Source organism: Amblyomma mixtum, chromosome 7 (assembly GCF_055824585.1).
Source record: "Amblyomma mixtum isolate Tamu chromosome 7, ASM5582458v1, whole genome shotgun sequence".
Lineage (NCBI taxonomy): Eukaryota > Metazoa > Arthropoda > Arachnida > Ixodida > Ixodidae > Amblyomma > Amblyomma mixtum.
Genome location: NC_143018.1, coordinates 101,481,076 through 101,552,844, shown reverse-complemented (window position 1 = coordinate 101,552,844; position 71,769 = coordinate 101,481,076). Strand labels below are relative to the sequence as shown.

Genomic DNA, 71,769 nt, shown 5'->3' with positions numbered 1-71,769 from the left:
GGAAGCCCGAAGACTTGCGCGGCTTCGCATTCAAGACCAGCAGCACACCGACGCCCGACGCTACAATCTGCGCCGACGAGACACGCATTACAAGCCAGGTGATCGTGTTTGGATATGGACGCCAGTTCGCCGCCGTGGATTGAGTGAAAAGTTGCTGCGACGCTACTTTGGCCCGTACAAGGTTCTCCGTCGCATCGGTGACCTCGACTACGAAGTCATCCCCGACGGCACGACAGCATCTCAGCGACGCCGCACACGCCCGGAAGTCGTACATGTCGTACGCCTCAAGCCCTATTATGAACGCTAAAGGACTGGAAGTTTTCATTGTCCGTGTTTATTCTCATTTTAAAGCATCGAGACGATGCTTCTTTGGAAGGGGGGTAATGCCACGTATCATTGCAGTGTGTGTTCGTTCACGCTCAAGGCAGCAGGAAAGGGTCGTTATCACTTTTGTTCGTGGCGCGAGAAGCGACCAGACTAATCTCGATTGTTCGCAGCCATGAAAGGCTGCATCTAGGTTTTTCTAGATTACTGTAGATGATCTTGTCCTGCTATCTGGAAGTTTCCTTGCCGCCTTTAAATTGAGCGATGCCGCGAGCGGCGGACATTCGTAGTTCGACGACCGACGAGCACGTTTGTTGCTTACGCCGCCGCCGAGTGATTCAGTGCTTTTGCGGGCGCAAGTCAGCCCAAATAAAGAGCTTTGTTTGCAAGCCTTGTTGCTGTATTCCTGACAGCTGGACTGCCGTCACTACAACGTGACAATATTATAAACAACTTCCTTATCACAAGGGACGAAGCGTAACTGGCGCTTAATTGTGCACTTAGCCACATTTCCTTTTAGCTCATTAACAGACCGGCACAAACCAGCCAGACGATCAGGCGCAGAAAACACAACATCGACGCATGCTTTTTTGCCCACTTTATTCAGGGAGTGTGAAATTCCATGTAGTAAACGGAAGCCAACAGCCACAGAAACCAAGGGGCACAGGGGATTTTTTTTAATTTATTTATTTCGTGGTGTTGATGAATTTAGAATATTACTGAATAAGTTATCGTTTAAAGATAACTGATTAGAAAAGCAGAAGAAAAAACAACCACATGCTGCCGGTAGGATCCGACCTCCGAATTACGCGTCCGGTGCTCTACCTCTGAGCTACGGCGACGGCTGTCAATTCTTCTGCTTTCGGGGGTATTTATGTTTACAAGTAACCTAACCTTGAGAGTGTTCATCAGCGCCACCCACGTTCATAAGCGGCATGTACAGCCGTCGCCGTAGCTCAAAGGTAGAGCACCGAACGCGTAATTCGGAGGTCGTGGGTTCGGATCCCACCGGCAGCATGTGGTTGTTTTTTCTTCTGCTTTTCTAATCAGTTATCTTTAAACGATAACATATTGAGTAATATTCTAAATTGATCAACACCACGAAATAAATAAATTTCAAAAAATCCCCTGTGTTTCTGTGGCTGTTGGCTTCTGTCATATTTATAACGAGCCCCTCATCCCCTTCCCTTGTTTGCTTCATGTAGTAAACGCTTATTCGTGTTTTTGAGCGCGTGTCAGTCTACTTTATTCATATGTGTAAAATGTTGCATAGAGAATAATGAAGGAATAACTTAATTAGCGATACAAAAGTACAGTCCAACTGCGTCTTGCGAAAAGTTACGAACTTTTTTGAAATTATTTCGCCCTTTTATGACCCTTCTAGTTCAAATTTAGAGGAACAGAAATTGTCTCAATCAAATACTTGCTTTTTTATTTTCGTTAAGGAAAAGTAACTTCGTGCTAAGCAACCCCGATGTGCGGGAGGACGATGTTATATATTTCACGAATGGGAGGATTAACTAGTATTACGATAAACATCATTAAAATGTACGAGCGATTTTGCGGGGACAGCTGGATGGGGACAGCTGAACCTACAAAGCCACCCTACAACTCTACAAGGTCAGCCTGCACCCAACTTCTTCGGTGCTACCGGCAAAAAAAAAAAAAACATTCACTAGCGGTTCCCCTTGGCAATAACAAGAGCGTATCATCATAAACTCAAAGCATCCCAAACGAATAGCAACGAAAACACTTTGCCTCACATAAGCAGTCTACTCTACCCAAGCTTCTTTCTTTAGACCATTCTCCAGCTGTGTAAGTCAGACTGGACCCCGCATTATATGATACGAAGAGCACCCGTACACCACACCATGCGGAACTCACCACCATGGCCCACGTCTTTACTGTTTGCTGTATCCAACTTCTCCAATACTCTCACAAAAGGTCTCCATCAGAGCTTCCCTTTAGCGCTAGTGCCCCTGCAGTGCAATGAACCCAAAGTTTCCCCACCCCCCACCCCCTCAGTTACCAAACGCTCTTCCTTGCATCCATATTTCTCCTACCTCAACTCATTCTCTTCGCTCTTTAGTGCATTTCACTCTCTGCGCCTGTCCCACCAGACATCCGCCTTATAGAAAACAACAGCAACTGCACGCCACTCCGTGAGGAATGTATCGGATCCCCCGCAGAATGACTGGCTGCTGCACCTCTCTTTCCCAATAATCTTCGCAAAAGTCATTAACTAAATTTTCCTCTTGGCGCTGGGGCAAAAGTAGTGTCATAAATTCAAAGCTTCCCAAACCCAGCGTTACATAACACGCCTACTGGCATCAGTATTCCTAAAGACCTCAGTTCAGTACTTTTCCCATTGCCCCGTTTTCTTGGCTGCGGCAGTACACCGGGCACCCGCCTGACATCAACGGAATACCAGCCATGCGCCACGCCATGCTAACACACCACCGGCGGCTTGCCTCCTCTCCCCTTCACAGATAGTTACAACGCTCAACTACTACAACAGTCTCAGCAAATGGCATTCACTTTAGTTGGCCCTTGGCGCTACGCTGACAGCACTGTGAATACGTCATGAAATCCTGATCTCTTTTAATGCATCAGCTTTCCTCACTATCCCTTGTCACTCACTTCAAACTTTAGCCCACTCTTGTCGCTCGGCCAGCAACAAAAATTTCCGGCATGGTTTAGCTTTAGTTAAACCTGGTGTGTAAGCGAAAGCTTAGTGCATGGCTGCACTAAGAGTGCAGCTTGTGGTTGAAGCAAGACGAGACTCATAATTTGCTTGTAGATGTATTTTTTTTATTGCTCGTTTTATTTTGCTTAGTAATCCCTAGTAAAACTGTCCTGTGGTCCGCAGCCTGATGTCGGCGTTTTGCCAATCGTTTTTCCCGTTCCTATTCAGTTTCGGCTGCATGTTTCCTCTTCTCGGTTCGGCCAGCGACCACAGCCGGGTGCTCGTCTTCCATCGCTGGCCGAAATGCAAGGCGAGGCTCTCCTCGCCTCCATATATATATATATATATATATATATATATATATATATATATATATATATTGTAGCAGGATTTCCGGGGAAAGGAACTTAGCGACAGATAGCCAAAATGCCGGTCCGAGCTTCAGTCATCCAGCCAGCGATCTCGCGCCGCGCGCTAGCCGAGCGGCGGCCGCCGCTGCTCATCTAGGCGAAGCCATCCTGGCGAGTCAGGGAGACGACAACACACACGGGTCATAGTACGGCTTCAGGCGTGACACATGAACAGTCTCGCGGCTGCGTCGGCGTTGATCTGTGGAGGGTGTCACCGGGTCGACAATGTAGTTGACCGGGGAAGTGCGCTCTACGATGCGGTAAGGTCCGTGGTACTTGGGGAGAAGTTTGGACGAAAGGCCAGGTGAGGTAGACGGCACGTGAAGCCAGACGAGAGAGCCGGGTAGAAAACTGTCATCAGTGTGGCTTGTGTCGAAACGGAATTTTTGACGCCCCTGCTCGCCGGATGTTAACGACCGAGCGAGCTGACGGCACTCCTCGGCATGCTTGGACGCCTCCGAAAGAGTGGTGCACTCGGACACGTCGGGCCGGTAAGGAAGTACTGTGTCAAGTGGTGAGGAAGGTTCGCGCCCGTAGAGGAGAAAAAATGGCGAGAAGCCGGTGGTGGTCTGCGTGGCGGTGTTGTAGGCGTAGGTGATGAACGGCAGGATCCTGTCCCAGTCGGAGTGGTCGGAAGACACGTACATCGACAGCATATCGCCCAAGGTGCGGTTAAACCGTTCCGTCAAACCGTTAGTCTGAGGATGGTAGGCCGTGGCGGTATGGTGAGTGATCTTACACTGTTTGAGAAGAGATTCCACGACCTCGGACAGAAAAACGCGCCCACGGTCGCTCAGCAGTTCTCGGGGCGCTCCATGGCGAAGAATGAAGTGATGCAAGATGAAAGAGGCAACGTGTGGTGCCGTAGCAGCAGGAAGAGCCGCGGTTTCGGCGTAACGCGTGAGGTGGTCGACGGCTACAATAACCCAGCGGTTGCCAGCAGCAGTGTAAGGAAGGGGGCCGTAGAGGTCAATTCCAACTCTGTCAAAAGGACGGAAAGGGCAAGGGAGAGGCTGCATCTGGCCGACTGAGTGGTGAGGAGCCGGCTTGCGACGTTGACAGTCAGGGCACGAGCGGACGTATTTGCGGACGTAGGTGGACATACCGCGCCAATAATATTGGAGACGGAGTCGCGTGTATGTTTTAAAGGCGCCGGCATGAGCAGACTGCGGGTCGTTGTGAAACAGGGCGCAGAATGTCGACCGCAGATGGGCAGGGACGACAAGTAACCACTTCCTGCCGGTAGGGACGTAGTTGCGGCGGTACAATAGACCATCACGAATGGCGAAGTGAGCAGCCTGGCGGCGGAGGGCACGAGGCACGGGTGCCGCCGAGGAATTTGAGAGAAAACGTACAAGCGAAGATATCCAGGGGTCCTTATTTTGCTCGCTGCCCATGGTATCTGTTGAAAACGACAGCGAAGCGCAACCGGTTGGCGAGTGGCAGACAACGTCTGGCGGCAGTGGAGAGCGGGACAATGCGTCGGCGTCGTTGTGTTTTCGGCCGGAGCGATAGATGACACTGATATCATACTCCTGTAGGCGTAGGGCCCAGCGAGCGAGGCGGCCTGTAGGGTCTTTCAAGGAGGCCAGCCAGCACAGGGAATGATGGTCCGTGACGATATCGAAAGGGCGGCCATAAACGTAAGGGCGAAACTTTCCGATCGCCCAAACAATCGCCAAGCATTCCTTCTCGGTTACTGAGTAGTTGGATTCCGCTTTTGTCAGTGCACGGCTCGCGTAGGCAACGACATACTCGGGAAATCCGGGTTTACGTTGCGTAAGGACAGCGCCGAGGCCAGCGCCACTGGCATCGGTGTGAATTTCAGTGGGAGCAGTGGGGTCGAAGTGGCGTAAAATGGGAGGCGCTGTGAGCAGCCGGCGTAAGGTGATGAAGGCGTCGTCGCAGTCAGGTGACCAATCGGACAGGTTGTTGGCGCCCCGAAGAAGTTTCGTAAGTGGTGCGATGATAGAGGCAAAATTTCGGACGAAACGTCGGAAATAAGAACACAGGCCGAGAAAGCTGCGAAGTTCGTTCTGAGTCGACGGCTTGGGGAACTCAGCGACGGCACGAAGTTTGGCTGGGTCAGGAAGCACGCCGTCCTTAGAGACGACGTGACCTAAAATTGTCAGTTGGCGGGCGTCAAAGCGACACTTTTTGATATTAAGTTGGAGCCCCGCGGCAGTTAAACATGTCAACACGTGCTCCAAGCGGTGAAGGTGCGTCTCAAAATCAGGCGCGAAGACGACAATGTCATCTAAGTAGCACAGGCACGTGGTCCACTTCAGGCCGCGTAAAATGGAGTCCATCATTCGCTCGAAAGTCGCTGGGGCATTACAAAGGCCGAAAGGCATGACGGTAAATTCGTACAGGCCATCTGGTGTAACAAAAGCCGTCTTGGCACGGTCAGCCTCGGCCACAGGGACCTGCCAATACCCCGAACGCAGGTCTAAAGAAGAAAAGAACTCCGCGCCTTGGAGGCAGTCAAGGGCGTCATCGATTCGCGGCAGCGGGTAAACGTCTTTGCGGGTGATCTTGTTAAGCCGCCGATAATCGACGCAAAATCGTATTGTGCCATCTTTTTTCTTCACTAGAACCACAGGAGAGGCCCATGGACTACTGGATGGTTGAATGACGCCTCGCTGAAGCATGTCGTCCACCTGAGTGTTGATAATCTGGCGTTCGGCTGCCGAAACTCGGTACGGGCGTTGACGAAGCGGCAAGTGGGCTCCGGTGTCGATCTCATGGGTCACGGTAGACGTGCGAAAGAAGAGCGAAACTGGTTCAGTAGGTGAAGTAGTTGGGCGCGTTGCGGTCTGGCAAGACTGCCGTCGACGGAATCGGCAAAGGCATCGTCTGTGGCCACAGCGGGAGATGCGGGCAAAGTAAGAGAATTAGTAGCAAGAGAACATGATTCGGCGCATCGTTCGGGATCGAGCAAAGAGTCGACGGGCTGAATGTGGCCAAGGCATTCGCCGCGGAGAAATATGCAGGGGCTCAAAAAAGGGTTCGAGATCGGGATGAGGCTGCAGCCTTCTTGAACAGTGAGCAGAGCGAATGGCAGAGGCAGACCGCGTCGAGAGATGAAGACGTCGGATGGTGTAAAGACGACGGCGCCGTCAGATGCGGTGAGGCAGGAGACAGGGACAGGAACAGATGAGCACGGAGGAATCTCGATGTCGTCAGCCACAGAAAGTTTGCCTCACGAAGATGACGTATCAGGCGAGGTAGCACAGCACGGAAGAAGTTCGAGCTCGGCACGAGCGCAGTCGATGAGGGCCTCATGTTGGGAAAGAAAGTCCCAACCTAAAATAATGTCATAAGAGCACGATGACACAACGACGAATTCAACAGTATATAAGGAACCGTAAATGATGACCCTGGCTGTGCAGGCGGCTAAAGGCGAGATGCGCTGTGCATTAGCTGTATGAAGCGAAAATCCGGATAACGGCGTCGTCACTTTGCGAAGTTTTCGGCACAGTTTCTCATTCATCACAGAAACAGCAGCGCCAGTGTCAACAAGCGCCAAGGCGGTGTGGCCCTCCACAGAAACGTCGAGCACATTCGCTGGGGACAAACGAGGCCTTGAACTTGTCGCCGAATACGCAGTTCTTGCCTCGGGAACTGCGGCAACTAGTTTTCCTGGCGCATAGGGGAATGAGGACGCAGTGGCGAAACAGAACGGCGCCGCGGGGATGGCGAACGGCGGCGAGAATACGGGCGGCGATCGGAGGCATCAAGCTGTTCGGCCGCCGACGGACGTGGCGGGGGCTGTGGTGCCGCGTAGACGTAGGTTCTGGGGTCATCCACGGGTGGTGGCACACGGCGTCGGCACAGGCGCTCAACGTGGCCAGGGACACCACATGCATAGCAAATAGGACGGTTGTCACGGGTGCGCCAAGGGTTGACACGAGCAGGAGGTGGTCGGGTTGGAAAGGCAGGCGGCGGCGTCGGAGGATAATACGGGACAAACGGCTCGGCTCTTGGTTTTCGGACGGCGTCGGCGTATGTGAGCGGCGCTGCAGCGGGAACCGGCGGACGAACAGGTGGTAGCGCTTCGGTCACTTGCTCGCGAATCACCGTTTGTAGGGTCGGATCCAGGTTGGAGGGAGGCCCCTGCACGCCGTGAAGAAGTGACAGCTGTCGAGCCACCTCCTCACGTACAAAGTCTTTTATCTGGTCAAGCAGCGAGCTGTGGGAGGTTGTCACGGCGAGGCTGGAAAGCGAGTCAGGCTGCACGGAAGGTGGTAGCACCAGAATGCGCTGCTTGCGGAGCTCATCGTAGCTCTGACACAGGTTGAACACTTCGGCAACGGTGGTAGGGTTCCGGGCGATAAGCATCTGAAATGCTTCCGTTTCGATGCCTTTCAGGACATGCTTAATCCGGTCCGCCTCGGTCATAGACGAGTCCACCCTTGAACACAGGTTGATGACATCCTCGATATAACTCGTGAACGATTCTCCGTGTAGCTGGGCTCTCACTCGCAGGCGCTGTTCAGCGCGCAGCTTGCGTACTGCAGGGCGCCCAAAGATGTCAGAAAAGGCTCGTTTGAAGGCAGACCAGGTGGTAAAGTCTGATTCATGGTTCCTGTGCCATAGGCTGGCCACGTCCGAGAGGTAAAACACCACGTTGTTCAATTTCATGGCGTCGTCCCACCGGTTGTGGCCGCTTACCCGCTCGTAGGAGGCAAGCCAATCCTCCACGTCGTGATCATCGGACCCGGTAAAAATGGCTGGGTCCTGCTGTCGGAGAGCGCCAGGGCAAACGACGGGCGTAGGCGAAAGGGAAGATGACTGGCTTGCGTCGGTGGACATGGCTGGAGCGATCGTTCTGCTGCGAAGCTCCAGGACGTTGGCCAAAAGCTGTACCCCGCACCTCCACCAAATTGTAGCAGGATTTCCGGGGAAAGGAACTTAGCGACAGATAGCCAAAATGCTGGTCCGAGCTTCGGTCATCCAGCCATCGATCTCTCGCCGCGCGCTAGCGGAGCGGCGGCCGCCGCTGCTCATCTTCCTCTTTACAATATATATATAGATATATATATATATATAGCAGTCGACCACGTGTTATGACGTAATTACCGTGCCATCATGTGACTCACAATGACGTTACCGTCAAACTACAAAACACCATGGCTGTACTGTGGTTTGACCTCTAACTGGCTTGAAGGTGAGATCTGCACGGCGGCTGAAGGCTGCTCTACGTAGCGTACAGAAGCTTTTGGTTTAAAAAAAAAAGAAGACTCCCCCTTTATATGCAACGAGAAAATGCCTTAGGTTATACTATGTAGGCAAACGTTTGTCATGCAGACAAAGAATCAGCAACTGTATGTGACGCAGTTCGAAACGCATCACCACTCCCACGTACTCCCCGCAAGCACAGGACTAATTACGGCATCTAACTTGTTCAACACTCAGCAAAAGATGCATTTTTTACGATGTACGACATTTATCGAGGAAGGCTATCTCATTTCTCTGCAACGCCACGGATGGTTTCGCAACACACGTGTCAGTGTTCTTTGCGATGCAATAAGCTTCAAAGATCTCACTGCCTGTGCTGGTCCACAATATAAATTGCTTCCAACTTGCCCAGCAAAACGTGTTGCTAAGTTATGCTTCTGACAATGTTTACTGTGCTCGCCTTACAAGTAATCAGCGGCCTAGTCAACTGCACCGTCTACCCCGTTGAGGGGGGGGGGGGGGGGGCGGGGGGCTCCTAGCGTACCTGCTCGGAACCTCCCGTTGCCTTTTCTTCGGAGAGCGCAGTGTCAACCGGACAGCAAGGCAGCAGCCACGCTTCTATCAGAGTTCGCCAGACGCTCGGGTCCCTCACTGCAGCCCTGCAAGAAATGGAGGGGATCTCTACACCCGCCTCATGTATATGCGTGCTCCTCGCCACCACAGAAGCGTCTCCTGAGCAATTGGCTTTAGGCAGGCCAGGTGCGGGGGCGGGACATTTCGTCTTCCTCCCTCCCCGCTGACGTGCACAACTTTTGTGACTGCGTCGCTGGCAGGTTCTGTCGACGGCAGATCGCAGGGCGGCTTGGGGCGTGGCACCCTCCGCCCGGTACGTTGTGTGTTTACTAAATCTCAGACACAAGTAAACACACAACGTTTAATACAACTAGAGCTTTAAAAGGGCACTGACGTAATTGGCCAACTACGGGACATTTATATACCAACATCCCTTCAATCAGCAGATCCACCCAATCTACCTCCACCTAACCCTGAACTTGATGCCGACATCACCTTAAACGAATTCCGCCGAGCACTCGTTAGTATTCGCCGCTCTACGGCGCCGGGGCCGAATGGCATAACGTACAAGGCACTACTCAATCTGGAAGAAGTCTCCCTCCAGGAACTCACGAATCAGACAATTCACAAGATCTTACAAATTAATGACCCACTTCCGCATAGCATATTTATCACACCTAAAAGGGAAACTAGGGCGGCTAGTGCCAAACATTTCAACTTACCAGTGTGTCGCAATAGTTACGGGCAAAGACTAATAGAGTTCAGTGGATTTTTTATTTGTAATGGTATGCCTGACGATATTAAACTGAAAAGAAACTGTGCAATCTTTGAAAATGTTCCTGATGAATATGTGAAGTTATGGTGTATTCTTTTTCTTTTTGTGAGGATGTGTGTATTGTGTACTCTTGTTCTTGTTTATTTCTAAATTGTTGGGAATGTGACTTTTATTTTATGAACGCATGCATCGTCTTCGCGTGCCGCATTTAAATTGTGCAGGTGCGGCCAGAATAATACGGAGCACGCGAAAGGCGGCCAAGCAAGCAGAAACTGCATCTAAGCGCCACCAATCAGCACAACAAAGACACCCCTGGCTATCCGCGCGCAGCGAGAGTGCCTGCCGCCGAGCCCCCCTCTTTGCTGCAACCCTGCCGTTATCGCTGTTCGAAAGATGCTGAGCTGGTTCGGGCAACACCGCCAGGTGCTGCCTTCATCCAGGCGTACTCACTTCAGCCTCGGTGGCCGCGCGGAGTGAAGGGCCGAGATAACACGTAATGCCAAAACGGCCGTCTTGCGCCCATTTACAGCGCGCGCCGCTCCTCAGTGCGAGAAACGGGGCAACGAAGCGCATGGCGCTGTCAGCAGAGTACCAGTCGATCGTAGAGCAAGGGATTGCATGCTATATGCTGTGATGTTGATAGGCCTGCGGAAAAAGTGGGTCCGTGCTACCGGCGCCATCTCGCCGCATCCAAATTAAGATAGTTCCTGTCACCACTGCTAGGCAGCGCGCATAAGCACGTTTCCGCTGCTCCGCGACCCTTCCTGTGCTCCGAATTATTCTGGCCGCACCTGTACATTATTGCGATGGACCCAAAACTAGCCTCTGGCTATGGGTCCTAGAACAGTGTGCGTACTGTACCGTTGTAAATGGATTTTCGTTTGAACTAAAAAAAAAGCTCTTTAATAACCACTGGCAAGCTGGGACGCTCCCATCAGCCTGTACCCATGCCAGGATGTGATTTATACCCAAACCGAGCAAACACCTCACCCTTTAAAATTTGCGCCCCATCTTCTTAACGAGCTGTGTCGGCAAGCTCTTCGAACATGTCATTCTCAATCGCCTCCAACCGTTTCTAGCCTATATTTCTTGCGTTTCTAGCGATATTGCCTCCCAGCCTTTCCCACTGCCTAACCGGGGTACCCCACAAGGGGCGGTTCTGTCACCTTTACTTTTTAACATTGCCCTAGCGCCATTGGAAAAGGCCCTCGCTGCTATCCCACAGCCATATACACAGGTGTTATAACCCTCTGGACAACTGGAGGATTCCTTAGAACAGCCCAGCACATCCTGCAATCTGCCATAGATATTACCGCCACCTATTTAGCAAACACAGGCCTCCGTTGCTCTCCAAATAAATCGGAACTCCTACAGCTGGAGCCCCTCCCCAGTGACCCCAGATTGAACTGCACATGCACGGGAATCCAGTGCCCATTGTGCCTCAGGTGAAGATTCTCGGCTTTCTCATTAGCAACACACTCGATGCAACCGCCACCCTAGCTCTTGCAAAGACAGACCAAACAGGTAGCTGCACTTATCAGGCGGGTGGCAGCCCGCAGTCATGGGCTGTCTGAACGCGAGACCCTCAATATGACAAATGCACTAATCATTAGCCGCATTACATACGACCTCCCATACCACATACTCACTCAGCGGCAAACACAACAGGCAGACATCCTAATGCGCACGGCTGTCACCTCCGCCCAATGTCTTGCACGGACGGTTAGCACGAAACGTCTCCTGGCCACTGGTACCCTCAATACAGTGATCGAATTAATAGAGGCTCAAAGCACCAACCAATCAGTCCGCCTGAGTCGCATGGAAGTAGGGCAACACTTACTGCGACAGCTACGTCTCAATCCACCCATTGCCATCCCAACAAGTCCCACATCTTACATAATTTCTCTGCGCACGTAGAATCGCATATATCAGAAGCCCCTACCACGCAATATGAGCTCTAGTCTCCGTCAGGGTAGACGGCAGGCACGAGCGAGCTACTTCACCCTAAAAATACAGCAACCACTCCGATATGCTTTATGTCGACGCGGCAGAAAACTCGAAACCAAGATATTTCACGGCAGTCGCAGCCTATGAAGACGGCACAGCGGGGGACGCCGCCACTATCTGAACTAATTCGCCTGCAGAGTCGGAAGGAGCCGCCATCGCACTTGCTCTGGCCCACTCGACCATTGACAAAAACGTAACTGAAATTTGTACAGATTCCCAGGCCGCGTACCGCCACTACCTAAAGGGCGTGGCGACGCCGGCAACGCATCGTATTCTTGCCAGAGCCACCCCTGTCGACCAAACGGTTACTCTGTCGTGGGTCCCTGGGCATGCCTCGATCCCCGGTAATGAGCGCGTTCATGCGCTGGCCCGAGAACTCTGCTCCCGGACCCCGGATGATCAGGCACCCAACCCTGCGCAAGAGGCCCCATCAGTCCTCTCTACATATCATGAAATCACCACATTCTACAAACTCAGCCGCATGACACTGCCACCACCCCACAGTACCTTTTCGCCCTTATCCACCGCCACATGGCGACAATTACAGACAGGCTGCTTCATTTCCCCCCACCGTCTCTCATGCTTTCACCCCACCTTGCCCCCTAATTGTAACACCTGTGGAGTGCCCAGATCCACACTTTTCCACTACTTTTGGAAATGTCCTTCCCCAAAGGCAGTACCCCCCATCCCCAATCCCACTCATTCTTCCTGGGAGGCTGCTTTACGGACCGCTCAGTCCGCCGGCTAGAATTGGCTGGTGGACCGGGCTTTACGTGAAGCACAAGCCCGTGGACTCCTGGAGCAGTAGGGGACCACCCTGAAAAAAATTTTTTTTGTGTAATAAAGTTGTTTCCATTCATCCTTCCTCCGACGATGTCCGCAGTGCGGTCCCATAGAAACCATGCAGCATGCTCTCCTTTATTGTATCGTTGCCAGAACATTCTAGGTACTCATGTCGCGCATTTTCGGGGCAACCCTTGCCTCTAACTCGAGATCCCGCGACCCGTTTGTGCGCATGTTGTTGTGCATTGGCGCCTTTGTGTGGTGGCGCAAGAGAGGAATGGCGGCCCTGCACGGACGGCCGCACAGGGTTATGTACTCCATGCTACATCGTGTGCGAGCACGCATGTTGTAGCAAGCGTGTGGGGACTTTGGGTCCTTGGAGGAACACCAATTCCTTCGCCGCTGGTCCACCTGTTTCATCGACGCGCGGTGGTGCCGTCTGGCCGTGCGGCCCCTCCCGTAGTAGACACCAGTGAGAATGAGTGATGTGCGTGCGGGCAAGCCGTGCAACGTGAGACTTTAGTGACACGAGTGCGCGGTAAACTGTGCGCTGCGTACTCCAAAACTGTGTGAGAGAACTTTGATGGGCTTCCCGCATGTGCATTTTAGAGCGCAGCTCTTAGGCGCCCGCTTCTGCGTCTCGCGGCGTCGCCGTTGTCTGTTGTAACCAGGAGAGGGTGAGAGCGCAACCTCCTCTCCTCCTTAGCAAGAAAGAAAACAACAGCGCCACGCGGTTGGCGCTCGCTGGAGCGCGTCCTAAAACAGGGGAGAAGGAACCGCTGGAGAGCTCCTGGTAGGAGTTTAGCACCCCCAATGCCTTGAGTTTGGCATTAGAGGTAGCCACCGGGTTGGTGGTGGTGAAAAACATTTATAGTGCAATAATTTTTTTTTACACAGAGGTGATTGGGGTAGGCCCTTTTGGCCCTTTCCCCTAACAATACTAGGTAAAGCCCCTCTTCCGGGGTCCCATTGGCAAGCAACGCCGCCCGCGTCCGGTGAACCAAGGCCTTTTGGGTCTTTATGTCCTGACAGCCGAGCAGGGCCGCCTCCCAGTCCTCTCTGGTGGGGTTGGGGTTGGGGGGATAGATGGGTTTTATTGACACGCCCAAACCATGTGGAAGGTGTCAGCCACCTCCCCACAGAACTGGCACGTGCCATCAAAGGATGCGTTGAAATGTTTAAGTACCGCCGGACACAGTACAATGTTAGTAAGAATTTTGATGAGGAGGCGCTCGTCAGCGCTATGCAGTCCCTTACAAGAGGCCGAATAGCGCCGGTGCTCCTCCTTGTAGTAATCGGTGATGTGTTTGAATGTAAGGGCCAGATTGTCTGATTGAGAGTAGGCTTCCAAGGACAGGGAGATAGCCCGGGGAGAGAGTGCGCGGGCGGCCTGATCGGCCTGTTCGTTTCCCTGGAGGCCCTGGTGACCGGGGGCCCAAATCAGGTTGCGTGGAGTAGGATCTTCGCATCGGCAGCTATATTCCAATATGCGCCAGGCAAGCGGGTGAGCCCAGCCCAACTCATAGTTCCGACAGGCCCCTCGCGAGTCGGTGATGATGTGTTTCGACTTGGGAGTAGTGAGAGCCAGAGCAATGGCAATCTCCTCCGCGTGTGTTGCGCTGTAGGCTTTGAAAGTGAGCCCGTTAACTGTGTTTGTGTTGTGTACGACTGCGGCCGTGTACCACACCCCGTGGTGTGGGCCGGCAACGTCCACGTAATACACATGTTGTTGGTTACCATAGTATCGCGCCAACGCTTCCGCGCGCGCCTGGCGACGACCGCTATGCTCTTCTCTGGACATGTTGCGGGGAAGGGGTCGGACCCGGAGGGCGCGTCTCCAGGGTTCTGGCACTCTCTCCCTTTCCTCAATATGGTAGTCACGTTTGATGTGTAGCCGGTCCAAGAGGCGGTGACCGGACTTGGTCTGTGCAAGACGCGTGTATTGGTTGACTAAGTGGGCTTCTCGAAGCTCCCGGAATGTGTTTACCACGCCCAAGGCCAGAAGTCGCTGGTTGGGCGTGGTGACCGGGTGGTCGAGAGCCCGCTTGATGACTTTCCGGTGGATGACCTCCAGTTGGTCATCATCATGTTTGCGCAGGTGCAAGTAGGGGGTTGAGTAGAGGATTCTACTCGTTACGAAAGCATGGGCAAGCCGCAGTGCATCCTTGCTTCGTAATCCGACCCGCTTGTTGGAGACCCGGCGGACCATGCGGCCCACCTGGTCTCCCACTGTAAGAAGTTTGGCTAGGGTAGTGTCGACCCTGCATTGATGGCGTATGAAGAGACCAAGGACGCGGATCTCCTTGGACTACCGGATCGGTCGCGAGGGAGACTGATGTAAAGCGGAGCTATGTCCCGAGGGGAGGGACGTATGTGCACAAATTCTGATTTAGATGACTTAGATATCCTTTGGGTTCGCTCTGACATGCAGAAGCTCTGATTTCGCTGCAGCACATTGGAGCCCACAGTCAATAGCATACGCATCGACTATGGAAGCAGCCTGCTGAAGGCGGTCCTCCATGTCCCCAAGGCTCCCTTCGGTGGTACAGATTGTAATGTCATCTGCATATAACGCGTGTTGAATGCCTTCGACCCGGGCCAGTGTGCTTGGGAGGCGCATCATAGCTATGTTGAACAGCAGGAGCGGTGATAACATCGCTCCATGAAGGGTACCCCGTGTTCCCATTATATAAGGGCCATATTCCTCGTTCTCAATCCGAAGAAAGGCCTGGGGATTAGTTAAGAAATCTCTTACATACGCGTAGTCCTTAGCCCCAAAATCAGTAGAACTCAGGTTGGCCAGGATGCTACCGTGTTTACCATCGTCGAAAGCCCCTTTCAGGATGGCTTTGTCATTGTATCGCATAGTTGTGAGTCGTATTACATCCCTGTGCAGCTGGAGGAGGATGCCCTATGCAGACATGTGGGGGTGAAACCCGAACGTGGTGACTGCCAATTGCCCTTGCTCTCCAGGTATGGAGAGAAGCGATCCCGTACCATCGTCTCCATAAGCTTGCCCGCACACAATGTCAGTGATATGGGCCTCAGTTTGTCCGTATTAACGGCCTTACCTGTTTTAGGGATAAACATCACAAGTGACGCTTTCCGTTCGGGAGGTAGTAGATGCCCGCTCCAGGTCTGGTTCATGTATTCTAATAAATGGAGGTAGGCTGAGTCCGGTTGGTTCGCCAACCGGTCGCATTTTTGCTAAGGCCGCCTGAAGGTCGTGCAACTCAAAAGGGGGCATCGAGTGTTTCATTAGGCCTGCCAGAGTGCATGTACTCAGGCCCAGTCCGTTCCTCCGTACGACAGAGATATCTCTCGCACAGAGTGTCCGCAAGTTGCGCCGTCGTAGCTTGATACCCATGCATAGCCCGCTGGAGCTGCTTTTGCGTCTCCCCTCTCGTTCGGGAGGGGTCAATTAGACTGCGAATGAGACGCCACGTCCCCTTCGAGCTCATCTGATGAGCTGCGGCGCCGCAGCGTGCTATTCAATTTGAATCTGAGAGTTTCGCAGCATACGCTGCAGCCTGTTCTGTGAGTTTGGCTATGCGGGCGCGTAGTTTGCGTAAATGTTTTTGCTTTTTCCACCGTTTAGTTAAGCTCCGACGCGGTTCCCACAAATGCAGGAGGTGAGTGTCCACTGCGGGGATCTCTTCGGTTGTTTGTAGTGCAGTGACGTGTTGTTTCTGAATGTTGTATGTGTGGTTAGCCCGCTGTCACAAAATTCGGCGCATTTTTGAAACAAACAAAGAAAAACCCCCCCTGTGTGCGTGGCTCCCTCTCCCCTCCACTACCGCTCACCGACAGGGCGTGCGCCGAGGGAATGAGTCATCCATGCCGAAGATTTCTCTGGAACATCCGAGTCGCTTCTACCGCTGACGGGGGAAAAGGGCGCAGCCTTGCGTGCACTAGGACACGTCCCCCTCCTCTGAACTCCGACGTCGGCGATGGCGCCACGCCAGAACACCCTCGAAACTTCGAGATGCGACCCCGTACTCTGACCAATGGGGATGCGCGGCCGGCGAGAGAAAGGAAGGGAAACTACACGGGAGATGCTGAGTGTATGTGCGCGCCTACCCTGGCGCGTAGAACAAACAGACGTGGAAGCGAGCCTATAAAAGAAGGCGTTGACCGCTATCAAGTCAGTCCGGACCGCCGTTTAAGCTTCATCGAAGCGAGCCCGTTTGACTCCCGGGAAAACACCACTCGGCCAGCCACGGACCGAGGCAACGTTCGTAAGTCTGCGGGACAGCATCGTCGTGGAACAATGGTCGTCGGACTGCCGCAGTGCCCGGTGAACAAATTGTGTTTTGTGTGTTTACCTCTCTCTCGTGTGTTAGTGCACTTTAGGTGCAATATTGGCTTTGTATTGCATTCTCTCTCGAGTTTAACTTTGCACGAGTTGCATTGTTCTGTTAATCGCTTTGTATGTGTCTGTACTAGTGATTGTGAAATCCTCTGTATCGTCTCATCGCTGTATAAACCTTGTTTTGTTTTGTAAACCTTTGGCTCCGACCCATTCTCTGGCTTGCGACCAGCGAAAGCTGGGCACCGAACGCCCAAAAACCCTTTGTCACTTGGTAGCTGGTCCCCGCTGAGCTTGCCACGCTGAGTCGAGGGCATCTCCTTTGAGTCCGAGACCGCTACCCCCACACGCTCTAAGGGTGTCTGGGAGCTTCCTACGCTCAAAGTGCGCGAAGTGTGGGTGACACCCGCTCCGCGTAGCCGCCGGAAAATAGTACGGGAGGGATAATGTGATTTCGGAATTAGTGCCAATCGGTCAACTTGGCATGACCCCATTTTTTGCGCGCTGCCTTTGCCACGAGTGTAATCTGGAGGATCGCTGCCTAGAGAATCTCCCAAGTTCTCCCAGGCAGCCGCTCTAGCATTTTTAACGAGAGAAAGGTCGGGACACGTGTCGCGGGTTACCGAGTTCCCCACTCGGTTGGGTTACGCCAGGTCCGTGAGCAACGTTAGGCTGAGGGTGGAGATGAGCTCCGCCAGCTTACGCCCTCTTGCCTTTTCGAAGTGGTAGCCCCAGCGAAGGCTGGGAGCATTGAAGTCCCCAACGATCACTAGAGGCTATTTGCCACGGCGGCGGAACCACGACAGAAAAGTTCAAGATTCTCCTAGAAGGCACTCCCGGCCTTTGACCAATGAGGACGCGCGCGCAGCGCGAGAAGGAGACTGCACAGCCGACACTATGTGTATGTGCACGCCTGCCTTGGCGCGAAGGACAGACAGACGTGGAGCGAGGCTATATAAGAAGGGCGTTGACCGCCCGAGTCGCCGTTTAAGCTTCAGTGAACAAATTGTGCTTTCTTTGTTTCCCTCTCTCTCTTGGGGTGGTGCACTTTAAGTGCAATAATTCTTTTATATTGTAATCTCTCTCAAGTGTAACATTACGGTTAGTGGAGTGTTTCTTGAAGAAGAAATATGTCTGCAAAATAAAAACCTCTCTCTAATTGTACATACACGTCTTGCTCGCATTCTTTACACCAATGTATTGAAAAGTTGAAAGAGCTCATGAGATGCGCTCAAATTTCGCATTAGGAAGTAACGTAATCTTCGGCAATTTTTGCTACAGTTTAGAGGTTTTTAATAGCGATGCTGTTTAAGCCGGAGATTGTTCGGTTAGTCGGGCGCAGCGGTGGCTGAGTTTCAGTATCTCCCTTCTTTCACTCCTAACTTCCTCCCTTCCCTTACGCCGTGGTTCAGGTGTCCACCGAGATAAGTGAGACAGTTACTGCGCCATTTCCGTTCCTCAAAAACCAATTTACCAATTTTATGGCAGCGTCGAAAGAAAAGACGTATAACCGGTCCCCTGGCACTGCGAACATCTACATCGGGCTTTAAGCTACGTGGTGGTAGGGGCAGATGTGCGCTGCATGCGTTGGCATTGACAACGTTGTTCCAGAAACGTGGCACTGAAGCCGTAGGCCGTCGGCGTTCATTGTGTTCATTGGCGTTGGCGTTGACAACGTTTTGGACTCCGGAGTTTTTAATGCAAAGAAGTGCTCATAACTGGCTCCCTGGCTCAGTGGATGCCTCAATCACGCTTTGCGGTACGTGGGGTGGTGAAAGAGGTTGATGTGGGCTCCATGCATTAGCAGTGACAACGTTGTGGCAGACATGCGGCACTGCAGCAGTAAGCCGCAGTGTTCACTGGGTAAGCAAACTCTCGCGATCAACCTTTAATGTCACCTGCCAAGCTGGCAAGGTGGGCGCACTGCCTATCCAGTGTCAGGAGCACACTCAACGTTGCAGACACCAAGCCGCCCGATAAGCAGTAGCTTCGATCTCTAACCAGGGTCAGCTGTAGTTAAACCACAGCTAATTTTAACACCGATGCTGTTTAAGGCAGAGGTTGTTCCGTTAGTCGTGCGCAGCGGCAAGTTCGCCCTGCTTAGTGGTGGCTGTGTTCGCAGTAATGCGGTCACCCATGGACGCCAGACGCCACCTGTCGGAGGGGACAACTATTGTATTAGTTGTCGTGATCTTGGGGGTAGGGGGCACTATAGACGACAACAGATTGAAATGACGATTATGATCATGGTTAAATTAGTCAAACCAAACTCAAACAGCATCGTTGTGTCATCAGTCTTACACGGGAGTACAATCTGGGCTACAACTTTTTTTTTCTATATTTGGCGATTGTAGTGTTTTTGGAGGGACAGAAGTTCCATAGACCACACTGTCCAATAAACTTCTCTCAAGTGTCTTCTCATAAGGTGCAAAACGCATTCTCAGCATGATGGTGCGAGTAATACGTCAAACAATTACCATATTTTTGCCTCTCACTTCCAAACCACGTTTTTATAGCTTGTCCGGAATTAATTCGATCTCATGAGTAACAAGCGTGATATAGCTGTGCGCTGCAATCATCTCCCGTGAATGAACACAAGATGGCCGCTAACTTTGACTTTATGCCCTCCAAAAACTGCGTCCTCTAGAATTAAAATTTCCGGTAAAAATTGTTTGCAATCTCTTTTTGAAGAAAACTGTTCACAGTGCAAAATTCGAGTAAAAGTGAGTTTTCCACTTCGTAGGCTTCATGCCGTGTTTTGCACGTCTGTGCGTAAGCCTTATGAGGAACTCTTGTAGGCGTACTGTTATTTGAGAGCGCATTTATCTTTACTTCTATCACATATATGAGGCTAAATAATTTAAAAGTCGTGCACAAACATTAAGAGGACATAAGTACCACGAAGCCCAACTGAGGAGCATTTGTCAATCAGGGACAGGAGTACAATAATAGCAACAACAAATTGTGTAGGAAAGAGAGACAGAACATTTATTTTGCGTAGCAGTTGTACAGCATCAGGAGAAAGCAGCAGGAAAGTCGAGTATTCAGCAAAAATAAATCTTCAATATATGAAACGACTCAAATGAGGGTTATGCAGAAAGCAGGAAAAGGATCAACTAAAATTTCTGACGTTGGCAATATTATACTGAGAAATTATTTAAGAAATTACGAAGCTGACGCAGGAAGCAGAAAGCGCAACAAAGGCGTTCGAGAGTTTGTGGGAGTGGTCCAGTGCGGCGGCTCCCATCCATCTCCTGGCTGAGTCTTTGTTCGCTGAGTGGCTCCAACGTTTCTGATGTTACATTGTATAAGTAGTACTAATTAGGTTCAGTATTTATTTGGTAATTTACCGCTTAGCAGACGATAGCGCACTAAAGTTGTTTTTTTGCGCAACTTGTCACTTAAGCCACCACTCAAGCATTGAATTCCCTTTTTTTAACATAATACCTATAAGTTTCGATAGGCAAAACATCAAAGTGTTTTTCTAATCGGCACCTATTATGTTGTAATCACCGTTGATATAGCAATTACCATGGCCGCTGACCGGGAAGGGTGAGGTGTGAACGCTTCTTATAATTTGTTTTGTTACAGTATCATCACTATCAGGACATTAGCAATGAAAGTCTTAAACAGTGAACAAAGTCTCTAATACGGGCTTTTATATCAAAAAAAAGATTTTTCATAAACTGATTAAGCACAAAGCTGAACAATAGAAATCACATATTTCAAATTCTTGTGACTACACATTCAGAATCTAGAACTTATGGACCTCAAATCGCTTGTATTTAAGTACGGATCCTTCCCGGCTCCGACATTATTGTCAAAACAAGAACAGCGCACTTGCGGCCTTCAGCTGTCTGGGAAGAGCTTTTAAATTTCCCTACATCTCAAAGTATGGTACAACATCCTGTATTTTCACACGTTACGTTTTCACCAACTTGAGATTTCACGTTTTCTAGGTCGTTCGCCAACTTTGTGATCAACTTCTGCATAGTCTCAAACTTCTGCTTGTTCTGAGCCTCTTGAGCGTGCGCGCTCTGCTCCGCCTTCTCAAATAACGAAGTGCACATTTTGAACTGCTCGCCCATAGTGGTTTGAATTTGTGTGAACTTCTTATCGCTCTCTTCTTGGTAACGGCCTAATTGTGTCTGCAAGCCTTGGTTCAACTCAAACATCATTCTTGTGTTCTCTTCCATGCGCTTCATTGATTCCATATGCATCTTCTTCATTTCCTGCACGATATTTTGTAATTCGGTGCACTGATAACTGCTGGAGGGTCCCCTGGAAAGACAATGAAATACGTTTAGCAGGTGAACTTTCTAGCATGAAACAAAATATGTTCACATCATGAATGATGTTTGACTCTTTGATCACACGCATTCCATTACATCCCTCATGTAATGTCCCATACCAGGGGCCTTTGAGGTATGAAATAAAAAAAACAGGTGTTATCGAAAAGACTACGCAGGGTTATCGTACCTCGTTTCATTATTTAGCATGCTAAAGAAATCACGCAAGAGTACATATCGCAGTATAACCCTTATCGAAGACTGATGGAATATAGGGTGGTATGTTTATATTTTATTTTAAACAAATAAAGACACCATAAACTTCGGAGTAATAAAATCAGATCCCCTCACTTTAGGCCCGAGAGGAACTCCGCAAGACGCGCTACTGTCACCCCTCTTGTTCATTTTGGCTACGGAAGATCTACCAGGCTTTGTTTCCGATATCCCCAGCATCAAACACACATTGTATGCTGAAGATATCACTGTCTGGTGCAACTCGGGGAGTGACGCCGAGATCGAGGAGCGTCTTCAAGCAGCAGCGGACACGGTGGACCGGTACGCCAGGGAGAGAGGCTTCCAGTGTGCGCCGGAAAAGTCCGGGTTGCTCATCCTGAAGAACCCGAGGACACCCCTAGCGCAGAACATCACGGCGTATATAGAGAACCACCCAGTACAGAAACCCACGCAGATCAAGATCCTAGGGCAGTATATCCTGCAGGGACGGCAGAACACCACCACTATGAAAAAGCTTACAACATCCACCGAGCAAATCCTCCGGATAATACATCGTATCCGAAATAAACACAATGGCATGAAGGAAAGGGACACCATTCGCTTAGTGCAAGCTTTTGTGATTTCTCGGATAATGTGCGGGACGGCATTCCTTAACCTCTCCAGGTCGAAAATTGAAAAGTTGGGGACACTGATCAGGAAAGCCTACAAGACGGCACTGGGGCTACCCAACTCCAGGACAACGGCAAAGCTCATGGCTCTAGGAGTACATAATACCCTCAAAGAGATGTGGGAAGCACAGTGGTTCTCACAACTCAATAGGCTCGCACTCACAAAATCCGACAAAGAACTGCTCGCGAAGATCCATGTCAATCTGCCCTACACAGCAGAGCAAAGAGAAGAGGTACCACGCGATATTAGGAGACGCATCAACGTGCTCCCTATTCCGTGGAATATGCATCGCGCATATAACATCGACAGGAGGAAAGCAAGAGGGGAAGCCCTGCAGAAGAAATGGGACAAGAAACATAACACCCTTTACGTAGACGCAGCAGGACCAAAGAATGGAGTCATGACTGCTGTGGTCTCAACGCTTTCAAGTTCGATGGTGAACTGCGCCTCGATGAAAACATCTAAACCCACTCCGGCAGAGGAGGCAGCTATTGCATTAGCTGTAGCATCTAACCCCAACGCCGTTGTGCTCACTGATTCCCAGAACGCCAGTCGCAACTTCCATAGCGGATTAATTGACAGGTCAGGGTTATCACTGCTGACTAAACATCCACCCAGCCAAGCCTCAGTCATCTGGTTTCCCGGTCACCTGGAACTACCAGGAGGAAACGAAGCCGTTCACAGGCATGCCCGAGCTCTTTTATACCGGGCGTCTTCCCCTGATGACCATGAAGGGCGCGTCGTCCTAATAGGCTTAGCAGTGTATGCTGAGAATCTCGCGCCATACAGAACAGCCAGGAATGAGTACCCAATACCATAGAAATCGCTCAATAAGTTAGAAGAAAACCCCCTCAGGAGACTACAAACCAACACATGCCCAACGCCAGCTAAGTTACACCAGTGGTACCCTACACTATACTCTCCGCAGTGCCCACACTGTGGTGAGGTAGCTAACCTCTACCACATGGTGTGGGCAAGCCAATTTAATCCCTTAGTTAACCCCATTCCAAACCCCTCAGAGGAGCAGTGGGAGGCTATTCTGCTCAGCGATGATCCTGACCGTCAGCAATGGCTGGTCGGAGGGCCAGCGCGGCAGCTATAACCAGTGGACTACCGGACTAGGCGGCCCGCCCACATGTTCTACGCATATTCAGCAAATAAAGATGTTTTCAATCAATCAATTCCTTTAGTTTTTTTCTTGAAATTGAAACTTACTTGGTCTTGAGGATAAGAAGTAGTGCAGTTACAGTCTCACTTATCTCGGTGGACACCCGAACCACGCCGTAAGGAATGGATAAAGGAGGGAGTGAAAGAAGAAACAGAAAGAGGTTCTGTTGCAGAGGGCTCCGGAATAATTTGGACCACGTGGGGATTTTTAATGTCCATTGACATCGCACAGCACACGGGCGCCTTTTGCGTTCCCCCTTCATCGAAACGCTACCGCCGCGGTCGGGTTTGAACCCGGGCATTCCGGCTCAGCAGAAGAACGCCTTTACCACTGAGTCACCGCGGCGGGTCAGTACGTTGTCCTTTTCAACGAATATATCGTTTACAAGGGGAAATTAAGTTACTTGATTTAGTCTGGGGATCAACGATAGTCTCCTTATCAAAGTCTCTTGCATACACGAGGCTGTGTAAAAGCAGCGAATGTAGTTTGAAGGCTTCGTTGTAAAGATTGATCACACTAGAATCTAGGTTGGTGTTTTTACCGTGTGCCTTGTGGGTAGTCCTCCGGTGGTGCTTTGCTTCCAAGCGCTATAGAAAGGAAAAAATCAAACTTTGCAATTTGATTGCTTCTACAGATGCAAGCACATTTTGGGGGTAAAAGGTTAATATTTCGAAATAATTTCGATGCATCTTATCGCCTATTTTTCGCAAAGTTTTCCCTCGGGCCTATTTCAAGTGCGAGCCATCACAGCACACCAGGTCCCATGGCGTTCTGAACCATCTCCAATATTTGTAGAAGTGTTTAACACCGTTGTATTGAAACCTGTTCAGCGCACTTGGAACTGCTACATATAATAATTTCAACAGCATCATGGCCAATTTTCGAAACGACAACATTACGTCTGCTGAAAAAAAGAAGAGCGTTAAATTAGTTAATCATTTTTTATTGGTGGTTAATAGTCTTATCTTCAGATTGTAGGGGCTGCTAAATGAGATCCCGAACGTCGATGGGAAAAAAATGAGTATGCAATATTTTTTGTCTCCATAGACCGAAACTTGTTTTCAGTTAAGCAATCAACTTTCATAGTGGAGGCTAAAACACTTTTTTAGGACTGTGCATACTCATGGATCTCATAGACATTGCTTCTAAATTCACTGAGGCAGAGTGCTGTCCTCGCTTTTTGTTTATTAGCAAAGCTTTAAATCTTACTGTACACATGCCCAACATTCTAGGGCAAAAGTTTGAATATTGGAGTAAGGTACAGTTACGTACATATTGAAGTTAATGGTCGATTCTTTCGGTGCATACGAAAATCTTTATTTCATGATTCTTCATTGCTCGCATCGAGGCGTTACGGTTGTCACTGAAAGCCAATCAGCAAACCTCAAAAGCAAAAAAGTGCAAGCCTGCCGTCGGGATATCTGTGGATTTATTCATTGTTATTGCGAAATGTTTCGATATGAGAAAAGATTACTTGCACAAATTTTACTCTTTCAAAGATGATTTTGTCCAAAATTTTTTTGTGTGTGCGGTGCGTGTTTGCATCCCCCAACCCGACGGCGGCTGTGCTGGCATCGTAACTTACCGAGTCCCTTGACGAACTGTACAATGAGCTGCGCTGTTTCAACGCCAACCATGCTTGCGAGCCATTCTTCATTTATGTCATTTATATCTCCATTTTTTGGGAACACTTTTAGTTTAATAAAGCTAACAAGCCACTCAATGTTATCTTCTGTGGCATCTGGCAAGAACATGCGGAGCTGTTGAGCTATGTGATCATCGAAGCTGGACGAAGGGCCTCTTGAATTGCTTCCGGCATCTTGAATACCTGAAAAAAATTGCACCTTGTATTCCTTAATAGTGTCTGGACGAAAACAACTCTTTATATTTATAACTCAAGCAAAACAGAAAGCAATCTGTAGAGAAGGGTGGCCGGAAACGAGACTAATCCGAACTATTCGCGAGCAAAATCTCATCGGCCGAGTCAGGGCACTCTTTATTATTCTTTTATGTACACCGTCTTTCTTACGATGTCTTGTAGCTCGCTCTTCGTCGGCGCTCGACACTCTAGGCTGCTGAGTTCGAGAACACGGGTCATGTTTCCGGCATTAGCGGCCATATTTCGAAGCCGGAATGCGAAAGACACCCGCATGTCGCGCGTCGTATGTGCAATGTGGTCCCCCATGATCCTAAACCTTCCACCAGGGCACTTCCTCCTTTCTTCATTTTCTCACTGCCTCCTTCATCCATTCTTCACGACGCATTTGATGAGTAGAGCGAAAAGTTACAGGTACTGCGCCCTTCCCTTTCTTTAAAATCAATTCTTCAAATCAAGACCTCTGCAAGCATTCACTGCTTGAGAAGGTCATCCTGACCAGACTGACCAAATACATGGAGGATAACGGGCTCTGGCCAGATGAAATGGTCGGATTTAGGCCTGGGCTCACCACCCAAGATACAATGAGAAGACAATATGGAGATATAGTAGATCAGCTGGACCTCGGCAACCTGAAGGCGATCTTAGGTACAGATCTTATGAAAGCCTTTGACAATGTCAGCCATGACGCCATCTTTGATGGGCTAAATGAGATACCTGTAGGAAAAAACACCTACAACTACATCCTTTCAGGGCATCACATCCGATGGCTCTAACTCAGCCAGGTACCAAATACGTAGTAAGCGACTGCAAAGCCGCAATTAGAAATTACAGCAAGGGACGCATCCACGAAATGGCGGCTAAATATCTAAAAGTCTTTATCCCAGCCCACAATATTCTCATCATCTGGACCCCAGCCCACTCGGGTCTGGTTGGAAACGAGGCCGCCCACAGGCTCGCCCGCTCCTCTTTACCCCAGGGAGCCGTGGACACTTCATACGAATTCAGCACTAAAGAGGAAACCAATACCTTTAATAGCATCACAGACAATCAGAAAAAGAACCAAAGGATCTATCCTCCTCCGGATAGATCGCTTAGCTCGGCTGAGGCCTATGACTGGAGAAGACTGCAATCTAGAAACTTCGCATCCCCGCTTTGGAGGAGCTGGACAGGAGGTGACACGAGGGAGGATGCGGAGGTGTGCGAGTTCTGCGGGCATACCGCTACACTCGAACACATACTATGGAGATGCCCCAGTGCCCCAGGATATGGCAGAATTAATAATGCAGAGGAATGGGAGACCATACTCAGAAGTGCCGACCTTAGCATACAACGATACGCTACCCGCCTGGCAGCAGAAGCTGCGCGACTATATCGTTGCTAGTCTTCCAGCTGCGACGCTGCCCCTCCCCGGACGCCTGCGTGTGGACCCGGAGGGGCACGGGTCTTCTGGCGGAAATAAAGTTTTTTCTCTCACTCACTCACTCACTCACTCACTCACTGCTCGGAGCGGACGGATGAAAGACGAGGAAGACGGCAGTAATGAAGGCAGCTAGACTACCACTTAAGCACGCGGCCCACGGCGGCGGATTGGCTATGCACCCTGGCCAATCCCCCGCCGTAGGCATGTGCCATTAAGCCTGAGGACATCATCATCATCATCAAGCACGCGGAGCGACAAGCAGCGGCGATAGCCCATAACAGTTATAATAAATTGGGACTGTTGAGGATTTGGCGGGGTCGCAGCGGAGCACCAGACAGAGACGACCAGCGTGGCAGGCTTCTAGTTCCGGACTGCCCGTGCCGGGCGTGCGCCCCGAGCACGCGCGGTCCATCTTTATTCTCTTTCTAGCGCGCGCTGTAACGCCGATCTTAGCGCCGGCGCTTTATAGCGTCGCCGGGCGCTATAGGGCCCCCCGCCTAGACGGAACGGCAAAATGTACGCGCCGACGGGGCAGAGATGGATTAGCCACAGCGGCAAGCAGGTCTGCAGGTGGGCCAGCAACATCTGAGGGGAGCTCCTGGGGAGGTGTCTCGAGGTACGCTGGTTTCAGTCGGTCGAGGGAGACGACCTCTTGACGACCATCAATCAGGATTGTCGCTGACTTTGTCGTCCGGGTGAGGACGCGGTACGGGCCATCGTATGAAGGGGTTAGAGGCGCCTTTACAGCGTCTCGCCTGAGAAAAACGTGCGTCGAGGAAGCAAGGTCCGGGTGCACAAAGACTTGATGGGCAGTTGAGCGAGGCGGCACTGGGCGCAGGTGCTGGAGACAGTCCTGTAGGCGGTGAAGGTTTTGCAGGGGTCGGTCATGTCTTAGGCCGGAGTCACCACTGTTGTGGATTTGGCGGGGTCGCAGCGGAGCACCAGACAGAGACGACCAGCGTGGCAGGCTTCTAGTTCCGGACTGCCCGTGCCGGGCGTGCGCCCCGAGCACGCGCGGTCCATCTTTATTCTCTTTCTAGCGCGCGCTGTAACGCCGATCTTAGCGCCGGCGCTTTATAGCGTCGCCGGGCGCTATAGGACAACAGCGAGATACGGAAGATGATAAGGTGCTTCGTGCTGGAGATATGCCTGGGCCATCTGGTTTGCTCGGGTCGTCCGTGACCTACTTGCGCTGTTTTAAAAATGCACTTAATTAGCCTGCCCAAGAACAGCGGTAAAGCAGTGCTTAGACTGATGGTTGGGGTAAGAGTGCCTTGCACAGCTACTGCGCCCTTCCCTTTCTTTAAAGTCATTTCTTCAAAATCAAGGCCTCCGCAAACATTCACTGCGCACGGCGGACGGATGAAAGACGATGAAGACGGCAATAATGAAGGCGTAAAACGGCTAGACTACCACTTAAGCACGAGGAGCGACAGGCAGCGGCGATGGCGAATAATAGTTATAATAAATTAGAATAATAGCGAGGCACAGAAGATGGTAAGGTGCTTCGTGCTGGAGATACGCCTGGGCCATCTGCTTTGCTCGGGTCGTACGTGATCTAGTTGGGCTGATTTAAAACTGCACTTAAATAATTTGCCCAATAACAGCGGTAACGCACTGCTTAGACTGATGGTTGGGGTAAGGGTGCCTTGCAAGGGGCGTTATTCGCTTTGCGTCGTCTCCTTTCGTCGCAAGAAATCACGTGAAAGCAAACGAATCAGAGAAAATGAAAAAGGTAGAAAAATAGAAAACAATGCTAGTATTACAGAACACAGCATTTGCGCCCCTACGAGAAAGTTATTTCAAGCTGTAACAGCGTTTGCAGTTGCAAGATACAATCCACGTCGACGTCGTGGAGTATCTTTACCAGGAAGCGGCTTTCTGGATAGGAACAATGAGTATTGTAGGACCATAAAAAAAATGAAAAATGAAGTGTCCCTGCCCATGCCACTAAGTATAGCGGGCATAACCTAACTTGAAGATAAAAGAAAAAGCTCAAGGGTAATCATAATTTTACCACCGTAGGTGAAGAAAAAGAAAATGTAGTGAAGAAGTTGCGCCGAACCCGTGCACGTAAAAGAAGACGAGAAGTGCAGCCGCCTGGCAGACTACGAGGCAACAACTACGAGCTTCGAAACCAGAACATCGGTTCTCGGTTTCTGACGGCTACCAGTGCTTTAAATCCTGCCGTACAGGAAAAAGATTTGGGGTAGGGGGAACGGGGGGAAGGGGAAGCTATCATAGCGACCCGCAGCCAGGGGAGCGGGCCCGGAAAGACTCCCCTGATCTCCACTGGGAAGTAGCGGGAAGGAAGGGCAAAATGGATGGGAAGAATAGTTGTCAGGACATGGGTTATAGGAATTAGGGTGGGAATAGGGACAGCGAGTTGTTTGATCTGATTCTTCAATTCTCTAGACGCCATTTCTGGCCTGCCTGGCCAAGCAGGGAGGGCGTCAAGATTGCCCAAAGGTGTGGTGCCGCTCACGGGATGCCCGACCACCCACCAAACGCAACGGGCTGCAACCTCCGGAGTCAGGAGAACCTAACTCGGGGTCAGCTACCTGGGGCCCCTCCACGGCTTTGGGGTTTGTTTCCAACCTGCCAGCTATTAGCCATCGAGTGCTTTTCTTGGTTTTTCAGACGCCGGAAGTATGTGTGATGTGATAAGGCCAGTAGAGGCTTAGGTCGTCAGCCTTTCGGCCCACCCGCCCTCGGCACCGTGACCTAACACCTCCGGGGGGGGCCCAGCTGTTCTTCCAACCAACAAACTATGCACTTATTTTCTCCCCTAGCTTGCTCCTCTCCTACTGAAGAGGGAGTGTTCAAGGCTGGGCTGACAGTCGGAAACTCGGACCGCCCCTTTTTAGCTGCTGCTTTTAAGGTGAAGTACGCGAAGGAAGTCGAGGAGGCGGCTAGCGCCCTTGACATCGCCTCAACGGGAGCAGAATATAGTCTAAGCGATTGCAAGACAGCGGTGCGAAAATTTTCGAAAGGCGCAGTCCACGGTACCGCCATCTCTGTTCTTGAGAGGCAGACCAGTCAAACACCAACCCGCCAAATTCACATTATCTGTGTCCCTACGCCCTCGTACTTCCCGCCCCATAAGGCAGACCACGATTTTTCTCTAGGATTCGTCACCCTCCCGAACCTGAGGTCGGCCAGGGAGTGCATGGTCCCGTATCGCGACATATCTATGCTCAGTCGCATGGGTAAGCTTACACATGTATACCAACCACCCAATAAGTCTTCGACCAAGCCTCAGCAAGTGGCAAGGACGCAGCTCCAGCTGAACAGCTTCCTCAATAAAACACGTTGAGGGGCTAGTTGGTGATACATTCTCTTTTCTTTAAATTACGCAAAGCTGCACGTTTAGACGAATACATAGAAATACATGACAGGAGAGCGCCCGTCCTATCATGCCTTTCAGTGTATTCGTCTAAATATGTAGCGCTGGTTGAATTTTAAGACATCGTTTCCTCAAGCCTCATAAGACTGCATTATATATCCGGTGCTATATTCGTCCCAGTATACCTGCAAGCTAGATTATCGGGACAGGGCAGGTTTAGTTAATATACTGCGTGAATATTCACAGCTCACACCGCCGATGGTCCTGCAGCACTCAAAACGCGAAGAGTGGGAGGTTGTGGTGCTCAGCTCCGACACGAGGGGGAATTCCTTTCCGTGAGCCAAGCTTTTGACGTCGCCGTGTGCCCAGGGCTCCTGGCCAATTCACGCGGCCAGCACTGAAGCCAGTGTCCGATGAAACAAACAGTGAAGCAAGATTCGATGTACGAAAACAATATTGAGTGACTTTTAATGCAAATAAATTTTTACCATCAGCGATATGTAACGTTAGCGTTCTTCTATAAGTGAGGGCAGAGGCGGGGGTAGGATGGAGGGGTTAGGAGGAGGTGGTTTCGGGTATTGCTGAATACGATGCAAGCTTGCTATTAATTTTCACCGCATAAAAAAAAGCAGCCTGCTCAAACTGGGTGTCATAACCGGCAGAACATTTTGTTTTTTTGGCGGATAACAGCAAGAAAAGAATCAGCAGCGACCGAACGGACGCAGCAGTCGTGCAAACAAGAGTGCCGAAATGTGCCTGGTGTTGCATCAGTGGTGCTCCATTCTGACAGGGATATCTTGGACATATGGAATCGTATGCAATTTACGAAAGCGCAAGGCTCGCAGACCATGATTGCGTCACTGTTATTCTTGTTTCGCCAGTTACATTGTTGTGTGCGTTCGCGCGTATTACATACGTACGCCCAGCACGCACAGTGAACGCACTGTTGCTCCTCAGCACTTTGCCTGTTCCTCAGGTTTCTTAGGCCTCGTCCTTACGCTGTTGTCTATGTTCTAGTTGCTGAAATAAGCATTCTTGGAGCACATTATCCGAGTGGCGCAGCAGCGCTTCACTTCTCCCGTCGCCGCCACCTCCGATTCCAAAATTCAGTTGCATGTCGCCGTACTGGGAGAGTTCAACTTCGCTCTGAGTCGCACCTTCTCCGCGATAAAAAAAAATGTCTTTGGCTCAACTTGGTTAAGCCTGGAAATTGCGAAAGCAATTGCGCCTTATTGCAATTGCGCACGCAATTAGATGTAATGTAGATGAGTATGCAGCAAGCCACCCCCAGAAATTGGTGTATGAGCCTTCAACGTGAAGAGCTTGCATGTTCTCGCCGAGCTGCATACTAGGCACGTCGCTTAGAGAATCTTCTTTCACGCTCTTCCTCCGTCTCTGTAGCTCGCTGTCATTTCCTCCGTTCGTTACGACGAGCTGCCTTAGCGCTAGGCGGCATCGTCGCGAAGCAAATGTTAAGCCGCCGGTGGTTGGCACCGCCACTGCTCGCTGACAGCGCGAGTTGGGCCCTCAGCTCTTCGGCGTGACGTCACAACACCTGTTGCGCTCCTAGTGGAGAGCGCGGGAGTTAGGCGCCGGTGGTGGCCACCGCCGCTTCTTTTCACGGCGCGAGATGGTCGCTCAGCTCTTCGGCGTGACGTCACAACACCTGTTGCGCTCCTAGCGGAGAGCGCGGGAGTTAGGCGCCGGTGGTGGCCACCGCCGCTTCTTTCGACGGCGCGAGATGGTCGCTCAGCTCTTCGGCGTTTCGTCACGCATGACGTCCCACAGGGTTCAGCTAAAGGTCAATAGTGGTCACCACCGCGGCACGGCAAAGGCGTGAAAGTGCAAGTAGTATTGCTTTCGCAATAAAAGCACATGACTTACGGCTCCTGTAGCTGCTGGTTGTTCTTTCCTCGCCGTTCACACATGCAAACATACCTTCTGCTCTGCTCATCGCAGCACTGTGCCACGCAGGGACGCCGGAACAGGGGGGCCAGAGCCCCTCCCCCCAAGTATTCTCATGGGGGGCTCAGCCCCTCCCATACCTGAATTCCTGCCTTGTTTACATTTTTTTTGCTGTAACCTAACTTACAACCTCCGCGTTCCCATGATGCCCCAGTAGGAAACTAGATGTTGAAGTCACCCCCAAGTCTCTGGAACAGGTGTCAATTTGAGATCTAGCCCTCTTTTGGTTTTCATGGAGCGGCAATTTTAACAATAAAAACACTCTGGCGCAGGTACCACGCCGAGCGCCACTTGCTCGCTAGTTTCATTCTACGCTGAAATGCAAATAAGGTAGTAGAATGACCGAGCCAAGCATATCTCATGGCCTTCATGCAGAAAACCCTTTATTTTCAATCCAAGGTTCCGGCACAAGCTCTGTCCCTTCTTCAGGAGTGACTGGAATTCGCAGTATGCGAAGGGAAGTATTCCCGGAGTCCCAACCACCGTCGTTTTTGTGAGTCGGATGTGTCATCGATCAGCGTGGCGCACGAAAAGGCTCCTTGTCATCGAGAAGTGGCTGGTGGGCTGTACGGCTGTTCATTGTTCGGGCCATGTGTACGGAGGGGTGAAGGGATGAAGATGGCGCGACGTTGCAGGTCAGTCTTTGTTGAGCAGAAACTTTTAAGAAAGCTTATTATGAGCAGAGTTCCTGTTTGAGGTACCCGACTCCTGCCGTCATGGAAGGAAAGCCCGTTTCCTTGCATTTCCTGCCTAACCTCTACTGTGTTGCTAAACGAGGTTGACAGCGGACCCCCTCTGTCGGGGCCATCTTGAAGTGAAATGGCGATATTGCAGAAGTTACTCAGAAGGGGGAACCCGACTGCACAAAGAAAGCGAGAGTGTTGTCTCGGAGCGAGACGTTTTGGCTGGAAACCAAGCCTTGCGGAAAGCTGACTTAAAGATTTCCCCAAATGGTCGCGACTTGTTGAGTCGCGACAGCCTGTTCTGAGATTTTATGTCGAATCGGCACGTTGCGACTTTACGATGTCAAGTTGTCATAAAAGAGCCTTGCTGCACGCTAGCATCTTGATGTTATTTTTATTTGTTTTGATGGATTTGGTTTCTATGCTTGAAGTCGAAAAAAAATTGGCAGCCCTATCTCTGTCCCCGAGGCAGGCCTAAATCAAATAATGCTTCATAATTAAAAAAAGTTGCAGCCATATGTCGGACTCTATATTTAGCAACTTAATTTTGTACGTGATGGCATTCGTTCTTTTCTTGCTTTTCCTGGCAGTCGGCGGTGCTGCACTATGAATCTTCTGTAATCCCGATGTTCTCGTTTTGCTTACCAGGCGTCCGCCTCATCGTATCGCAGTTATGTGAGCAGCGATTGAAAACTGACTGCATTTTTTAATTGGTTCCAGCCTTACACGTAATGTCTCGCTCCCAAAAAAAAAAGATAAGCAGTTTCTTCATGCCGGCACTAAAGCGTACATGCCTAAAAGGAGAATCTCAAGGCATAATATCTTACAGGTCTTAGTATTTCATCCCGACTTCCATTTGTGTCAATGCGTCCGTTCAACCACACTTTTTGCGTCTTCACTTTTCTCGGCCGCTACCAGATGGCGCTACTTCTGCAGAAATTATTCCAGCCCGTCCCGACAGCACTAACGCCGTGGATGTTCAACGATTCGGCGATGACTGTAGCCATCATTCCGAGCTGTCCCTACCATCCGCAGACTCCTTCGCGGGCAAGTATTTTCAGTGTTTCCAAGCAAAAAAACAGTTGCCTATCGCTATGCTAACGATAATGTCTTGTTATATATTGATTCCGTCAAATGTTAAGGCAACTTGATTTCACTTGTTTTAAATACCACTCACTGAAAATAGGAGAAGGAGACCGTTATGAAAAGCAAAACGTGAACATACGTATTTGATTTGATTTGTAGAAGCTCCAACACCGGGGCCTTCACACTGAACGGCAGGAGGAACCAGCTTTGATGAAACAAGCAATGTGAATTCGCCTATTGCCTTCACGAATTCAAGAAACAGATCGAGGGAGGACGGGTCAGCGCTGTACGAATGTCGCTCACTTCCAGCCGAAACCTACAGGTTCCCCAGAAACCGAGGTGGTAGATCGTGTCAATGTGATTGGTTTGTGCGATTTCCTTGACTTTTTTATGAAAGCAAGAGTGACGTAGTGTTCTGTCACGAGTGCCGTCGAACTTTCGATGAAGGAGCTGGAAGTATGGAAGCAGCTTTTGTTAAGGTTGGTTTTAACAATTGGAAAAAGCTATCGAGAAGTTCCAGTTACATGAAAAGAGGAAATTTCACTTGGCCTCCATGAGCCGAACCTTGTCATGCTAGGCAGGCATTCCTGTTTTGCGTCTCCTTTCGCAACAATACAACAAACAGCGGGAGGAGGCCAGGGCAGCACTTCGTGTCATAGTAAGCTCTGTGCGCTACCTCTGCCGCATAGGTCAAGCTCTTCAAGGACGAGGTAAATGTGATGCAAATTTGCTCGATTTGCTCGACGAGAGGTCAGAGGATGTCCCGGTCCTTAGGATGTGGATGGCTAAGAGAAATATGAGTGAGCGGTGACATGCAGAATGAGCTTATAGAGATTATGGCCTATAGTGTGCAACGTTAAATTTTAGAGGGCGTACAGTATAGTCCATTTTTTGGTATTACTGCTGATGGAACAACCGATGTAAAGGGTGACGAGCAGTTCACCTTTCGCGTGCGGTGGGTGCAGAGAGATAATCTCGAAGTTCGGGAAGAGTATCTCGGCCTGTATAACGTGCCATCAAGGACATGATTTTGCACCTCGGCCTAGCCTTTCGCTCTGTACGTGGCCACTGCTTTGATGGGGCGGCGAATATGTCCGGTCGTTTTTCGGGTGTGCAAAAAAGAGTTTGTGACTGTGAGCCACGGTCATTGTATGTCCATTGCAGTAATTACTGTTTAGATCTGGTACTGCGAGAGGCTAGCAGGAGTTGCGACATAATTGTAGACGCTCTTAGCACTGTTAAGGACGTTTCAAACGCAGTCCTGGACTCGAAGAAGCGCAAGAGTGTTTATGCTAACATAGTACTTCGTATGGGACGCGATTCAGCTGTGGAGAGTGGATCAAGGCCAAATAACTTACTGCCGCTTTGCCCGACGCGATGGACTGTTAGAGACAAGTTGATGCAAAGATTCGCTGAGAATTACGCCAGTGTCCAAGAGACACTCAATGAGCTCTTGCAGACATCAGGTTCGGTGACCGAAAGCAGCAAGGCTATTTTTAGAGGTTACGATCGGCTTTTGCAGAAATTTCAAACCTTGTTAAGCATCAAGTTTCCGTAGCCTTCTTTGGGCCTTGTGAAGAACTAGCAAGCGCTCTCCAGAGCTCAACATACTGCGCCACAGGTGAAAAAAAGGCAGCAGAGGCTCTCTGCGAGCCGATCTCCCAGTTGCATTCTGAAAATGCGTTTGAGAAGCTTTGGTAGCACATGAGCACAGCAGCAGCGCGCCTAGGCTTGAAGGAACCTCGAATGTCAAGGCAGACAAAATCTCCAGCGAGGCATGAGACGACTGATAGACCTGACCAGCCAGTTGCTCTTGACGTCAAGGCCGCGCTGCGCAAGGAGTATTTCGCTGCTGCCGACCGAATCATAAGTGAAATAAAACAGCGTTTTCAGCAGCCGGGCATGGGACAGCTCGTAAAACTAGAAGACATCTTAATCAGCGCCGCTGGAGGTATTCGGTATACAGCTGATGAACTAGAGGCAGCTTTGGGAGTGCATGCAGTTGATTTTCACTTCTGCAGACTCTCGGCACGGTTTGTGCTATTACCAACTGTCCTAAACGGTGATGATTCTACTACAACTGTGGGCATTTTAGAGATCCTACAAAGGTAATCGCAAAACATGCGCGAGTTGATGGATCAAGTCGTGGGGTATGTTCAGCTTCTGTTTTCCATACCAGCGTCTGTCGCTCCTGGGGAACGCCATTTTAGTGCTCTGTGCAGAATAAAAACGTATTTGCGCAACCGAACGACTCAAAAGAGGTTATCGCATCTTTTGATTTTGGATATACACAAATAAAGAACGGCGCTCCTAAGTTCAGACGACGTCATGAGGGAGTTAGTGAGCAGAACAGCGGAGCGAGCAGCAACCTTTGGTCCCGCCTAAGCACCTAGAAAGGGCAGCACTGCCCGAAATGTCTCCTGCGTGCGTGCATTATTGGTAACTGTATACATGTACTCCAGCGCGTTTGCTTGTATTGTGCTATTTAAACTCTTGTTTTGTGTTATGGTTTTGTTCATGCGCGAATGCCTAAATACGTAAATTTGTCAAATGTGAGCAAATATGTACGCTCTTAAAATACATTTTTCTTTTTTTTCTTTTTAATGCTTGTAAATACGCACTATCTAGCCATCAAAGAAACATTGCATAAGAAAAACAATTTTTTTGACGCAATTAATTATCCTCTCTCAGGCCAATCTTGGATTATATTATCTGCAGAACCTAAGTACACAAACAAAAAAAGCAGAAATAAACTTGTTGGCGCCCCCCCCCCCCCTCCCCCACTGAAAATATACTTCCGGCGTCCCTGATGCCACGAGTTTTAAGTTCGCGGGGTTTACAGTCGCCATACAAGTCCGCTTTAAGCTTGGTCTCATGGACTGTGCGCGCCCATTAAAACATCTGCAACATTAATCTCTCTGCATTATTGAAGCGGTTCCTACTAATTGTGCTAATCGCTAACGGCAGCCGTCACCATCGGCCTCCGTAATGAGCCCTCCTGTGATCAATTTTCGAATATCGGAAGTCGCCCCGAAGAGAGGGCACTAAAAGTCCCGGTAGCCTACATGTATAGCAGCGTGCACCTGAACAAGCAACACAGGGATTTCCCACTCGTGCATGTTGACGTAACTTTGCGCGCACCGGCTCGGAGGTGGTGCGTTGTTTTTGGTGCGGAATTTTGTCTCTTACAGAGTGAATTTAAACCAACATTTTCGTTAGGGTCAGTTAGAAAACTGGCGGCGGGGATTCGGGCCCATTCTGTCGACGCTTTAATCGCAAAGAGACGCGAGCGCCACCTGTGGCGGCCACAATAATGCCCTATTTCTTGCGGCTTTCTTTTCGCCGCCGCGACTCCAATTTCCTGCTTTTGGTCACGTGCTCACTTTCAAATTGTCGACAGTGGCCATTGCTTCACATTGGCGCGGCTGCTTACAGACGCGCTGTGGATTTCGCCAACATGCTGCAGACTTCGCGTGCGCTGAGGGACGTCTAGTTGTAATTAGAGATCTGTAGCCAGTCGTTAGTAATAGCCATATCAGTTTTTAGAACTTCGAAAACGCAGTTACCCTCGCCGCTGTGGCTCCACAAAATCTGGCTGCATCGTACGAAAAGGCAGGCGCTTTTGAAAGCATGCAGGAAAAGCAACCCCTCCAGTGCTCGTAACTAGTGGGAAAAGCCAAATGTTCTCAAAGCCACAGCGCCAAGAGTAATCGCAGTTTTGAAATTCTAAAAACTCATATGGCTATCACTAACAACCGGCTACCAATATCTAATTGCAACCAGATGCCTAACTCTAATAGTTAAAAATTAATTATCACAACTTAGTTAACCATCTTGCTAGTTAAAATGATTCACCTGTTTTCTCGTGTCCGCCAGTCCTGGCAGTACCATGCCGCAAAAGGCATAATTTTTCTCTCAAAAGCCTTTCTGAAAATTTTTGAATGTGTTCGCTGAAACACCCTGTATATATAACATTTTCGCAGCATTCTCTGCCGACACCTAGCGTAAGGCTGGCACCTGTATTACAATTAACTATCTTTTATATGTAGGCCGCTAAAGTTTACCAACCGGACGGCATTTTCCCATCTTGAAACGGCATTAGGTAGAACCACGTTTACGGAGGCGATTTTCAAAATTTCACACACTAAAATATTACTAGCCACAGTCTGTTGAAAAAATTATCCGACTCTGAGGCAGCAACGAATATCGAACGTTAACATAGGTAGCCTGCTGAAATCCCTGCCACGACGCAGGCTCTAAGTTAAGTAGTAAGTTGGTGCCACAGAAACTCTGACTCGTATGACACCATCCGGAATATTCTGTGGCAAAAGGTTGGCCCACAAATTTTACACGAATGTCGGCACTACGTGGCCCGTCTTTGAAGCCTGCCAGACAGATTTATACATGGTGTGTCATCTCCGAGTTTTACACAATATTTAAAAAGTAGGCTTTTCAGTTAGAAGAGCGCTTTTCTGCATAGCAGTGTCAGAGGTGTAGTACATAAGAATACAGCTAAGACGTGCTAACTAGCAGGTCGGTTAACAAATATTGAAAAGTTAACTCTTTAACTATTGCTGTTAGGCTCTTTATATATTGAGAAACGTGTAGCCGACCGTAATTAATACACGTATTAGTTTTTAGAATTTCGAAAACATGGCTACCCAACAAATTTTGGCTATTTCGGCGAGTTACGTACACTTCACAGGTTTCTTTGCCTACAAGCATCTCGAAAGCGCATGTATTTTGTCGCGATGCAGCTGAAATTAATTTATTAGGTCAAAGCTCCAGGGGTAACAGCTTTTTCGAAATTCTAAAAACTGATGTGGCTATTACTTACGTTGTACTACACGCCTCCAATGACTAAGGAACCTAACTGTGGACACGACGAAGCATGGTGCATGAATGACGCTTTATTCAAGAAGGCGAGCGGTTATATAGGAAAGCGGTTAGATAACAGAAATAGGGGCGGCTTTTGTCCGGCTAGGCGCGTGTGCATGACTTGCACTACGTCACATCTCCCCTCTTTTTTTTTCTCGAAACAAGCAGAGTTTCAGAACTCAGGCGCCGGGTATCTTCGTGGTGGTTGGCGCGTCCGTTCACTCCTGCGGAGTTGTGTAGATTCGGATGTCCCTGTAGTGTCTTGGGCTCGCACAGCTGGCAGCGGCGCGGGTGTCTCGTGGTCTGGAGACGAGGGAGGAGGAGCCGGATTGAGGTGCTCTCTTGTGCGCTGAAACTGTTGACCCTGTTCCGTTTTGATGATGTAGGCACGAGGAGTCTCAGCCCTCTGTATGACCGTGACAGGGGACCATGATCTTGAGGGCACGTTGTACACAGTTGCGGTCGAGCCATTGCGAAGCTCTGGAAGAGGCCGTGTACCTCTGTTGTAGAAGCAGCGTTGCTTGCTCCTGATGTCTTCTAGCCTTCGTCGCACGGTCTTGGGTGGCACTGTTTGTGGCTGTAGGTGGCTGGTTGGTACAGGAAGCAGCGTTCTTGTCTGTCGGCCCATGAGCCTCTGCACAGGGGACTTCAGAGAAGAGTCCCGAGGTGAATTTCGGCACTCAAGCAATACGGCACAAAATTCAGTGCTGCCGAAACGGAACCGCCTTAACAGCTTCTTAGCTTCCTGTACTGCTCTTTCTGCCATTCCATTCGAGCGGGGATAGTATGGACTAGACCGGACGTGCTGCAAGCCAATCTTATCGGCGTAATCCTTGAACTGTTGGCTACTGAAGGGTGGTCCGTTGTCTGTGCAAAGTCGCCTTGGGAAGCCATGTGTTGCGAAGATGTCATTGCATGCTGCAATAACCTTGTTAGCTGACGGCGCTTGCACAAGACTGATTTCAAAAAAGAAAGAGTAGAAGTCACCAACAATTAAGTACTCGGCACCGTCGTGATGACAGATATCAGCTCCTACTGACTCCCAGGGCAGAGTTGGTATCTCGTGACTTAACAGCGGTAGTCGTGCATTTCTTGATTTGTACTTTTGGCATGTTTGACAGCGTTGAGCTACTTCCTCAATATCGCTGTTTATACTTGGCCAGAAAACAACGGTTCGGGCGCGTGCCTTCATTTCTTCGGCTCCTGTGTGCGCAGCATGAAGAGAAGCCAGTACCTCACTGCGCAGTCTGGCAGGAATTATAAGGCGATTGCTCCGGAACGCAAGGCCGGATTCAGTATGCAGCTCGTCGCGGAAGCTCCAGTAGCTGCGTAGTTCGGGAGTGACGTCAATCTTGTCAATGGGCCACGCTGTGCTTGCATACTGGCGAAGTTTCACCATGCTTCGGTCACGGTCCGTCTCCCGCAGAACTTCCTCCAGGCGCCTGTCTGAAGCTTGAAGACAAGCGATAGTGTTAACGTGGAAATGCGCGCACTGTTCTACGAGCTGTGCTTTATTAGGAAAACGTGATAACGCGTCAGCGATGAACAGTTGTTCTCCCGGAGTGTACTTGACATTTATATGGTATTTTTGTAGGTTTAGACGCATACGCTGCAGGCGAAGAGGGCACTGGCATAATGGCTTCTTGAAAATCATTTCGAGCGGCTTGTGATCAGATTTCACAATGACTTCTGGCTGTCCAAAAATGTAGTCTTTGAATTTTTTACAGCCGTGGACGATTGCTAGCATCTCTTTCTCTATCTGCGCGTACCTTTGCTGCGCTTCTGTTAGCGAGCGAGATGAGTAAGCTAAGGGGTATCCATCCTGCATTATCACAGCGCCGATTCCGTGTTGGCTGGCGTCTACAAATAGGGTGATTGGTTTGCTCTTCTGGTAATATGCCAATATGGGAGCCGTTGCTAGTGCTTCACGCAGTGCTTCAAAGCTCTTTTGATGTCTGTCTTCCCAAGCCCATGCGGCATTCTTTTTCAAAAGTTTTCGGAGCGATGCTGTGAGCGTTGACATCTTAGGAATGAAGCGAGAAACGAAGTTCACCATACCCAAGAATGTCTGTAGCTCTTTCCGGTTGCAAGGGGCCTGCACGTGGAAAATATCTTCCAGTCTTCTTGGATCCAGGCTCAACCCGTCGCGCGTCAACACGTGGCCTAGGTACTTGACAGATTCCTGCAAGAAATTACACTTCTTCTTGTTCAGTTTCAAGTTGTGCTCTTGACATCTTGTCAGCACATTGACAAGATTTGCGTCATGTTCTTCTTTAGTTCGACCCCAGACTAGAATGTCGTCCATTACGACTGCTGTGCCAGTGAGACCTAGTACTTTGTGCATGGCGCGCTGAAATATTTCCGGAGCCGAAGAAAGGCCGAAAGGCATACGTAGGAACCTGTAACGACCGTACGGAGTGCTCGTTGTGCAAATTTTGGAACTTTCCTCATCCAGTTTTATCTGTCAAAATCCCGTAGCGGCATCCAAAGTCGAAAAGTATTGTGCTCCACACAGAGACGGTGCAATATCTTCTAGCGTTGGCCTAGGATAATGTTCCCTCAGCAGCGCTTTGTTCAAATCAGATGGATCGAGACATATGCGTACCTTGTCGTTCTTTATGACGGTAACCATGTGGCTGGACCACTCGGTTGGCTCGGTCACCTTGGAAACTACTCCGGCTGCTTCCATGCGGTCCAGTTCCGCTTTTACTCTGTCCTCGACTGCGAACGGACAACTGCATTGACCACTCCTTGGGAACCTTGCTTGAGCTTCAGGTGGTAGACGACACCCTTGAGCTCGCCTAATCCGGAGAAGACGTCTTCATACGGCTTGACTACGTCGTACATCTCTTGGTGCTCCAGTGAAGCAATTCGGCGAATCAAGCCCAGCTTCCCGGCAACTAAGCCGCTAAGAGTCACGGGTATGTCGTCTTCCATTACGGAGAATGTCGTTTCAAATGTTCCCTCGGGTCCGGTCACATGAAGGTGACTACGTTTAGTTGCTTTTCTCTGAAAGCCAAAAAATGTGTTCAGCACGACAGCGAAGTTTTCGGGTTGCTTTTGAGTTATCTTCTGCAGGTGGCTGCGTGATATGACCGAGCAATTGGCTCCTGTATCAAGCTTGCAGGCAACTGGCGTTTCTTCTATTTTCACGATTGCAGTCCAGCAGTCGTCTTTCTTGCTGCTTGGCGATAAAGTTTGCAACCAGAAATTATCTGTATGTCCGTCTGAATTCGCTTCTAGTGACGCCACCTTTTGCTCTTTCACGCAGAGGTTAGCGCTCTTCGTTTTGCACGCAGTTGCAAAATGATTTCCTTTGCCACATTTTAAGCACGTGCGTCCCTTTGCAGGGCATGTTGAACTGTTGTGAACACGAGCACATTTGTTACAGCGACTTTTCATTTCGAGGACTGCATTGACCGCCACTTGACGGTTCTTGCTGGAGTGTATTTCTTCACTTTGCTCTTTGCCGTGTTCCCGAGCTCGACACATTTCAAAAGTTTTGACCAAGGAAGCATTTTCTGAAAGAAGCGTTTCTTGAAGTTTCTTGTCTCTCATTCCCAGAATGATTCTGCTTCTTAGCATGCGTTCTTCCAGCTCGCCGAATTCACAGCTTCTTGCTAGTACACGCAGCTCCGTTAACCAATCGTTAAAATGTTCGTCTTCCTTCTGGTCACGATTTCCAAATCGAAACTCGTGATAAGCTAGGTTTAGTGCTGGTTTGTAGAACGCTTCAAACTTTCGCTTCAGTACAGCAATGTCGCTTTTATCCTCTCCAGCATCAAATACGAAAGTGCTGTACGTTTTGCGTGTGTCTTCTCCAATACTGATGAGAAAAGTGGCTGCCTGTACCTCTTTCGGTTGTTGGTCCAGGTAGGTTGCAGTTGAGAAGAGCTCGAACTCTTGCCTCCATGCTTCCCAGCTGTGCCAGACATCTCCCGTTGTATCCAGGGCCTTCGGTGGTGGCAGCAGCGAAGTGACGGGGGCGGTAGGCTGGGGGACGTGCTGCTCGGCGTCTGTCATGGCTCTGGTTCGATGCAATTACCCGGGCCTTCCGGATAGCCGTGCTTCTGCCGTCGGTTACGTTGCCCGGTTGCGTTGCGCGGTCGCTAAAGGCCGATTCACACGACGGACCGTTCGTCCGCGGCCCGCGCAGTACGTGTGCATACGTCAGCACTTTGAGAGGCGCGCTGGATGCATGGATGGATGGCGGCCGACAGCGCGCCCCTCAATGTGCTGACGCATGCACACGTAGTGCGCGGGCCGCGGGCGAACGGTCCGTCGTGTGAATCGGCCTTAACCGGCCACTTCTGACACCATGTGGACACGACGAAGCATGGTGCATGAATGACGCTTTATTCAAGAAGGCGAGCGGTTATATTGCAAGCGGTTAGATAACAGAAATGGGGCGGCTTCTGTCCGGCTAGGCGCGTGTGCATGACTTGCACTACGTCACACTAACATTAATAGTTTAAAAGTTGACATGTCAGTATTAGTAAACCATCCTAATATTTAGCACGTTTTCGCTGCTTCCTGATGTACTACAGTGCTGACAGTGCTGTAACGAAAAAGGCGCTCTTCTCGCTCGAAAAGACTAATTTTAAAAATTGTTTGAAGTCTTAGATGACACGCCCTGTATATACCGGATCTGCAATGCGCAGTTTCGAGTTGTTGTATTCGGGCATCATGATGCCGCGTGTTATTTTATTCACATACGTGACTACCTCGGTTACCGTGGCAACCACTGGGATACATCGTTGCTGTGGAGGCCGCTACCTAATTTCTATCCGCGGAATCAGGGTAACTCGGAGGCTGGAACCGCGCCCAGTAGAGCTAACGCTCTTGAAAACGGAAATAAAAGCAATAAGCTAACTGTTTACATATGTTAAACATGACTTTAAGAATAAATAGGTAAATTTAACGTGTCCTTGGAGAGTATACAGGAAGCATTTCAGTGACCCGCATTCGAACTTGTCCGCTCGTTGACGGACAAGACACAAGTACAATTACAATCCAGCTGTAATCAGCACACAACAGTTAAACTTTGTGCATCGCTGGGATGGCGACGCTAATTTTGGAGCGGAAACTAAATTTCTTGCACTGTCAAAATCAAGGCATATTTGCTCTGACATGCTCGTGTATTTCAAGTTACCTCATGCTGAAAGAGTACCATAGAAAAGAATGTAATGATTTCGCTTACCCATCACGCAAGCGGCGTCAAGCAGTTCTTTTCTATGATTAAAAGCTTTGATGGGCACAGTGCAGCAACGACGACTGAATGTGGAAGCTAAGAGAACGCGCTTTTCAAGTGACGCTTATCAGCCTGGTTATCTCGAGGTCGTGAAGCGTCGTTTTTCCCAGCAGAACTCAAGCTTTAGCCTTATCGTAACACAATCTTCAGCGAGGGCCGTTGGCCCCGGAGGTAAATCGTCAGCACGAACGCTCGAGCGCGTGTCCTCCACTGACATTAGCGCCGCTGGGCGCCGGCCGCTGCCGTTGAGACAATATTAGAGTGGGAGCAAAACACGAGCTGTCTTTAACCGCCGCAAACACACCGTGCAGCATGGTCTCGGACTCAGCGCCCAGCGCTCAGGGGCTGTAATATCAGTGCAGGACGCGCAATCGAACGTTCGTGTTAAGTGTGCTGACGATGGTACGTCCCCGCCATGCGTCGCAGAAAGATAAAAAAGAGAGCAAGTGGACCATTCAGGGACGCGCCTCTGAAGTTTCAACTCACAGATCATTTCTTCCCAACAGCAGATGGAAAGGGGTGTTTATCATCACTATCTATATTCACAAGTACTCTTTTTCATTGTTTCCAACAATTTGATGAGCAGAACATATGTAGCCTACATTTGGTGCGGATCACCGAAGCATACACGGGACAGTACATCTTTTCGTATGTATGAACTTGAGATACAATGCACTCAATGCTTGTTTGCATGTAATATAATAGCGCGTACTTGGAGCCTGTCGCATTAGAACTGTTTCAAGAGCCGCGAATCTACGATAATCCCTTGGCATTCATCATTTCCAGCTTTAATTCGGCTACAGAAACGGCTGACATTTCGCTTACGGCATGGATGCGCCAAGCGATGCGATCGGTACACCAGCACCTACGCCGACGATGGAGTTGAGAACTTGCCCTTACAGCGCGGCACTCGACGCTGGACAGGAAGACAGTATACCAGGAAGCCAAAGTAAGCTAAAATTCGAATCATAAGTTGAACGTAAGTAACCCCAGTAAAGAAAGTGGGGTTACTTTTGCGGCTCAGTGATTAGGGTGCTCCGCTACTAAGCCGGAGTTCCCGAGTTCGAATCCGGCCGCGGCGGCCGTGTTTCGATGGAGGGGAACCGGAAAGGCTCCCGTATGCTGTGCGAGAGTGACAATCATAAAAAGGAGGTAACGCTCCCCTCTTCGGGGGGTGTGTGAATGAATGGAGAGGAAGTTTCTCACTCCATTTGCCATTTTACAACAAAGTATTCATACATCAGTGCCTACTAACCTCCAGGAGTGTCCCCGAAGTCTAACCTATTCAAATAGTTTTTTTTTTGCTTATAATTCTTTTCAGCCTCGCAATTAGTAAACAAAAAGCCGATGTTTGCTGACAAAATTGCCATCACTCTCGAATACATTCCTGACTGCGCTTTGAAAATGCAGCGATAAAATCTTATCGGTAAAAGTGTTCTCTTTCTCTGCGTTTTAAAAAACAAAAAAAAAACATGAAGATTCTTTTCAAGTCGTTCAAAAGGGTTGAGAATTGGGCGAGTTGGTACCAATTCATACTGCTGTGGCACCGCAAGGACAGGGACAGAGATAGAGTGACAACAACACAAGTGTTCACTAACAACTCACAAAATTCATAAAAGCACAAAATATTGTGACGAAGACGAAGCTGGCAGTGGCACGGGACGGAGCGCTCGCGCTAGGCCAGCGGCCATTAAAACCATCTAAGAGCCATCGTTCACCACGCCTCATTCTTCGGCTGGCCGCCGCGTAACATTTGGTGTGAGGTGCTGGGGTCCCTTCATCGCCATCCTGGTCCCGGAGCTTCGGTGTCCTGGGCCTGCCGTGGGCGTCGGCCGTGAGTGCCTGGTCCGCGCCGCCCGGCCATGCCCAGCCCGCCCGACCTGAACCGACCTCGCCGCTCACCCCAGCCCCGTCCCCCGCCCGGACCACAAGACACGACTACCCAAGACCCAACCGACCCGAGACCCGACCTACCCGAGACCCCACCGACCCGAGACCCCACCGACCCAAGACCGAAGACCCACACGTGAAGACACCGCCCCCCCTGCCCCTGCCGTCCGGTGCGTCCAAGGACCTCGGCCGTCAGCTCCTGGCACCCTATGGCCCGGATGCTTCGTGGGCCGGGACTCATTCTCTCATCTTTCTCATTGTGGCGGCCAGCACTGCACCATCTTCTATATATTGTTCGATCCTTCACTCAAGACCATCGCCATTTCGCCGTCTGTTCGTCACCGATCGGGACGATCGCTCGGAGGCCCCGGGTAGTGTGACGAAGACGAAGCTGGCAGTGGCACGGGACGGAGCGCTCGCGCTAGGCCAGCGGCCATTAAAACCATCTAAGAGCCATCGTTCACCACGCCTCATTCTTCGGCTGGCCGCCGCGTAACAATATATAGACAAAACCAATGGTTACATGCACAGTCATAACACGGGTACAAAGGTTACAGTTAAGAACACACGTTAAATCACGACGAATCTACCTGTTATCATAGTTTAGTGTTCTTTGAAGATAATCAACCTCGGCGTCAAGCAGCAGCAAGTGTGGCAAACTCACGCATACATCTACCGACTTCCTTATACGGAAGGCCTCCATGATCTCCCGGGAGGTCTTATCTTTATGCTTCCAGAGAATGCGCGTTTCCTTGAACAACGGGGTACACTTGTGGCTTTTGACATGCTTCGTCAGGTGCGTCCCCGAACCCCCGTCAAGTGACCTGGCGTGCTCCTCGAGGCGTACATTTAGACAGCGTCCCGTCTGCCCCGTGTAGTGTCGACCGCATGTCAGGGGAATGGAATACACTACACCGCAAGCACAGTCCACAAACGGATTTGAGTGCTTCACACCACAAGCGTTCCTTCTCTCCCGCGGTGCGTCACACCTCTTAATGGCGGCACATATCCGCCCTACCTTATTCTTGGCTGAAAATACCAAGTCCACCTCATAACGGCGAGCCACCTTTTTAAGGCTGTGAGACACTCCATTAATGCAAGGGACGCAGGCGAGCTTTTTCCTTCCCTGTGCGCTCTCTTTATGCGACCTAGTCCCCTTTACAGTTTGTTTCTGTACCGTAAGGATCCGTTGCGACACCGAAGCCAGCACAGAGGCCGGGAACCCCACGTTTTTTAGTCTGCCCACCTGATCAGCGAACGCTTTGTCCATCCGATGGAAACAGGACTTCGTGAAAGCCGAACTTAATGCATTCAACGCAGTGCCATTCTTAATTAACTTCGAATGGCCAGAAGAAAAATTCAACAAGGGTTTCTTTGACCTTGGTGAAAACAACCAGCACACATGGTTGCCCTCGAAAAACAAAGAAAGGTCCAAAAACTGAATGCGTCCATTTTCGGGAGCTTCACAGGTGAAATTCAGGCCACGTCCTCTTTCTTTGAACACCTTCAAAGAAAGAAGACGTGGCCTGAATTTCACGTGTGAAGATTCCGCTGTAAATAAAGTTTTCTCTCTCTCTCTCTCTCTCTCTCCCGAAAACGGACGCATTCAGTGTGCACCGGTGTGCACCAAGATATGTGAGAGAGTTACTGTGTAATTTCCTTTCCTCAAATACAATTTTCAATTTCTGCATTATTGCCCCTCTTTCTCTTCTTTCACTCCACTTCCTCCCTTCCTCTACGATGCGGTTCGGGTGTCCACCGAGATCTCAGAGAATTACCGCGAAATTTCCTTTCCTCAAAAAGCGTTGCGTTCAAAAGAGTTTCCAACGGGCAAGGAGGCATCGAACGAAGGAGACCTTGAAACACGAATGCAACACATGATGCAGCAGTTGATGCAGGATATGATGCAGCAAATCCAATCGCAAATGCAACAGATGCAAGTACAATTCCAAGGGCAGATCTCAGAGATCAGAAGCGCTTTTCGAAAACAAAAACATACCGAAAACATTAGGGAAAGAGCGTACAACCGTCCAGCGCTAACAGCTTTCGCAAGCGAACATGGCAACACCAGTAACGCGTAAACATGATCAATACGTATCTACAAGGACAAAAATGCTTAGATATTAGTCAATGGAACTGCAGAGGCCACTGCAAAAAGCAGGCCCTCTTAAAACAATACATAAATATGTAACGCGCACCTCCTGATGTAATTTCGCTCCAAGAGACTGGAATCAAGCCGATCTTACAAGGGTACGAGGTTTAAGAAAGTCAAAACGAATGTCAAGCGGCCGTCCTAGTCAGCAAACCATCACCGCCATCAGGCACGATACCATCTCCGACACCGACATTGAGCACGCGCTTGTTGAAATTGTTCCGAAAAAGCGAAAGGGAGGCAGCACATTCTTACTTAACGTGTACAGCCCGCCGAGACAAAGAAAAGCCAAACTCTTCGAACTGTTTTATGAAGCGCACAAGCTCGCCAAAGAAAATGCACTCCTCATTGGAGGAGATTTCAACGCCATGGACAGGAACTGTGGATATGAGAAACAAGACATCAAGGGAAGAACATTAGTGGAAGTAGCGGAATACTTCGGCTGCAACTTAATCACAGATCCTGCGACCCCCACGAGAATCGGAAATAGCGTGAGCACGGACACATGCCCGGACCTCACCTTCGTAAGGAAGAGCAGGGAGTCACAGTGGGAAAATATGATGGAAAATCTAAGCAGTGATCACTTTATACTCCGGACACGAATAGCATCCGCTATAAGACGCCAGATTGGACAGGCGAAAATCACAGACTGGAACGCGTTTCGCGGGGCTTGCAACCAATCTGAAGGCGGTATCCAATCACTGGAGGAATGCAGCGGCATGCTGAGAGAAACACGACAACAATGCACAAAAAGTCTAAGGAGAACGACAGCAACGCCTGAAGTAGGCGCCCACCTCCTCAGACTATGGGAAGCCAGACGCAGTCTCACCAAAAGATGGCGGAAGCAAAAGCACAACCGGAAACTAAAACTAAAGATAGCAGAAATTACGGCAAAGGCGGAAGAATACGCGATGCAACTCGCGAAACAAAACTGCGAACAACTCAGCGACTCGCTTAGGGGAACTCTAGGCACGGCCAGAACCAGGAATCTGTTAAGAGCACTAATCGATCCGACCAAAATGAAATCAGAAAACAATAAAGCCATCCACAGGTTCATCCACTCCTTCGAGGGATCAGACATCGCCTGGAGAAGGCACGGGAAAAATGTTTCGGCGAACACAACCCCCCGCGATACCAAGGAAGGTATCGAGGAGCTGAAAACGAGAAACTCGACCTCCCCATAACTGTGGAAAAGGTTTACGCGGCCATAAGAAACACCACCACAAACACGGCAGCCGGAGCGGACAGAATCGACAACGCCCTAACCCGCAACCTGAGCGATGACCTCATACAAGAGCTCGTCAGCTTTCTCAACAAACATTGGGAGGCGGAGACGGTTCCCGAAGATTGGAAACACGCCGAAGTAATAATGGTACCTGAATCTAGTAAAAAGCTACAAATTGAAAACATCAGGCCCATATCACATGATTTCTCTGCGCACGCAGGATCACATATATCAGAAGCCCCTACCGCGCAATATGAGTGCTAGTCTTCATCATGGTAGGCGGCAGGCACGAGCGAGCTATTACACCAAAACATACAGCAACCGCTCCGATAACCTTTATGTCGACGCGGCACAAAATTCTAAACCAAAATATTTTACGGCAGTCGCACCCTATGAAGACGGCACAGTGGGGGCCGCCGCCACTATCCGAACTAATTAGCCTGCAGAGGCGGAAGGAGCCGCCATCGCACTTGCTCTGGCCCACTCCATCATTGACAAAAACATAACCGAAATTTGCACAGATTCACAGGCCGCGTACCGCCATTACCTAAAGGGCGTGGCGACTCCGGCAACACACCGTATTCTTACCACGGCTACCTCTCTCGACCAAACGGTTACTCTGTTGTGGGTCCCTGGGCATGCCTCGATCCCCGGTAATGAGCGCGTTCATGCGCTGGCCCGACAACTCTCCTCCCGGACCCCGGAGGATCAGGCACCCAACCCTGCGCAAGAAGCCCCATCGGTCCTCTCTACATATCACCAAATCACCACATTTTACAAATTCAGTCGCATGACACTGCCACCACCCCACAGTACCTTGTCGCCCTTATCCAGCGCCACATGGCGGCAATTACAGACAGGCTGCTTTATTTCAACCCAACGTATCTCATGCTTTCACCCCACCTTTCATCCTGTAGCACCTGTGGCGTGCCCAAATCCACACTTTTCCACTACCTTTGGGAATGTCCTTCCACAAAGGCAGTACCCCCCATCCCCAATCCGACTCATTCTTCCTGGGAGGCTGCTTTACGGACCGCTCAGCCCGTCGGCCAGAAAATGCTAGTGGATCGGGCTTTACGTGAAGCGCAAGCCCGTGGACTCCTGGACCCGTAGGGGACCACACTGGAAGATTTTTTTTTATGTGTGTGTAATAAAGTTGTTTCCTTCCACTCACGTCGTGCATTAGCAAGCTTTACGAACGGGTGGTAACTTTAAGACTGCAAAATTACATGGAAGATAACGACTGTGTACCACATACCATGTTCGGCTTCAGAGCAAAGCTCTCGACGCAGGACGTTCTAGGCGGCCCACCCACATGTTCTGAGAATACTGAATAAATAAAGATGTTTTTAATCAATCAATCAATCCTCCAAATACAACAAGATGTGTTGCGAAACGTACCTCGGACAGGAGAAAATGTCACAATGGCCCTGGACATCAAGGGGGCATTCGATAACGTCAGCCACGAAGCGATCCTTACGGGCCAAGAAAACCTTCCTCTCCGATAGAACCGCTAGAAGCCTTCCTCCGATAGAAGCCTTCCTCTCCGATAGAACTGCCACCATCGGTATAGGCGACCTTCGATCGGACAAAATTCGCACTCCAAACAAGGGAGCACCCCAAGGGCCAGTGATCTCACCCCTACTCTTCAACATAGCTATGATAGGCCTAGCTCGAAAACTAGAGAACATCGAAGGCATCAGGCATGCCATGTATGCTGCCGATATAACAGTCTGGACAAACACGGGCTGTCTCGGAGAGAAGGAAAAAAGGCTACAGCAAGCGGTCTCTTGTGTAGAGCAATACCTCGCAGAAAGAGGACTCGCATGCTCGACCGAGAAATCGGAACTGCTGAGAGTCTGGAGAGGCAAGCAAAACCGGACCATCCCAACCAACGAGTACCTAAAATTCAACGTCTCTTTAGAAGAGACGCCCATATCGGAAAATACAACAATGAGAATTTTGTGCATGTGGGTTCAATCCAACCAGCGCAGTACTCACACTTTTACCATGCTCAAAACAACAACACTGCAAGTCGCACGCATGATCACCCGCATCACTAACAGGCGACATGGCATGCGTGAAGAGGACACACTAAAACTAGTCAGAAACCTAGTAGTTAGTCGAATCACGTGCAGCCTACCCTACCAGTGCCTCAACAAAAACGAAATACAACAAGCGGATGCCCTGCTACGCAAAGCGTATAAGACAGCGCTCCGGCTACCGCGCAACACGTCTGCAGAAAAACTCATGGCCCTGGGATTACGTAACACATTTGAGAAGCTACGAGAGGCGCAGCTCGAGTCGCAGAAACTCAAGGCTGTTGCAGACAACGACTGGAAGAGCGCTCCTACAGAGGCTCTGACACCGCGAGCAGATGCGAGAAATATTGACGACGGGAACGATCCCTGACGAGCTTCGCAAGACCCTCAAGGTAGCGCCAATACCAAAAAACATGGATCCCGACCTCCATCGAGGGAGAAGAGAAGCGAGGGCCGAATTCATCGAGAAAACATACGCTCCTCAAGCCACGACCGTGTATGCAGACGCGTCTTGGAGAGGAGGAGGCACCAAAATCGCTGTAGCGGCGGTGGTCGATTCGTCTTTACGCGAAATGACCAGCGCGTCTCTCCGAGGCTGCACAGCTGCAAAGTCCGAGGAAGTAGCCGTTGCTCTAGCGGTGGCGGAGGGCTATAGAACCGGGCGGTCACTAACAAAACTCATGGACTCTCAAACAGCCTGCCGAACTTACATGAATGGCAGGACAGGTCGTCACGCGCTCCGTATACTCCTCGCGGCGAGCGACAGAATTAAAAACCAGGAAGAACAAAACGACAAGATCCCACACAAAATTGTGTGTGTACCGGGGCTCACGGGGGTGGCAGGGAACCAAGAGGCCGACAGGATAGCTCGAGGATACATTACTTTCCGAGCATCGAACGAGACCGCGAAACTCGCGCCAGCACCCAGGGAATATACTCGGCCATACTACAAAACTATAGAGGCAGAAGAATGCGATATCCCGCACCGCACAAATCTCTCAGCAGAGAGAAAGCTGTCACTTGGAGACAATTACAAACAGGCTCTTTCTCAAACCAACATATACTAAACAAAATGCGCCCTACGATATACGCGGACAAATGTCCCTGGTGCGACGAAAAACCTACTCTATATCACATCACATGGGCCTGCCAAAACATAGACGTGGTCCCCAAAATACAAAACCAGAGTGCGGAGCAATGGGAGACTCTGCTGTCCAGCGACCGCTGTGAAGACCAACGAGGTCTGGTACAGCGAGCTCAACGGGCGGCAGTGGCCAGCGGAGCCCTGGACTGAGGGCAAGCGACCACTGATTAGAGGCGGACGACTTCGACAGAGAAGGCTCCTGGTGGTAGAACCAAGACGTCTCTGAAGATGCCCCGAAACCGCAGGAAAAAGCATTAGTGTTAATAAAGTATTCCCTTCCTTCAGCTTTCCAAGCTCCCGCTCCATTGGGCCCGTAGCTTAAACCGCGACTAAAGTGTGATGAGAGAGAACCCTTCGCTTCTTCCCTCCACATCCTTTCCCTCTGCCCGGCGGACCCTCCCACGCGGGACCTAGAGAACCTCAAGACCTGGGAGGACTGGGAGACCCTGCTGCGCTCGGAGGACCCGGCCGTGCAGACCATCGCCACCGGCCGTGCTGCCAGTGTTATGGACCTTCGGAACATAAACACTTGAGTGCAGTGGGGTCGTGCGGGGACCCTGGGGCGTGCCCCGAATTCCTCTGTAAATAAAGTTTTCTCTCCCTCTCTCTCGGCGTTCATTGTACGTGTTCATTGGCGCTGGCGTTGACAACGTTCTAAACTGCAATCATTTTAAGGAAAGGAAGCGCGCATAATTGGCTCCCTGTGTCAGTGGATGCCTGAATCGCACTTATAGGTACGTCGGATGGTGAAAGAAATATGGGCTACATTGGCAACGTTGTGCCAGAAACGCGGCGCTGAAGCTGCAGGCCTTCGGCGTTCATTCTGTTCATTGGCGTTGGCGTTGACGACGTTTCACACTCCGATCATTTTAAGGGAAGGAAGTGCACATTACTTCCTCCCTGTGTCAGTGGATGCCTGAATCGCACTTATAGGTACGTGGGGTGAGGAGAGAGAGATGTGGGCTGCATGCGTTAGCGCTGACAGCGTTGAGCGAATTTTCGCGAGCAACCATTAACTGCCACCTGCCAGGGTGGCAGGGTGAGTGGGCACTTTAATATAGATATAAAGACAAACAAAATTTTTTACCACTTATGCGAGAGAATATCCGGTTCTTTTCGCTCGTAACTCCTGCCACGGCTGTGACAACTTCGCGAAACACTTGCGTAGACCTCGTCTTTGAGAACCAGGCATTTGTGCAGCAAGTCGAGCATATATCAACCTATTTCTGCGACCACAAAGCTTCCTTTACGACAGTCGAGAACTGTTAGTGGAGTGTTTCTTGAAGAAGAAATATGAGTGAAAATTAACAAGTTGTCTGTAACTGTATAGGTTCCATCAGAAGTAAATGGAACGCAATATTAAAGTGGAAGCCTTTAATGCCTCGTCGTTGTACGCAGGAGTTGTCGACAAAAATGTCACGCTTTTCAATTGGTGCAAATGGCCGTGACGTCACTGCGCGCGAATTTCAAACGGGGCCAATTGCATATTGGATAGTAACCACATAACCAATTAAAGGGATGGTATAGTGATGCTCCAAGTAAAATAAATAAATATAACCGAGTAGGAAATCGGTCAAGTTCTGGAATCGAACCAGAGACTCTGGAGTGCGAGACGAGTGCGCTAACCACTCCACCATGCCAGCTTTTTTTTTGTTTTTATTGCCAGGTCTTGACAGGTTACAACAGATCACATCTGCGCTGCACTTTCACACATCAAGAGCGGACGTGGTTCACTCGCGTGAGAAAATCAAAACTGTTTCAGGGAACAAAACTCTCATCAATTCGATGACTTCATCTCCAAAACATAGGTCCTTGTACACTTCACATAGCTCAAACATGTTTTCTTAAAAGTAATATCGGACAGACCACGCATCTTCATCGCAGTGCCCTACAGCCATCCTGCTACGCCAAATACTGTGCAGGCCGAGAAGCAAAATTACATCATATTTATAAATATTCGGCTCAACGTCCAGCAATCGTATCCCATCCGGTATCAATGGTAAGTCTTTCTTTATTCTACGCTGGAGCACGTCCCAAAAGAGCAGTGCATCCCAGCAATCAATAAAGACTTGTTCTATTGACTCTGGTTTCTGTCACAACAAGCAACCAGCACCCCCTAGTAAAAACAATCCCTTCTCCTCCATCCATGTTTTAACCGGCAATGTACCAGTGCGCAACTTAAAGAAAAACGTCTTCACACCCACTTGCACAACCATTTTTTGTACTCTTTTTAAAACATTTCCTCCTTGGCCTCCAGTATACAGCGATCGATATATTGGCTACGAGAAGACAGAGTCAAGCCAATCTTTTAACAATTTCTTGCGCGTGACATTTGAAAGTATTCCAAACTGAAGCGAGCATTAAGAAACCGCGAAGCAACGATCACTTCTTTCAAAAATATTCTTGCAGTGTATCTCATCCCGTCTGCAGTGGAAATGACATAGTTCCGGAAAGCCGAAGAGAGCGTCACTTGAATAAAAGTCCGCGGCAGAGGGTCGCATTGGTCTGGAACAAACATAAAGCTTGACACCACCTGCCTCAGGTACAAGTGTGGCAAGGAAAGGCCCCCTTTTCTCAAACGCAGAAATAAATCATCACATTTAGTCCTCTCCCATGAGACCTGCCAAACAAAAACTCCGAAGAGACGATGAATCTTTTGAATGCTAAGTCGAGATCATGAAAGCACCTGCAACAAATAGCACATTTTTCAAAGCCAGGTATACATTACATATGTTTTCGCGCGAATACAGACAGTTCTTTTCCCGACCATTTCTGTGTACGCGTGGAGAGTTCTTGAATTTTCTCCTTCCAAAAGTAATCGTTATCTCGATTCTTGTCAACGAGAATACCTAGGTATTTGAAAGGCACGTGTGACCATTTCACATTAGCATGAAACAAAGGCGCTGATGCCCAGTTCATACGCCAACGGCTGGCACATTTGTCTAGATTAACAAAGCTATTGATCTCATCATAAAACCAGCAAACAACCGACATCGCTACAACAAAAAAGGCCACATCATCGGCATAAGCCAATAATTTAATTTCACATGCTTCCAGTTCAAAACCACGATTACAGCTGTTATTTATTGTATTCTGACAAAGTGGCTCTAGGTACAGAGCCAAAAGTAGCGGTGACAATCGCCAGCCTTCCCGCACTAATGCTTTAGCGGCAATTCTGTCTGTGAACTATCAGTTAACAACCAGATTCATGGCACAATTACTATAGGCCATTTTAACCCCTTTTAAAATGACTTCTCCAACACAGACATGTTCGGGGATGTTAAAAAAGAACGTCATGACATACCCGGTCAAAGGAATTTTCTAAATCAATTTGCAACATTGCGACTCGTCTAAAGTAAGCGTCACAGCATTTAAGTGAACCCCGAGTGACGTGAACATTCGTAAAGATGGTCCGCCCTTGAATTCCCCACGTCTGGTGGGGGCCAACCAAGATCTCCATAGCTGACTGTAAACGTTTGGCTAATACTTTCATAAAAAATTTATAACCAACATCAACAAGCATCATCCACCGATAACCAGTAACTTGCTTAAGTTGAGAAGGATTGTCGGTTTTCGGTACAAGTACTGTACGTGCACGGGAAAGCGACGGCGGTGAAACAAAAATTCTAAATGAGTCCTCATAAACGCGTTGTAAAATGAGAGCAGTTTCGCCTTTGAATGCCTTATAAAATTCTGCTCTTATCACGTCAGGACCAGGCGATTTCACCGAGTGAAGCTCATCCTTAACGCATTCCAATTCCGCTGTTGATAAGTCGGCACACAGAATGTCATCGTCTTCACTGGTCAGTCCGGGTAATGGACTTAAATATTGATCCTGAAAGGCCAGTACATCCGCCGATTTGGAAGCGAACAAATCACGGTAATACTGACTGAAAGCCTCCCTTATCGCCTTCGATTGGTGTGTCAGAATGTCTTTGTTTTCAATTTCTACGCTATCTTCACTTCTAGCGTATGTTTTCTCTGACGCCAAATTCCGCCTACTGGTCATATAATCTTCTAGCAAGCGAACACTTCGTGCAGGGACTGGAGCACCCTGAAACCTTGTCACATCGATAACCTCAAGCTTTGTTTTAACCTCGCTGATATGATCAGTGTATAGTCCCGGAGCTGTATTTTCCTCTATAATCAATTTTGCAAACATATGTTTTATGTTCTGCTGTTCAGCTTTTACTGCGCGCTTGATTTCTATGGACCTTTCAATAGCCCTCATTTTGACATCAACCTTAAATTCCTCCCACTTTTCTGCCCAGCTTTTTCCATAATTCAACCAAACTTTTCCTGACACGTTCTTTGTTTCTAAAAGAAACGTATCATCCTGTAATAATTATGCATTGAGCTTCCACAAGTCCCAGCTGAATTTCGCTTGAGGTGTCACGTTCTTTCCCATCGTGAGTATGACGCAACAGTGATCGCTAAACGTAACCGATTCGAGGATGTAGTCAACGCAGATTGCCGCTAGCTCAAGGGAAACAAAAGCTATATCTAGCCCAGCATGACTACGCCCTTCAAAATGTGTATAATGACGCCTCATTCCTCCCTTTGCATACTGGGCTACGGCTTGAAGTAAATACTTTTCAAAGTTTTCTTTAAAGAAAACAGCACTCACTTTCGGTAACCGCTGAGCCTAATCGGTCATCTGCAGTGAGAGGAGGAGGAGGATAAACTTCATTTACGCCGACAATTGTGGCTGACGGTGTGGGGCTATAGCCCCAACAAGTGGCCATGAGCCCGTGGCGTTCGGCGACTTCTAGGGTTTTTGTTACAACCCGGATCTGTGTGTCCGAGTCGAAACTGAGCAATACGGCCTCCCACTGGTCTGGAGGCGAGAGCTGCAAACCTTCAGGAGTCCGAGGCCAAGCCCACAGTATGTGGGATAGAGTGAAGGGCAGTAGACCTCAGGGTATATGCTGGCATATATCGCGGGGATGGGGAATGTGTTCGTTTGGAGTTGCCTCCACGCTACCTCTTGGGGTTTGGTGACAGAACTATGAGAGGGGGATATAGAAGTCTGCCTAAGCGGTAGTCCATGGTTATGTCATGAAACGTAACCATACGAGCTTTCGCCGTTCGCAGAACGGGCGGCACCACATCCCGGTCGACGAATCCTCGGGGATAATTGTGGGCCGCCTCGTTGCCTGGATGGGATGAGTGCGCAGGGACCCAGATGAATTGCACCGGGCGGAGTTGGAGGCGTGGAGTGGAAGAGAGATAGGCTGGCAGGGGATACCCGGCCTTTAGCGAATTTCAGAATCGCAGATTTAGATTCGCTGAAAATGGTTCCTGCCGAGGTGGAGATCATAGCCAAGGCTAAGGCGGGCTCCTAAGCCTCTTCAGGCGAACACACGGGAATGGAGCACGCAACCAGCGGCCATCCACATTACTTTACAACCGCGAGCGAAAACTTTCTGGGTCAGGGCATTCGGTGGTGTCGCCACATACCGCTGTCCGATCTGTTAAATACTTTTTGTGCAGAGACTTAGCCCTACACTTGCACCGAGCGACATGATACTATGGGTGCATGTTTTTAGGAAAAGCGCTAACGATAAGGTTACTGTAGATATGGTGCGGAAGCCGGGCCTTGTCGTCGACGTTAGTTTCGAAGCGTATTCCAAGCTTGTCGAGTATGGGACGTCCCGGGGAGGTGTGGGTGAGACGCTTGTACTGATAAGTGAGATGAGCTTCCGAAAGCACCGTTGTTGTTGTTGTTGTTGTGACCGAGAGAAGGATAAAAAGGAAATTGCACGGGCCTGCCTACTGGCTCACGCCAAGCCACCACCGCTGCCACGTGCAGATAGAGGAGAGTTAAGAGATCAGAGAAAATAAATAAAGGAAAGAAAAGAAAAGACGCGCGTCGCAGCAACAACTGCGTCCGCCGGAGCGGACGCTGCTCAAAAAACATATAAGCGGCCGAAGCCGCGCTCGCCGAAGCCAGGACAGATCCTTTCGAAAGCACCGTCACAGTGTTCTAGACCCCTAAGGATGGAAGTTTACACTTGGGGGTCCGCGCGTTTGTCGCTAACGGAGTCGGGTCGCCGCCTTCTTGCTCGACTCAATATCCAACACACCCCTCCAATGGAAGACAGGTTTCGCATCCCGGAACTGTGGAGACGTGCCCTCCACGTGCGGCCTCTTCCAGCAAACATGTCACATGAAGACCATAATGGTCGGCGCCTGGCACGAGCGGAAGCGCTAGCCCGATATTATGGCAACAAAACAGGTGTATACTACGTGGACGCCTCCGGCCGTCGCCACGGGGGATGGTACACGGCCGCGGTAGTTCACAACAGCAACACAGTTAACGGCCTCACTTTCAGAGCCCGCAGTGCAACACAAGCAGAAGAGATCGCGATTGCTCTCGCGGCCTCACATTCCAATTCAAAATACATAATCACCGACTCGCGAGGGGCCTGCCGGAACGTCGAACAAGGCTGCACTCCATTCCTAGCCTATCGAATATACCAAAATTGCATACGGAATACGGACCCCGCTCACCGTTACCTCATATGGGCCCCTGCTCATCAGGGGTTGGCAGGAAACGAGGCAGCAGACGCAGCCGCCCGCGCGCTCTCTCACCGGGTTGTTTTCTCCTCCCCACCTGATCAGGAACCCGATTTTATTCCGGTCTATACATTCAAAGATATTACAACCTACTATCAAGATAGCCATCGCCTTTACCCTAGCCCCTGTAAAGGCCTCAGGAAGGCGGATGAGCGGCTCCTTCTCCGCCTCTTCACCAATACATTGCTGTGCCCGGCAGCCCTAAAACATTTCGACCCCTCCTTTAGCGACAGCTGCCCGCACTGTAGTGCAGTGTCTTCTGACACCTATCACATGGTGTGGGCCTGCCCCTCCAACCCGGCCATTCCCCCTATCCCCAACCCAACCTGGGAGGACTGAGAGGCGACCCTGCTCGGCTGCCACGACTTACAGGCCCAACAAGCCTTAGTTGGGCGCGCCTGGGCGGCGGCTACCGCCACTAGGGTCCCATACTAGGGACCTCCACCTAGTGTTTGTAAGGATCGGTCCCTTACGGGCTGATCCAAACACCTCCTGTCCGTTCTGAATAAATGTTTCCACCACCACCACCCCCACACAACAGATCACGGAGCAGAAACCTTCCCCTCGTGCAGCACAATGCTGCTTGTTCCTCGACACCGAGGCTTTTCTTAATTAACAACATGGCCCGCTGATTTCCCCACTCATGACTAGCAAGCACGTTATAACGCGGCTTGAACTGCGCAAGTCGAAGGTTTCCAATGAACAAAGGCGCGTTTAGTGCATACTGTGTCTAAGTTCACGCCCATCTTAATCCCTTTCCCTTACCCCGAGGTTCAGGTGTCCGCCGAGATATGCGAGAGACATACATTTCCTTTCCAAAAAAAAAAAAAACATTTACCGACGAGCAAGGCGTAGAGCCAAACGGCCGATGGCGTTCTACAGAACCAGCAGCACCGCACTTAACGCTTTCGCCTCACCTCACTTTAGGTCAACAACGTGCCCGCCTGAGTTTTTTTTAACCAAATATTTAATCATTGCCTCCACCCCCACCCAATTATTGCATCCTTGAATACATATGTGTAGCCTATTTGTGATTTTGTGAGTTGCGCTGTGCACAGACATGGACCATTTGGCTTCAGATTTAAAGAAAGTAATTTTTTTTTGACAAAGTCGCTTTCTATTTACTTTTGACGGCGTGTGTACATACATCTCTTGATCGAATTCTTTGCATCAATCGACCGAAAAGCTGCAGCAGCTGATGAGCTGCGCTCACATTTCGTCTTAGGAAGTAACATAATCGTAGGCAATTTTTACCTCTGTGCTGTGTTTTACATGACACTGCACTATCACCCTTGCTCAGCACCTTTGCATCGTGGGAGGGAATAGCGCGAACAAGACGACAGACGAAGCAAGAGCACACAAAGACGAGCGCGGTGCTTTGTGTCCTCTTGCTTCGTCTGTCGTCTTGTTCGCGCTGTTTCCTCCCACGATGTATTATTACAAACTCGCCCAGATATCCATCCTTCTTCAGCACCTTTGCACTGAAAAGGAAAACTAGCAGTGGTTGTTTCCAGACCGAATAATGGAAAGATAGCTGGACCTTTTCCTGTGACGAGACGCCGCTGGAAAAAGTCAGCCACAACTGACCCTGTGCAATGAGAATCAACCTCATCACGCGGGCTGTTTCTTTGTTCACCTCTCTGCTGCGTGCGTTCCATGAAACAGATTATACACTTGTGCTCAGTACGTCTACGTTGATAAGGAAAAACAATCACTGGGCGTTCCCGCACTGAAGTATGAAGAGATAAACGCCACAGCGTGTTCTCAATCAAGATAGGCCACTTACAAAGCGTTTTCCGCCATATATAGCAGGCCCGTGATAAAGTGACAAGTTTCTAGGGAAGACGATAAACTAAGACAATGGCACTGTGCGCGCTGAAGCGGTCCCTCTTTATTGTCGAACTTGGCCACAGATATATGAGGACATATTCTAGGGATTCTCTTTATCGTTTTCAGCCACACTGGAAGTCATCCTTCGCAAGGCTATTCATATTGTCACGTTGTAGTGACGGCAGTCCAGCGGTCAGCAATACACCAACAAGACTTTGAAACGAAGCTCTTTATTTGGGCTGACTTGCGCTGCAAAATATCTGAATCACTCGGCGGCGTCGTAAGCAACAAACGTGCTCGTCAATCGTCGAACTAAGAATGCCCGCTGCTCGCGGCATCGTTCAATTTAAAGCCGGCAAGGAAACATCCAGATAGCAGGAGAACATCATCTACAGTAATCTGGAAAAACCTAGATGCAGCCTTTCATGGCTGCGATCAATAGAGATTAGACTGGTTGCTTCTCGCGTCACGAACAAAAATGATAACAGCCCTTTCCTGCAGCCTTGAGCGTGAACGAACAAACACTACAATGATACGTGGCAATATTTTCAACAAACGCTGTGTTACGATCCACATCCTGATGGAGAGCAGGGTATTGTTTCCGACCGCATTGCGTTTTTGCGGGCGCACAGTATCCCAGGAAAAAGTTTGTTTTTCCATCTCCCACACATGCAACCTGCGATAGGGGGATACTGCAATTCCGCAATGAACTGAAGGCTTTGACAGCTTAGCCACTCGGGCTAGAAACTGAATGCGGCACCGTTATTCTCTTTCTACGAATGTGGTCGACAGTGGTATAGGCATACTGTCTCAAATACAAGATAGGCAGTGTAGAGGAAGAGCCCTTGTAGCAAGACGCGTTTCCGAATCCCGGGCAGTTGTATACAAAGCGTCTTTACTATATTGTAACTTTAAACAAATCCGAAATTTGTTTTTGTTTAATAGATTGATTATAACGTTCACAGTTACCGGGACTAGGAGAAGTACTTTAGTCATTGTATCTTGCATAAATTCAACGAACTACGTAGGCACCGTGAACGTCATTGCTACATTTCGTTTCAACTCAAACTGGCAAGTGGTAATGGCTAGTCACAACGAAAGCACATTTTATTAGCACGCCCGATAGCAAGATACGCCCCCAAAATCATACAGTAGAGAACCTCTCAAACGTAACTTGTGGTTCCCGTGGTTCATTCACATGCACAAAAATCTGATTTGCATTTTACGGGCCCGAAAAATCGGATGAAAACTGTTAAACAGCAGCACACTGCCATAGAGGCGACAGCGCAGTCGCTTCTCAGTCCTCTCATGAATTCCCATATCAGAATGAAGTGTAATTTACCGGCGTTTGATAAGATATTAATTAATGCTGTTCTCAGTTTCTTTAAAACCTCTTTTGAAATCTGTGCAATTACTTGTAATTCAATGTGGCCGAGGAAACGTTGCAGGTAGTGATTACAATGCATTTAGAATCCATAAATGCTCTCTGTGTGAAAGGTTTCAGCACAAAACGGCACATAACAGACATCATACACCCGCCAGCAGCGAGGCAGCCCCTTCCAGCTTTGGCGCCATGCACTGGCCATCGGCCCAGTTCCTGTTTTATGCCTGTGAAGAACCAGAACAGCTTCTACTACAGTGGCAAAGACGGCTCTATTTTTTAACATGATCTTTTAACAATTGCTTGCGAGTGACATTTGAAAGGTATTCCAAAGTGAAGCGAGCATTAAGAAACTGCGAAGCAAGGATCACTTCTTTCAAAAATATTCTTGCAGTGTATCTCATCCCGTCTGCAGTGGAAATGACATAGTTCCGGAAAGCCGAAGAGAGCGTCACTTGAATAAAAGTCCGCGGCAGAGGGTCGCATTGGTCTCGAACAAACATAAAGCTTGACACCACCTGCCTCAGGTACAAGTGTGGCAAGGAAAGGCCCCCTTTTCTCAAACGCAGAAATAAATCATCACATTTAGTCCTCTCCCATGAGACCTGCCAAACAAAAACTCCGAAGAGACGATGAATCTTTTGAATGCTAAGTCGAGAGCATGAAAGGACCTGCAACAAATAGCGCACTTTTGAAACCAGGTATACATTACATATGTTTGCGCGCGAATACAGACATTTCTTTTCCCGACCATTTCTGTGTACATGTGGAGAGTTCTTGAATTTTCTCCTTCCAAACGTCATCGTTGTCTCCATACTTGTCAAGAGGAACACCTAGGTATTTGGAAGATATATGTGACCATTTTACACTTCCATGAAACAAAGGCCCTGATACCCATTTGCCATGCCAAAGGCCCGCACATTTATCCCGATAGCCAAAGCAATTGGTTACATCACAAAACCTGCGAACAACCGACATCGCATGTTCTACGCTTCTGTTGTCGCTGCAAAAAAGGCCACATCATCGGCATAAGCCAAGACTTTAATTTCACATGCTTCCAGTTCAAAACAACGATTACATCTGCTTTTACATTCCGACAAATTGCCTCTAGGTACAGAGCACAAAGTAGCGGTGACAATGAGCAGCCTTGCCGCACTGAACCGCACTGAGGCTATATTAACCACTTTTAAAATAACTTCTCTAACACACACGTGTTCAAGGATTTTAAAAAGAATGTCATGACTTTGACGGTCAAAGGCGTTTTCTAAATCAATTTGCAACATTGCCACTCGTCTAAAGTCAGCGTTACAGTATTCCGGTACATTCCCAGTGACATGAACATTCGTGAAGATGGTCCGCCCTTGAATTCCACATGCCTGGCGGTACTAACCAAGATCTCCATAGCTGACTGTAGACGTTTGGCTAACACTTTCATAAAAGTTTTATAACCAACATTAGCAAGCATCATCAGTCGATAACCAGTAACATGCTTAAGCTGCCCAGGATAGTCAGGTTTCGGTATAAGTACTCTATGTGCACGGGAAAACGACGGCAGTAAAATACCATTTCTAAATGAGTCTTCATAAGTGCGTTGTAAAATGAGAGCAGTTGTGCGTTTGAATTCCTTATAATGTTCCGTTGTTATCGCGTCAGGACTTGGCGATTTCCTTGAGTGAAGCTCATCGACAACGCATTCCAATTACGCTGCTGATAAATCCGCAGACAGGATGTCAGTGTCTTCACTGGTCAGTCCGGGTAATGGACTTTAACATTCATCATGAAAGGCCAGTATATCCGCCGTTTTGAAAGCGAACAAATCAGGGTAATACTGACTGAAAGCCTCCCTTATAGCCTTCGCTTGGTCTGTCAGAATGCCTTTGTTTTCATTTTCTGCGATACCTTCGCTTCAAGCGTATATTTTCTATGTCGTCAAATTCCGCCTACTGTGCATATCTGCAGGATGCGTTGTTGGGCAAGTTGGTTCATATTGCTTTAAAAAGATGGGATGCGCAAATGAGACTATCACAAGAAAGAAGACAGGACGGACGCATATCTGCATGTCTGCCAGCAAGTATGTTCAGATTATGCTGAATAAAGATTATTATTATTACTACTATTAAGCGATCTGTTCGTGCAGGGACTGCCACACCCTGAACTTGACACATCGATAACCTGAAGCTTCGTTTTAACCTCGCTGATAAGATCAGTGTATAGTCCCGGAGCTGTTTTTTTTTTTTGCTCTATAATCAATTCTTTCAACGTATGTTTCAGGTTCTTCTGTTGAGCTTTTTCGGCGTGCTTGATTTCATTGGACCTTTCGATAACCCTCATTTTGTCATCAACTATAAATTCCTCCCACTTTTCTGCCCAGCTTTTTCCATAATTCAACCAAACTTTTCCTAAAACGTTCTTCGTTTCTAAAAGAAACGTATCATCCTTTAATAATTTTGCATTGAGCTTCCACAAGTCCCAGCTGAATTTCGCTTGAGGTGTCACGTTCTTTCAGATCGGGAATATGACGCAACAGTGATCGCTAAACGTAACCGGTTCGACGATGTAGTCAACGCAGATTGCCGCTAGCTCAAGGGAAACAAAAGCTATATCTAGCCCAGCATGACTACGCCCTTCAAAATGTGTATAATGACGCCTCATTCCTCCCTTTGAATACTGGGCTACGGCTTGAAGTGAATACTTTTCAATGTTTTCTTTAAAGAAAACAGCACTTACTTTCGGTAACCGCTGAGCCTAATCGGTGATCTGCAATGAGAGGAGGAGGAGGGTAAACTTTATTTACGCCGACAATTGTGGCTGTCGGTGTAGGGCTATAGCCCCAACAAGTGGCCATGAGCCCGTGGCGTTCGGCGACTTCTAGGGTTTTTGTTACAACCCGGATCTGTGTGTCCGAGTCGAAACTGAGCAATACGGCCTCCCACTGGTCTGGATTCGAGAGCTGCAAACCTTCAGGAGTCCGAGGCCAAGCCCACAGTATGTGGGATAGAGTGAAGGGCAGTAGACCCCAGGGTATATGCTGGCATATATCGCGGGGATGGGGAATGTGTTCGTTTGGAGTTGTCTCCACGCAACCTCTTGGGGTTTGGTGACAGAACTATGTGAGGGGGATATAGAAGTCTGCCTAAGCGGTAGTCCATGGTTATGTCATGAAATGTAACCATACGAGCTTTCGCCGTTCGCAGTACGGGCGGCACCACATCCTGGTCGACGAATCCTCGGGCATAATTGTGGGCCGCCTCGTTGCCTGGATGGGATGAGTGCGCAGGGACCCAGATGAATTGCATCGGGCGGAGTTGGAGGCTGGTGGAATGCAAGAGAGATAGGCTGGCAGTGGAGGCCCGGCCTTTAGCGAAATTCAGAATCGCAGATTTAGAGTCGCTAAAAATGGTTCCTGCCGAGGTGGAGACCAAAGCCAAGGCTAAGGTCGCCTCCTAAACCTCTTCAGGCGAACAGACGGGAATGGGGCACGCAACCAGCGGCCATCCACATTACTTTACAACCGCGAGCGAAAAAGCTTCTGGGTCGGGGAATTCGGCGGCGTCGACACAGACCGCTGTCCGATCTGTTAAATACTTTTTGTGGAGAGACTTGCCGAGCGACATGATACTATTACGGAGGGTTTAGCCCAGCGCCAGACGGTACAGGCCACAGTCAGAAGGCACACCGAGCTAAATCACTCCAGCACAAACTGCCACGTCCTCGTCGTCGTCCACTGCCGAACTTCCCCAAATAACGTCGTCTTCGCCTAGCAACTATGCACCGTAACGCTACCCCCCCCCCCCACCCTCCGCCTGGCGGAAGGAAGCACAATCCCTGGGCGTCCTAAGGTGGTGGGTTTAGATAGTAGGGCTTAAGACGGGCGACGTGTGCGAGCTGTGTGGAGGGGGCCGCACGAGGAGTGTGGGGTTGCAGGGGCGCGATCTCGTAGGTCACATTGCTCAGTTGCCGCAAGACGCGGTAAGGACCCACGTAACGTGGGAGCAACTTCTCACACAGGCCCACACGACGCGCAGGGAGCCAGAGGAGTACGAGGGAGTCGGGAGGGTAATGGGCGTCACGGTGATTAAGGTCGTACCGTCGTTTTTGAACGAGTTGTGAAGCGTTGAGGCGATCTCGAGCGATTTGGCGGGCGGCGTCAGCTCGGGCAATGGTGTCACGAGCGTAACTGCTGGTACAAGGGTCGTGAGGCAGTAGGCTGTCGAAGGGTAGCAACGGTCACGGCCAACGAGCAGGTAGAAGGGGGAGTAGCCGGTGGTATCATGGCGTGTGGAATTGTAGGCGAACGTCACGAAAGGTAAACTGACGTCCCAGTCACGATGGTGGTCTGAGACATACATAGACAGCATGTCCGTGAGGGTGCGGTTAAGACGCTCAGTAAGGCCGTTGGTCTGAGGATGGTAGGCCGTGGTGAACTTGTGGCGAGTAGTAGCAGGAGCGCAGAAGGTCGTTGACTACTTTAGAAAGAAAGCAGGGGCGCGATCCGTAAGCAGTTGACGAGGAGCGCCATGAAGTAGGACGACGTCATGGAGAAGAAAGTCGGCGACATCGGAAGCACAGCTGGTGGGGATAGCGCGCGTGATAGCGTACCGGGTAGTGTAATCGGTCGCAACGGCAATCTACTTGTTCCCGGATGTTGATGGGGGGAAAGGACCAAGCAGGTCGAGACCAACACGGAAACATGGGTCAGTCGGGATGTCGATGGGCTGAAGCTGGCCACTGGGTGGAAGTGGGAGCGTTTTCCGACACTGGCATTGATCACAAGCAGCAACATAACCGCGGACAGAGCGGTAAAGGCCAGGTCATAAGAACGGCCTGCGCACGCTGTCGTACGTGCGTGACACGCCTAGGTGCCCTGCAGTAGGAGCGTCATGAAGTTGGGCAAGTTCTGTGGAGCGTAGATGGGTCGGGACGACGAGCAAGAGGTCGGCGCCATCTGGGAGCATATTGCGATGGTACAAAGTATCGTGATGCAGCACGAACATTCGTAGAGCAGGATCGGAAGGGCCGCTGCGGAGGCGGTCGACTATGAGGCGCAGAGATGGATCAGGGCGCTGCTCGTCACCAATGTTTAGAAAGTCTGATACGGACAGATATTAGTTTGGGCTTTAAAAAAAAGAAATAAGAAAAAAGTGCCCTGCCTGAACCGTACGGACAGTACGCAGTCGTCGGTATCACTGGTGTGGGAATCAGGGGGATTGACAGGATGGCGGGAGAGACAGTCAGCGTCTTGGTGCAGTTGGCCGCACTTGTAGAAAACACTAAATGTGTATTCTTGCAAACGCAAGGCCCAGCGACCCAGACGGCCTGTAGGGTCTTTAAGGGAGGACAGCCAACACAAAGCATGGTGATTCGTAACTACGCAGAAGGGCCTTCCAAACAAATAAGGGCGGAATTTTGTTAGCGCCCAAACAAGAGTAAGGCACTCCTGCTCCGTAATGGAGTAGTTACGTTCGGAAGGAGAGAGCAGGCGGCTTGCGTAAGCAATCACACGAAAGTGCTCGTGTTGGCGCTGCGCAAAGAATGGCGCCAATACCATGGCCACTGGCGTCTGTGCGAAGTTTCGTAGGCACAGATGGGTCGAAATGGGCCAGCACAGGTGGAGCAGCGAGGGCCGCAACAAGTGCCGTTAAGGAGCAAACTTGGTCAAGGCCCCAGGAGAAAGGGACATCCTTCTTCAGGAGGGGGGTAAGGGGACGGGCCGTTTCGGCGAAGTTCAGGATAAACCAGCGAAATTACGAGCAAAGCCCGAGGAAACTGCGCACATCGCTCGAGGAACGGGGAGTGTGGAACTCACGAACGGCCCGAACTTTGTCAGGATCGGGTTTTACACCAGACGCATCAACCAAGTGGCCGAGGACCTTAATTTGGCGCTGGCCAAAGATGCACTTCTTGGAGTTTAGTTGGAGACCAGCGCGTCGGAAGACCGCAAGGATAGTAGCAAGACGGCGTATGTGGCTTTCGAACGTTGAGGAGAAAACGACAACGTCATCTGGGTAGCACAAGCACGTTGTCCATTTGAAGCCACGCAGAAGCGATTCTATCATGCACTGGAAGGTGGCAGGAGCGTTGCAGAGGCCTAAAGGCATAACTTTGAATTGGTACAGGCCATCGGGGGTTATAAAGGCAGTCTTCTCACGATCCCGTTCGTCAACAGCGATTTGCCAGTAGCCTGAACGGAGATCAATAGAAGAAAAGTAGCTGGCACCATGTAGAAAGTCGAGGGCGTCATCAATTCTCGGAAGAGGATAGACGTCTTTCTTCTTTACTTGATTAAGATGACGATAGTCGACACAGAAGCGCAAGCTGCCATCTTTCTTTTTGACCAACACCACAGGGAATGCCCGAGGGCTGCTAGAAGGCTCGATAATGTTGTTCGCCAGCATCTTGTCCACCTCTGTTTGGATGACATGGCGTTCAGGAAGAGAGACACGATAGGGCCTTCTGTGTATATGGCTGGCATCGCCCTTATTGATGCGATGGGTCACGACAGAAGTTTGGCCAAGAGGACGATTCCCGAAATCGAAGACATCACTGTAGGAAGCTAAAAGGGCGCAGAGGGCGTTAGCGTGGTCAGGTGGCAAATCCGCCGCGATCATTGCAAAAGTAGGGTCCGGGCGTGTAGCGGCCGACCGGGGAAGGGCATGGAGACCAGCGTTAGGCTGAGCTGTTAGAGCAGAAACTGTACATTCGGCCAATGGAACCAGTTCAGCGAGTGCGATGCCACAGGGTAAAACTTGGGGAGAGAGACTGAAGTTCAGAATCGGAAGGTAGGTGCGGTTGTCGGTGACGGTCAGGACTGTGTGTGGAAGGATGACGTTACGCTGGAGGACAACGTCCTTGATTGGGTACGTGACGTAGACACCATCAGGAACGGCAGGAAACGGGGACATAGGGACATAGACTGCAGCGTCACGCGGCAAGCGAGTAAATTCAGCGGCACGTAAGCGAGGCGGCTTGGTATCGGCGCTTTCGGAGCAGAGCGGCAAGTCCAGACGAAGAAGGCCAGTGGCGCAATCAATTAGAGCCGCGTGCGTCGTTAAAAAGTCGATGCCGAGGATCACATCGTAGGGGAAATGGTCGAGGACAGTGAACGCGACAGGGGTTGTACGACCAGCAATGGAAACACGTGCAGTGCACAGTCCAACAACGGCAGCAGCACTTCCGTCGGCGACGCGGACGGCTGAGGAAACGGCAGGTGTCACAACCTTCTTCAGACGACGGCAAAACGAGGAGATCAGGACAGAAATTTGGGCGCCAGTGTCAATAAGAACGGTAACTGGTGCACCGTCCGCGCAGATATCGAGAACGTTGTGGCGAGGAGCGAGGGTCAGGAGAGGATTTTCGGGCCGGGTCATCAATGCAGCATCACCTCCGGGAGCTGCATTGGTTAGTTTCCCGAGTGAGAGCCAGGTAAGGGAGGAGTGGACGGGCGTCGAAATTGCGGAGGACGAGAGCGGCGGATCTGAGGGGAAGGCGAGCGGCTGGACCTTCGCGGGGTCGAAGTGTCGAAAGCGTGTGGAGACTCAGCACGGGAAGACGTCTGGCGTGGTTCGAAGCCGGCACGGCGATCATAATTGGAACTAGGTCCGTAGTCTGCACAACGATCGTAAGTGGAACGAAGGGGAGGTGGTGAAAACCAACGGCTGCGGCTGTGACGGGAAATGTGGCCGACACGCGAACAGGTGAAGAAGATAGGGCAGTCGTCCGGGGTGCGCCAATCCGCAGGATTCCGGTAGCGGTAACGTGGTAGTACGGTCGGAGTCGGTGAAGCAGCAGCAACCAGTGGAGCGGTGTTTGGCAAACAGTGCGGCGCAGACAGCAGGCCAGAATTCAAGCCCACGTTCGCAAACTCCTGGTGAACAACGGCCTGGATCAGCGCAATCGTAGAGTCGGCCGGTTGAGGGGCGAAGGTGACTGGAGTCATAGCTTCCAGTTCTCTGCGGACAATTCTAGTTAAATTGGCAGGATGGGACGGTTGTCGCAGTGCTGGCAGGTCTTCGCAGGAGGATGTCGCCGCGGTGTTCGGAAGGCGATCAAAACGAGAAGCAATACGGCGATGTTTTGCCTGCTCGAATTGCCGGCATACCTGGAGGACGGAGTCAACCGCTGCACAATATTTACAAAGAAGAAGGTTGAATGCATCATCAGCAATCCCCTTCAGGATGTGGCCCACCTTGTCGGTCTCTGGCATGGCGCTGTCGACTTTTCGGCACACAGCGAGGACGTCCTGGATGTATGAGAGGTATGACTCCGTAGACGACTGTGCTCGAGAAGCAAGGTCTTTTTTGGCATCCAGCTTGCGTCCAATTGGTTTGCCAAATAAGTCTCGGAGCTTATCTTTGCAGTTGTCCCAAGAGGTGAGGTCTTCCTCATGCGTCTCAAACCAGACGCGCGACGTGCCCGCCAGGTAGAAAATAACGTTAGCAAGCATGAGCGTCACGTCCCAGCGGTTGTGCTTGCTGACTCGCTCATACATGGCGAGCCAATCCTCGACATCGACGTCATCGGTGCCACAAAAGGTGCCCGGGTCGCGAGGCTGCGCCACGACAACGGTCGGCGCTGGTGGTGATGCTGCGGCCGGAGGTGCGTTGGATGGCATAGTGATGGCTCGAAGCTGACGACCGCTGCGGAGGTCCAGGGCAGGGTCCCGGTGTGATACCCAGCACGACCTCCACCAAATATTACGGGGGGTTTAGCCCAGCGGCAGACGGGACCGGCCACAGTCAGAAGGCACACCCAGCTAAATCATTCAAGCACAAACTGCCACGTCCTCGTCATCGTCCACTGCCGAACGTTCCAAAACAACGTCGTCTTCGCCTAGCAACTATGCACCGTAAGAACACTATGGGTGCATGTTTTTAGGAAAAGCGGTATCGATAAGGTTACTGTAGATATGGTGCGGAAGCCGGGCCTTGTCGTCGACGTTAGTTTCGAAGCGTATTCCAAACTTGTCGAGTATGGGACGTCCCGTGGAGGTGTGGGTGAGACGCTCGTACTGATAAGTGAGATGAGCTTCCGAAAGCACTGTCACAGTGTTGTAGACCCCTAAGGATGGTAGTTTATACTTGCGGGTCCGGTGAGGGAGATGAAGAGCCGCATTGTATGCCTGTCGAATAACAGGAACGGGACCGCGGTGAACTTCACTGATAACACAATTAAAATCCCCCCAAATAATGACAAGTCTCTTGCATTCGATGCACGCACAGAGTTCCTGGAAAAACAAAGGACGTTCACACGGTTTTGTAACAGCATACACACAAATAATTCTCAAATATTCCTCCCCACACAACAGATCACGGAGCAGAAACCTTCCCCTCGTGCAGCACAATGCTGCTTGTTCCTCGACACCGAGGCTTTTCTTAATTAACAACACAGCCCGCTGATTTCCCCACTCATGACTAGCAAGCACGTTATAACGCGGCTTGAACTGCGCAACTCGATGGTTTCCAATGAGCAAAGGCGTGTTTAGTGCATACTGTGTCTAAGTTCACGCCCATTTTCCTCCCTTTCCCTTACGCCGAGGTTCAGGTGTCCGCCGAGATATGCGAGAGAGATGCATTTCCTTTACTCAAAAAAAACATTTACCGACGATCAAGGC

The 71,769-nt window shown here is 49.9% G+C and overlaps 2 protein-coding genes and 1 pseudogene across 2 annotated transcripts; 1 reads left to right on the top strand and 2 right to left on the bottom strand.

The window, feature by feature from the left end:
- Positions 1-20,053: 20,053 nt before the first annotated feature.
- Positions 20,054-43,960, bottom strand: LOC149337025 (uncharacterized). The gene is made up of 4 exons (XM_089554799.1): positions 43,866-43,960; positions 24,994-25,236; positions 23,950-23,995; positions 20,054-21,329 (listed from the first exon to the last, which is right to left on the bottom strand). The coding sequence occupies exons 1-4, from the start codon at positions 43,867-43,869 to the stop codon at positions 20,936-20,938; spliced, it is 687 nt and encodes a 228-aa protein (XP_089410925.1). The 5' UTR covers positions 43,870-43,960; the 3' UTR covers positions 20,054-20,935.
- LOC149337026 (uncharacterized) lies at positions 35,690-36,172 on the top strand (annotated as a pseudogene).
- A 20,944-nt stretch (positions 43,961-64,904) lies between the features above and the next one.
- LOC149337024 (uncharacterized) lies at positions 64,905-70,770 on the bottom strand. The gene is made up of 2 exons (XM_089554306.1): positions 70,012-70,770; positions 64,905-64,916 (listed from the first exon to the last, which is right to left on the bottom strand). Exons 1-2 carry the CDS (start codon positions 70,768-70,770, stop codon positions 64,905-64,907), a joined length of 771 nt encoding a protein of 256 aa, XP_089410432.1.
- Positions 70,771-71,769: the final 999 nt, after the last annotated feature.

Bases quoted from the DNA above. Each gene is read 5' to 3' on its own strand.
- LOC149337024 (XM_089554306.1), bottom strand. From the start codon at position 70,770: ATGCCATCCAACGCACCTCCGGCCGCAGCATCACCACCAGCGCCGACC.
- LOC149337025 (XM_089554799.1), bottom strand. The intron at 23,996-24,993 runs GTAAGTTACGAT...TCCTTTCTATAG, and splicing joins ACAGTTCGTCAAGGGACTCG to CGCTTGGAAGCAAAGCACCA. The intron at 21,330-23,949 runs GTAAAAACACCA...TTGTCTTTCCAG, and splicing joins GACTACCCACAAGGCACACG to GGGACCCTCCAGCAGTTATC.